This window comes from Tasmannia lanceolata, unplaced genomic scaffold (assembly GCF_043159265.1).
Source record: "Tasmannia lanceolata isolate RefF3 unplaced genomic scaffold, GAP_Taslan_0.1 ptg000015l, whole genome shotgun sequence".
NCBI lineage: Eukaryota > Viridiplantae > Streptophyta > Magnoliopsida > Canellales > Winteraceae > Tasmannia > Tasmannia lanceolata.
The window spans coordinates 17,996,036-18,068,124 of record NW_027518692.1 but is presented as its reverse complement, the minus strand read 5'-3'; the positions used below and the strand labels follow the sequence as shown (position 1 = coordinate 18,068,124).

At 37.5% G+C, this 72,089-nt stretch overlaps 2 protein-coding genes across 3 annotated transcripts; one reads left to right on the top strand and one right to left on the bottom strand.

The window, feature by feature from the left end:
• The first annotated feature begins 44,641 nt into the window (after positions 1–44,641).
• Positions 44,642–49,975, top strand: LOC143845414 (uncharacterized). The gene is made up of 3 exons (XM_077353738.1): positions 44,642–45,081; positions 47,035–47,264; positions 49,553–49,975. Exons 1-3 carry the CDS (start codon positions 44,733–44,735, stop codon positions 49,829–49,831), a joined length of 858 nt encoding a protein of 285 aa, XP_077209853.1. The 5' UTR covers positions 44,642–44,732; the 3' UTR covers positions 49,832–49,975.
• An 8,214-nt stretch (positions 49,976–58,189) lies between these two features.
• Positions 58,190–67,980, bottom strand: LOC143846735 (ribose-phosphate pyrophosphokinase 1-like). Of its 2 annotated transcripts, XM_077355263.1 has the most exons (8): positions 67,662–67,979; positions 62,415–62,588; positions 61,903–62,151; positions 61,341–61,484; positions 61,063–61,230; positions 60,498–60,567; positions 60,262–60,343; positions 58,190–58,678 (listed from the first exon to the last, which is right to left on the bottom strand). In XM_077355263.1, the coding sequence occupies exons 1-8, from the start codon at positions 67,776–67,778 to the stop codon at positions 58,498–58,500; spliced, it is 1,185 nt and encodes a 394-aa protein (XP_077211378.1). In that variant the 5' UTR covers positions 67,779–67,979; the 3' UTR covers positions 58,190–58,497. The 2 variants fall into 2 exon arrangements, with proteins under 2 accessions (XP_077211378.1, XP_077211379.1); XM_077355264.1 differs by lacking the exon at positions 61,063–61,230 and having other exon boundaries at positions 67,662–67,980.
• Between the last annotated feature and the right edge of the window lie 4,109 nt (positions 67,981–72,089).

Here is a 72,089-nt window from a genome sequence, read left to right as displayed (position 1 = left end):
CGAGTCTGAAGACATTTCTACTGATGTACTTGATGTTTCTCATGTACATATTTTTGAGTGTGTTGACACTGATGTCAACATGTCTGTTTCTAAGTTTGTAAATACAATTCCAGAGTATGTAAAGCCTGATGTGGGCTATTCGTCATCTAATGTACTCAATTCTACTTTCAATGAAATAAAAGACTCTTCATTGTACTTTCCTGTTTCTATTTCTTCTACTGAATCTGCTTTTAAATCTGATAATAATAATAATAATCAAGATTCCTCCTCTGATGAGGATGCCGACGAACCTCCCCCTGAAATCAAACATATGATTCAACAGGAGGAGAGTCGCCGAGCAAAACCGCTCGAAGAGGAAGTTGAAACCGTGAATATAGGTGATGAAATCTTGATTCGGGAAATAAGGATTGGCAAAACTTTATCTCCTGAGGAACGCGAGGAATTGATTACCTTACTTAAAGAGTTCAAGGAGGTATTTGCTTGGTCTTATGATGACATGCCAGGATTGAATGAGGATATTGTCCATCATAGATTACCTTTAATCCCTGACATTAAGCCAAAGAAGCAAAAACTCCGAAAACTCAAAACAGAGTGGGAGTTGAAAGTTTATGAAGAAGTGAAGAAACTTCTAGAAGTGAAATTCATACAAGTGGTCGAATACCCTGAATGGCTCGCTAACATAGTACCGGTGCCCAAAAGGATGGGAAGGTTCGAATGTGTGTTGATTTTCGAGACCTGAACAAGGCAAGTCCGAAAGACGATTTTCCATTGCCGAACATTGATCTCCTGATGGATAATACGGCTGGACATGCACTTTTATCCTTTATGGATGGGTTCTCAGGCTACAATCAGATTAAGATGGCGCCCGAGGACATGATGAAAACAACATTCATTACTCAGTACGGTACTTACTGCTACAGAGTGATGCCGTTTGGTTTGAAGAATGCTGAAGCTATATATCAGAGAGCTGCAACTACTCTTCTTCATGACATGATTCATAAAGAGGTTGAAGTCTATGTAGATGATATGATTGTAAAGGCGAGGTCTCGGCCAGAGCATGTAATTGCCTTGAGAAAATTCTTTGAAAGAATAAGGAAATATCAGCTTCGTTTGAATCCAAACAAGTGTGTATTCAGAGTTACATCAGGGAAACTCCTAGGATTTATGGTCAGTGAAAGAGGAATTGAGGTTGATCCTCAAAAGATCAAGGCAATCCAAGAAATGGAACCGCCTAAGACAGAAAAGCATATCAGAGGTTTTCTTGGGAAAATTCAATACTTGAGGAGGTTCATATCTCAGCTAACAATAACATATGAACCAATTTTCAAGCTTTTAAAGAAGAATTTCTCGAAGAAATGGAATGATGAATGTCAGGAAGCGTTTGAAAAAGTTAAGCAGTGTTTATCTTTGCCTCCTGTCCTATCACCAGTCATTCCGGGCCAGCCTTTGTTGTTGTATTTGTCGATCACAGACACAACAATGGGTTATATGCTTGCTCAGAAAGATCCGAAGTCTAAGCGGGAAAAGCCTATCTATTATATCACTAAGAAGATGCTGGAATATGAGATAAAGTACTCCATTTTGGAGAAAACTTGTCTAGCATTGGTTTGGGCGACCCAAAGGCTTATACACTATCTGTTATCGAACAAGGTTCTTTTACTTTCACGGATGGATCCGTTGAAGTACTTGTTTGAGAAACCCGCCCTTACTGGAAGAACCGCAAGGTGGTTGTTATTGTTATCTGAGTTTGACATCATTTATGTCACTCAGAAGTCCATCAAAGGACGGGTTATAGCTGAGCAGCTGGCTGATTCTCCTACAGAGGAGAATGCTTTCCTGAAAATTGAGTTTCCTGATGAAGAGATATTGGATATTGAAGAAGAAACTCTAAGTACCAAATGGTTGATGTATTTTGACAGAGCAGTCAATAACCAAGGTCAAGGAGTGGGTGCAGTGTTGATATCTCCAAAGAAAGAGCATATTCCTATATCCATCAAGTTGCAGTTTGAGTGCACGAATAACATGGCAGAATATGAAGCCTGTATAGCAGGACTCGAGGCAGCTTTAGCTCTTCAAGTTCAAGACATAGATGTATTTGGGGACTCAATGCTCATTATTTGTCAAACCAACGGGCAATGGGAAACTCGAGAGGATAAATTGATCCCTTATAATGCATATTTGGAATCTCTGGTTAAAAAATTCAAGAATATCACTTTCAATCACTTGTCAAGAACCAGGAACCATTTTGCTGATGCTTTGGCTACTTTGGCTTCGATGCTAGAAATCTCTGCAACTATGGAGGTTCAGCCATTAGCTGTCAGATTACAGTGGGCTCCTGCACATGTGAATGTGATAGAAATATTGGCAAGATGTCCGGATGGGAAACCATGGTATACGGATATCAAGAACTTCATTTCTGGCATGGGTCACCCTCCTGAAGCTTCAAGCAAAGAGAAGAAAACTCTTCAGAGGCTAGCTACCAACTTCATCATTTGTGGTGAAGAGCTGTACCGGCGATTTTTTGATAGCATACAACTTTTATGTGTTGATGAGGACAAAGTCGCGGAGCTTATTGAGCAGACTCATGAGGGAGTTTGTGGACCGCATATGAATGGTAAAATGATATCTAGAAAGATTTTGAGACTTGGATTTTATTGGCCCACAATGGAAGCAGACTGCTTTGCCTTTGTGAATAAATGCCATAAGTGCCAAATCTATGCGAATCTTATTCATGTTCCTCCTTCAGAGTTGCATTCTTTGACTTCGCCATGGCCGTTCTCAGTATGGGGAATAAACATCATTGGAAAGATTTATCCAAGATCCTCGAGTGGTCATGAGTACATTTTGGTGGCTATTGACTATTTTACGAAATAGATACAAGTTGCATCATATGCTTTTATAACTTCAAACACAGTTGTGAAGTTTATCCGTACAAACATTATATGTAGATACGGAGTGCCTCATGAGCTGATTTCTGACAATGGATCTCATTTCAAGAAATAGGTGTTACACCTGTGTGAAGAGTTCAAGATAAGACATCATAAGTCATCTCCTTACAGATCTCAGACAAATGGGGCTGTAGAGGCAGCGAATAAGAATATCAAAGTCATTATCAGTAAGATGACTGAGACTTATAAAGACTGGTTGAATAAACTCCCTTATGCCTTGTGGGCTTATAGGACATCGATCAGGTCTTCAACAGGTGTAACTCCGTATTCTTTAGTGTACGGAATGGAAGCAGTCCTCCCCGTTGAGCTGAGAATCCCATCCTTGAGAGTGATGGTGGAAGCTGACTTGCCAGAGTCTGAATGGGCAAAATTCATATACCATGAGCTGCAGATGATAGATGAAAAGAGGCCGAGAGCCTTGTATCATATCCAAGGATATCAGAGAAGAATTGAAAGGGCATTCAACAAGAAGGTCAAGGTCTGAGATTTGAAACCGGGAGATATTGTCTTAAAATCTTACAGAGCACCGGTATTTGATCCTCGAGGGAAATTCAGGCCAAACTGGTATGGTCCTTACAACGTCGATGAAGTCCTGCCTGGAAAAGCCGTAAGACTCATCGATGAAAATAGAGAAAAATTAAATGAACCTACAAACTTGGATCAACTCAAGAAGTATTACACTTAAGTACACCAGAAGGCCATCCTTGGATGATTTGAGCTTCAAGCCAATATCCCAAATATTTTAAACCATTTGCAAATCCTTTCGGCCTAACAAAAAAAAATTCTTTTTCTTTGATAAACCCAAACTAGGGGCATTTTTTTTTAGTAAAAAAAAAAAAGTGGTTTGAACTACGTTATGACCTGATTCCCATTTTCTTCAGGGATACGTAAGCAGTCTGGAGGGTCCAGATTCGGTTTAAATACATTCAAACAAACCATGTTTACCCTGCTTGAACCTAAGCCTACCTAAAAGTCCTTCTGGTGTATTTAGGCTCAGGTTTGTAGAGAAACAGAACGAAATAAAAAATGATCGAGTCTTAGACCCGCTGGACTGAAAACCCGAAAGGGCGGTCTAGGCAAAAGTTAGGGTCATTCACCTACTAAGCTGAAAACCCGAAAGGGCGGCTTAGACAAAAATCAGGGTGCAGAGCCTGCTGGATAGAAAATCTGCAAGGGCAGACAGTCCAGGCAAAATATAAGGCATACGGTCCGCCAAATTGAAAACCTAGAAAGGCGATTTGGTCATGGCAGTGACTTCATGCAGAGAGGACAGAGCTTCAAAGAGCCAGCTAGAATTTCATTTTTCTTTAGCATCACTCCAATGTTTGAGTAAGCGCCAGCAAAGCTTCCTTTGGTACTCTTTGAGTTAAGGAGGTTGAAACTAAGCAATCTAAAGGGATAATAACCATGACGGAAATACTGAAAAGAGGAATGAGACACCTTTAAACACGGTATTCAAAAGAATCTAAGAGTGGTAGATTTTTACCATCTTAAAATATTTTATCAGGCTGAGAAGTAGATTCAGTTTCTCTTAGTGTTCATGTCATGTGTTTTTGTCAAAGTCCTTGTTCGTCACTTGTCAAAGTCTTTCTTTTGCCGAGTCAAAGTCAAGTTTTGATGTCCTGTTTAGTCAATGTCCTCCCAAAGCCGGGGTGACAAGTAAAAGTGGGGAAAGAGGTGAGAATTTGTGGCTCCCATGGACAATGCAAAGCAGTGCAGAGTTCAGAATGTGGCAGGTTTTTAAACTCATTTGAGGTATCAATGGTTGGCAGAGATGAATGGAATTTCTTAGCAGAATCAATTTCTTGTACTTGAGAAAACTTTTGTAAACCAAAGTGTTTATGAGAAAAGTTTTTGTAACCCGAGAGTTCATTAATGAAAGCTTTTGGCTTATCCTTTTTTATCCCTTTTGTGTTGCTCTCTAATGAATCTCATCATGGAAGTAATCATACTAGGGGCATCTTTTATGACTTGCGTCATAAAAGATATCAATCAAACAATAATATTTGATATGGCTATTCTCATCAAATAGAGATAAGAGAAACTTGAACACACTCTTTTAGTTCAAGCTCCTCAATCAAGTTATTTTCTTTCTAAGTCATGTTTTCAGAAAATCTTATCCTCATGCGGAGTCTAGAATTCACTCTTGTAATTTTCAAACTCCAGCAGAATGCTTTTCAATCGTTTCAAAGGGTCAATACCCGAAAATTTCTTCATCTTTGCTTGAGGCTTGTCTTCAACAAAGATCGTACATTTTCAATCATACTCAGCAAGGGATGACTTATTCATCTTGTGAAATCAATCCAAGTTGGACATTTCTTCAATCATTTCAATGAATTTTCCTTTAATAAGGTAAATTTTTTTGCCAATGGTTCCGTGTTTTGGAGTTTGGTATTTTTCTTTCATCATTTTGTGAATTTTTGCCATTAGCTCCGTGATTTGGAGTTTGGTATTTTCTTTCACCATTTGAAAGATTTAAAAATTATTTTTGCCAATGGCTCCGTGATTTGGAGATTGGTCTTTTCTTTCACCATTTGAAAGATTTTAAAAATATTTTCGCCAATGGCTCCGTGATTTGGAGTTTGTTCTTTTTCTCTCATCATTTGAGAAAGTTTCAAGAGGAAATCATCAATGGCTCTGTGATTTGGAGTTTGACATTTTCTCTCATCATTTGAAAGGATTTTAAGAAGAAATTGTCAGTCGCTCCATATGTTTGGAGTCTGATTATTTCTTCATTCATTTGAAAGATTTTAAAAAAAGAAGGGAATTGCTGATGAAACAACTCTGCAAGTTTGGAGTCCGGGCATTTCTCAACTCATTTGAAAAGGATTTCTTCTTAAAGGAATTTCCAGTGAAGCAGCTCCGTATGTTTGGAGTCTGGGTTTTTCTTTAACTATGAAGAGTTTTTTAGAAGTAAGAAACTACCAGTGAAATTGAGCTCCGTGTATTTGGAGTCTGGTCTTTTCTTCTTCGCTTGTGACATTTAGCAGTGAAATGCTAAATTTTGGCCTGTCCAATTGTCACTTCGCAATGTATCGCTACCTAACGAGTTAGGAGTCAGGTATATCTACGTGGAATTATATGGAACACTTTTCACAAGACCATATCAATCTTGGGTGATTCGCTACCTTGAAAGAGAGGAGTCAGAGTTACCCAGATGACTAAACAGATGGATTGTCAGCAATGGTCTGTAAAGTTATCGTCCCCTTTTGATTTGAGGCAGCTTTGACGATTGACCAAGTGATATTTGGACTGATCGTTAAGACTTGCTCATCCTTTTAAATGATATCATTTCTGGCAATTGACTGAGTGATATTTGGTATGATTGTCAGCAAAAAACCTTTTATTCATCGATGAAAGTGAATGTTTGGAGTATAGTTGCACTTTTTGAGTGTTTTGTTTTGTGTTTTACTTTGATAACGTTTTGGTTTGCCAGTAAAAGAAAATGTGTGTTCTGGGTATGCTTGTTTTTAGTAGGAGTCTTTGTTGACTGATAAGGTCCGTCGAGTTTAGATATTAGAGAAAGGCTATCTCATTTTAGTTATCATTGTTGGTTATTAAAGAGAGGCTATGTCATTTTAGATGCTATGGTTGTCATGATAAGAGTCGGTGAGAAGCCATCTCCCAATTGTTTGCAAATTTTGAGTCTTGTTACAAAGCTATTTTGTTGTTTTACCCTTGTGAATACCATTTTGAAACAAAAACCCATAGATTTATTTTACATCATTTTTGGGTCGGCCAAAATGTGTTGTTTGTTCAGCTTTGGCATTCTGTGAGACCCGATCCCGCGTGAGAGGGTGGGGCGCGAGCCGCCACGCACTCTCTCTTGGTCTCTCGTACCCACGCGAGTGGCGTGTGCATTTTAATATTGATTTTAATTCGTCTTTTATGTGAACTTGGGATCACTAAGGCAATCCGAATTCCACACAAAAGAGACTGACAGAGTCGCCACCTAGATGTGGGATCTAGGACCCATGATTAACCAGAAATCTAGACTCGCTACCTGGTTACAAGAATGGAAGGTATGGGGAGTTATCCACCACATGCACCATTCCTGCCCGATAATCGGTCTTCAATTCCAAAAGTTAACTCTTTTAAATTCATTTTAAATGGCTCATTCAACTCTTTATTAATGTGCTAGCTATGTGACATGCATCATATGATCTAATTTCAATGTGAATCCTAAATGTGTATCTTGATTTCTTAATTTGTCTGGATTCAATCTAAGTGCAAGTTCTCCTAAAATTCTAATTTCAAGGAAATCCTACATATTTTAATAAAAGTCATAATAAAACTAATATACAAAACCCCACATTTGTTGTGGAGCCGACTCGCGGTTGGTATGCCATCAGACATCCAAGCTGCCTACGTACCCAAGCCTCACTGGGATCAGAGTCGACGTAGTTCGATGCACTTAAGCTAAGCTACTTATGCCTAACTCGACTAAGACACCGACCTAGACGGGATTGACTGTTTCAACAGTTTTAGGAGAAGTTATTTAATTCAAGTTGAGGATTTTATTATCCTAGGATTTCATCTAAGATGCTATATGATTCTTATCTAAATGCAAGTTGTTCCTTAGACTAATACAGGTTAGCCTACATCCTAGTTTACTAGGCTTGTCCTAGGGAAAGATTGGGTGACTAGTGTAACTAGACCTATGGCACGGTTGCTATCCATAGCAAACGTCCGTGATGAGGCTGGACTCCTAACTCTAGGACTCCCTAAAACCTAAGACTCCCTAAAACTTAGGGCAAGACACGACACCAGTGTTCCTAAATTGGGCTCTAAGGGTTCTTATGACAGAAACCGTAATCCAACGGTTCCGAAAGATACGAGATGAATCAATTTCAGTTCTTGAAGTTAATGAATTTCAGATTTCAAGGATTTTCAGTTTTTGGACATTTTAAGGATTACCAATGGTTCTAGGGTTCACCAATTTCGGCCCAGAATAACATCCACGGAAGGGAATCGTGCGCTATTTCCTTGTGCAATTTAATACTTAGGTTATAGCATCTTATTGCCTTGCATATCTCAGGATTTCCGTGGACAGTAACCTCGGAGCCAACAACATGCTATAGCATAAATATTCAAATTGTCAAAGATCGGTTGCAATTGGGATACGATTATGGATGCACTGGCCATTTTTCCAGGAAAATCTAAAGATCCTAAGATTTCTGCTTCAATGGATTAAGGAATTAATATGTGACAGAGATTTAAGGTTCTTTAGAGATTTTCAGATGAATTTCAATTAATTTCAATATTTCAATGGATTTTATCAATTTTAAACCATACGAGTGATTTTACAAGTGAAACTGTTGCAATGGAATTCAAAATGAGTTGAAACTTGTGCAGAAACAAGACATGATGGGATGAGGCTTATTAAAAGAGTTTTGCAGATTTTTACATTAAGCTCATATTTAATTTTGATTTAACAATTAAGTGACCAGATTGCAAAAATAACACAAAAACTACTAGAAATAGAAATCTAAATTCAATGAAATTTCTACAGTAGTAAGATATAAGTAAAACTAGCATGATGTAAGATTTTCATGAATTTTAGAAACTATCTACTATTAATTTCGGATTTTTCAATTTTCAGACCAGATAATAAATTAACACTACATCCCATATGAAACAAGATCCAAACCAATCGAAAATTTTACAGAAACAAGAGGTATGGAATTTAAGACTACTGTAAAAATTTTAAGAATTTTATCTGTGATCTGATATCAGTAAAAATTCTCCCAAAATCTGATAAGTTTCAAAGAAAGCATAAAATAATATACCAAATAGATTCTAAAACTTCTCAAAAATTCATGGTAGAATGTATCAGTATCATATTATTTTCTTACAAAATGTCATTAATTTTGGAATTCATTTAGTATATATTTTATTTTTCTTCGTCGAAAAGATATTTTTGAAGAGTTTTCTATTTTAAAACACGATTTTCGAGAAAATTACGACTCCGGAAAACATCCTTTAATCTTGTTCTGATATGATGAACACAAGAAAAATTTAAAATTCCAAAAAATAGATCATCCTGAGATGGCTATTTTTTCGAATTTCGTAATTACTCAGCCATTATTTTAAATAAAATTCCACTCTTCACTCAAATTCTAAAAAACCGTTGATCCAATGTCCGATCCGATCCGATAGTTATTTTACTCTATTTAGATAGATCATTGTATTAAATTTTGAGACGAAACGGAATTGAAACACTCATACAGATCATGATTTTAAGCACACACATTTAATATTAAATTAAATTCATTTAAATGCTTAAAAACCATGCAAAAATCTAAAAAAATACCAAATAATTCTGAAAAAATCCGAGAACAGTGTACCAACCTGTGATGGAGTTCCTCGCCGAATCCGAGAGTCGAAAAGTCCGAAAATTCCGCCGACGCTCGATCCGCTCCGCTTTCTTCTCTTTTTTTTGTTTTTTTCTTTGCCACCGTTCCTCTGTTGAATGTGAGAGCGAGAGTGATTGAGAGAGAGAGAGAGATTGGGAGAGAGTGAGAATAAGAGAGAGTGAGGGAGATATAGAGGGAGTGAGAATCTGAGAGTGAGAGAGAGAGAACAGAGATTGAGAAAAACAGAGGGAGTGAGAGAGAGATAGAGAGATTGGGAGTGTGAGAAAAACACAGAGATGGAGAGAGTGTTGCGCAGAGAGGGTGAGCGCGAGAGAGAATGTGAGAAAGGTGGGAGAGTAAGATGGGGAGAGAGAGAGAGAGAGAGAGAGAGAGAGAAAACAAAAAAACAGAGTGTCTCAACACTCTGTTTTTTTACGTTTTTTTTTTTTTTTTTTTTTAGAAACTGAGAGAAAGAGAGAGAGATATTGAGAGTAAGAAAACAGAGTGGGGGAGAGGGAGGGCTGCTGCCGTGAGTGAGGGAGAGGGTGTAACAGAGAGAGGGTGAGAAGGATATAGAGAGTAGGAGGGTGAGAGTAGTGAGAAAAGGAGATGAAACGGAGGGTTGTGGGGGAGAGTGAGAGATCTGCCGTTGGGAGGGAAAAAACAGAGCCACGGTTTTTGGCTCGGTGTTTTCTCTTTTTTTTTTTTAAGCTTCTGTCCAGAGAGAGATTGAGGGAGAAGATCCAGAGTTCAGAACAGAGGGTGGTGTTGAGATCGGAGTGAATGGGCTGTTCCCCTCACGGCTTTTGTCTTTTTTCTTTTTTTTCTTCTTTTTTGAGAGAAGAGAGCATGGGTATTTATAGGTGAGGGATGAGCCATGTTGCCATCTTTAGGGCCTAGAGGTGTAGGGTGGAGATTGAGTGATGGAAAAAGAAAGGGGAAAGAATGGCCAAGATCGGATTTTTCTAGAATATTCTCCCTCTTCTTTGGCATCTTCCATTTAAGCCATGACTATGTTAAAAATGGCAGGCATTTATGCGGCCAGGATCAAGTACTAAAGATTTAGGAACAATTCAAGGTCCAAGATGATGCCATTTGTCCTTGGAATCCTTGTAGATTTTGGAAGCAAATTTCAAGGTAAGGGAAATGTCCAATTTGGTTGCCTTTGTAGAGAATGGCAATGATTTGGATGGTTGCGATTAACTGCAATCTCCATGTGATCGAAAGAACGGGCGAGATCGGGTCTCCAAATATCCTGAAATCTTTGCAATGATATGGAATAAGATTGGGTGGTTGAGATCAATTTCGATCGAAAGAATGGACGAGATGAGGCCTCTAAATCTCCTAGAACTTGTAAAAGATTTTTCAAATATTTTGAATGTAAAAATCGAAAAACGCGGTTTTCAGGAGATTTTGAAGTCCGATTTCGATAATTCTTTCGCCATTAAAATCGTTGATTTTTCCTCTTTCATTTAAGCCCAATGTTGCCATAGAAATATTATTTTCAGAATTTTTGACCAATGCGAGCCGTCGGTTTTTAACAGCGAATCGTTTTTCCAACCGTTGATCAAATTGACGATTCGATTGATCCAACCAACTTAATCAATTTTTGATGAATGATCCTAACCTTTGAAATATGAATTTTGACAACAATTAAAGTACTGAAAGCACTGTTGTTGATAATTTGGTTAAATTATTTCGACGGCTCTCGTTCACCCACATTGATCCGTGATTTTTCACTGGGTTTTTGCTCAATTAAGTGACACAATGTTTAATCTGAATTTGAGATTAACCTTGATCGATCCTATTTTGACTAAATGATCACAAATTCTTAGTAACGAAAGACACCTAGGTTAAGATCTGCCCTTGATCTAATGATTTACGGAACTCGGGTCTCGGAATGGAATCAGGTCCCGGGCTGTGAAGTGGCCCTAGCTTATTTTGTCCCGATTGATGATCCGTAAAGTCAGATCGAGATATTAATGACCTAAAACATATAAATCCATGATAGAAGGGCTCTCACATGGATTTAACACACTAAATTCACTAATCAGGGTATTTTTCAATTTTTCGGATCTAATCATCTCACCAGGTACATCTCTTTATCATTTCGGTTTTCAGAAAATTTGAGGATGCATACTTTACCAATGAATTCCACGGATCAATATATTAGGTTATTGTTGGTTAAAGTGTAGCAAAATGAGGGTGTCTACACATTCGTGCGACAAAGCACGCTCTGCCAAAGAGGGGCATCTGTAGACACCCCATTTTGACCGAACCCCAATTAAGTGATTTAACTAAAAAACTTTTCAAATTAATGATCTAGCGTCCCAAATTTCATCGTAGGGTAGGTTAGGGTCCCAATTAGGTCCGTATAAAATTTCTTGGAAATCCGTCGCGGTTTGCCTAGCAAACGAGCATAGTTTGTGAGATAGTGTAAACATAGTGTAGAAAGAGGGGAGTGGTTCATCCAGTTAGAAGGTGTTCTACTTAGACTAATTTTGAAGTAAAGGGTTGTCCTAGGTAGCTTAGAAGGGCTGAATTTTTCAAAATTTTCATTAAGCCATTTTCATTTGGACCACCCATTTTAAGCCAAGCCAAGTTAAAAAATCCTATTTTGAGGGTGTCTTAGCAAGTTGAGGAGCAATTAATTAAGGCAAATTTCTATAAATAGAAGGTTAGAGTCTCATTTTTTCTAATTTTAGAGTTATTAGCAAACCCTAGCAGAGCTTTAGAAAGAAAAACCCAAATTCTTTTTCTCCCCAATTGAAACCCTAACCCTTCATATCTTCTTTTCCGGTCAATTCAGCAAGATCTCCGGCCAGATTCCGGCAAGTTTTGATCATTTCTCGTTGCTTTTCTCTTTACAGGTCATTAGATCTCTTCATTCTCATACTCTTCGTACTTGAAACCCTAGTTTTGCACTTTTCCTCTTTAAAACCCTAATTCAATTAGAGAGAGAGAGAGAGAGAGAGTGAGGGAATTAGTGAGAGGAAGTAGATCTAGCTTGCTTCTCCGACAAGCTTTGTCGGATTCCGGCCAAAATTTATCCATCACTGGTGATTCTTCTGCAAGTCACTTTCCCATCGGTGCATCCGAGCTTCGGCAAAGATTTCGGCTACACCTTTTGCAAGGATCTAATCTTCATCATCATCATTCAGAGGATTTCATTGAGGTATTTATCTAAAGAAAGCTTAATTCAGCAGTCTATACCTTTATTTTTATCAGGTAAATGTGCGCTAATGATAAATATTTCTGTTGTATGTGTTTGATAGTTTCGATTATACAATCTTTTTTATTTCACAGTACTGTAATGAGATGTTCATTGTTCGTGTCCATCAAATTTTTTAAGATGACGGTTTTCTTTTGTTGCCGGATTGTTTTGGTGAAAGAGTAATGCTCTGTACATAATTAGCTGCATGAAAAATTGATGAGTAGTGCTTTGGATCTAACTGTTTTGTGAGATGGACGTGTGATGCATTGTTTTTATGAGAATTAGTGTATGATACTTTAGGTTTAATTATTTTCAAGAAAATAAAGAATAATGCTTTAGATTCAGTTGAATCATATGAAAAATAGATGACATGTCGTCTTAAAGCCATATCTTTTGAACGAACTTGTGTCTCTTATTCTTGTTGAAATTTTTATTTCTTTTGGTAATACTCTTAATTATCATGTAGTGAGGATAACATTGCTTTATGATTTGGCATTAGTATGAGTCATTTTATTTTTACTAGGTGCTGGCTTTATCAGTAGGTGAATAGTGGAATCCCTCAATCATCACTTAAATTGATCTGCACATTTCCTTTGCATGATTGTTTCAAAATTTTTATTTCTTTTGGTAATACTCTTAATTATCATGTAGTGAGGATACCATTGCTTTATGATTTGGCATTAGTATGAGTCATTTTATTTTTACCTACTGTAACGTGATGAATGTTTCAAAATTTGGTTGGTTAAAAAAGTTCACTCTTACTATCTTGTGATGGCTGAATTTAGAGGAAATTTTGACCATAGTTTGAAATGTAATCCACTTTATCTAAACATATTGTGAGCAATTGGAATTAATGTCCTCCTGATGGAATTCATTTAAGCTTTCACCCTTTGTTGGCTCCTTAGTTTGGATTTACCTAAAATATGTAATTTCCGCCACAAGCTTCCGCACAGTTTTTAAACCACATTTTTGGGTTAGTAAATGACAGAATTAGGGAAAATGATAAACTACAAAGTTTTAGATCTTTTTGAGATCTTTCCAACACGTACTTATGGTTGAAATTTGGAGCAGCGGTTTAAAAGTTATGGCTGTTTTAGTATGCTGTGTCTGTTAGTCCTAGGCTAGTTAATGACAAAATCCGGTTTTGACAGAATCATGGTCAGTTTGTATGCCCTGTTTTGAGGTTTTCTTTAGAACTGTTTGGAAATGGCAATGATGTTTCACGATTTATTTTTTAACGAATGACAAAATGATTTTTATTGGCATAGGGCCAAGTTCCATCCATGGCAAAGCTCATTATGTTGTGACTTTACTAGCCTAGCATAATCTGTGTGCGTGTTTGAGTCAGGTTCAACACTACTTCATAACAACTAAATTTCCCGTATTTGACTGAATTATGAAGAAGAATTTTCTTGCTTACATCTACTCATACATTCCATAATTCATTAGGAAAGCGTATAGCAAAACAGTAGAAGTGCTTACATTGTGATATTACCCCTCATTTGTCTTTTAGCTTTACCTGTGTTTGTGAACAATGTTTATAAAATAATGATGCTAATATTATTGTCGCATTGAACCTGTTTAAAGGGTGTGTTGAACGGATAACAATAATGTTGGTAGGTTTTATTTAACAGTGGATGACCCCAAGTTTTGGAAAACAAAATAGTTTTTTTTTTTTTTTTTATCTTCGAATTTTCAATGAGCAGCAACATCATGTTTATAAAAGTTGAGGGTTATTATAAGTGTAGGAGTTCAAGTTGTTGGATGGTGAACTATGAAGATTTAGCAATGATATGAATCGGTGGTCATTTACATTTAAAAAAAAAAAGCTTTCATTTTTCAATAGTTTGCCTTCAAAATTATTTCATATATGTAGTAGTGGTGGTGTCATTTCCAGTTTCACTAAGTATTGATACAAATTATGGGGAAACAATTTCACTCCTAGCTTTGAAATTCACATTGATAATTAGTTCTGAGGGGTGTAGGGATTATGTGCTTGGTCCCTCGCTTATTTTGACATCATAATATTTATTGCTTGTATTCAAAAGATGAGTATGTTCAAGGGTAGGTGTGATAGTACTTAATTTTTACTTTAATTACTTTTGGTTTGAACTTTAAAACTATTGTTGCCCTAATGTATTTACATGAGAATACCAGTACAACCATGTTTTGTTGTATGCACCATTTCAGTTTTTTTTTTTACTATTCCATTTGATTTGTCCTTCTAATAAGGACTATTTTGATTCTTTTTGGGCAACCTTTGAAACTCCAAAAGGCAAGGTAAATAAGTGTAATTAGCAGAACATGGTAGTGTCAATATTACTCTACTAAAAGGAAGCTTCTCATCTATATTTTTATTTTAACTCTAACACAGCCAGGTTTTGATAGCTACCAAATTGTAGCCTGCTTTATTTTGTGAGGGTCTTTTAGGGAATAAAAATAACATGTTGACGGTTTGCTGATTATTTAAGGATGAAGTGTTCGGGGGGAAGTCTCAAAACAGAGTAGTATAAATACTATTTTCAGGTTCAATTTCACTAAAATCCCTGTTCCTTTGATTGCTGAGGAGTGGATAAGTTACTGCATTTCTCAAAAGCATAGATAAATTAGTTTCTTAATTGATAAAGCTGATTTCATTCTTTTAAATGGTATACCTCCAATCTGCTTGCATCTAAATCATTGAGGATATGTCAAAGCAAGTAGTGCTATTATTGAAGCAAAATGGTGCTGATATTGGTATTGACATTAATACCTTTTGATAAATACCCAAGACCAGTTTGTGTTCCCTTGTAGGATTTTCTTTCATTGAGTGAATTTTGATCAACTTTAGAAAAAACAAGTTAGCTTTAATGTAGCCATCAAGACAGTGTTGGTCATACTTTCTAGTCAGTGTGATTGTGAAAGATGGGATAATGGAGAAGGATTTCTTTGCAGTGCTGATGTATTGCTTTCTTAGCCTAAGTACAGGGAAAGTCAATGTATAGACTGTCAATAGTAGTTGGGTTTATCCTTTTAGAATTGCTGTGTTGAAATTGCTTATGTTGACAGTATACCTATTTTGGAGTTTGGTTAGTGATTTTGACGTATATTTGAGAATTAAATGATTTAAAAAGAAGAGAAAATTTATCAGGAAATTAAGATGATGATAAGGGTAAGGAAAAATGAAGTATTATTTATGATTTTAGGCCTCAATAAATAGACAATGTTTCTATCTTATAAAAGTAGCTGCTCTTGTTAATTACTTTTGAGAGTTTATATGCTAATGTCTATAATAAGCAGATAAATAGGTAAGGAATTCTTTAGTTTTACATTTAATTAATATTGGGTATGTAAAAAATTTATCCTGTTGCATTTATTTTAGGAAAATCTTGTTAGTAATTTCAAGCAAATGATGATACCTGTAATAGTGTTTGGTTGATTGTGTTTGTGTTGATCCTCAGAAGCTCATCTGTTCTGAAATATTAGGGATTATTTAAATATCATTAGATTATTTTTATTTTAACTTTTTTTTAAAGGAAATTATGGTTGTATAATTCTTTTTCACAAGAAGTAGGAAGGATACCTTGCTGTTATATAATTGTGTTGTTAGGTTTTTCCTTTCTTCATCACTAGGGCGATGAAGGCGATAGCCCAAGCCCATCTTTAGGGGACTTGCTTAGTCCTAGTAGCACTCCCCTCTGTTGTTTAGTAGGCTTGCCCAGCCTTTTAGATGTTTTAATTTTTTTTAGAATCCTTCACATTGCAAGGGCGATGAAGGAGTCATCCCTAGCCCATCTTTTAGGAGAACTTGTTTAAGTCCTGTGTAGCATCTCTTTCTCTTCATGTTAGAAGACTTTCCAAGTCTTTCAGATACCCCTTTTAGACATATTTTATCTGATTACCGTTTCACTTGTTTGTGATCATGCTAGTTTATTTGTTTGTGACCACGCTGGTGTACCTGTTTGTGAGCACGCTAGTTTACTTGTTTGTGAATCACAAATGTTTACTTGTTTAGCATCTTTATCTCGGAATATGTTCCGAACTACGTTGGCTTGATCCTCTTACACGAGGTACGTAGTGCAGCTTGGGATCTTTATCCCAAGTCCAGCCAAACTTTGTAAATCTTTTAAAAACTTGTTTTTTCCAAAAAGCTCTTCCTCTAGAGTTAGGAGTATGTCCTAGCTATAGTGTTTTGGTGGTTGTGTATTTGCTTTAGAGTTAGGAGTTCGTCCTAGAGTTATAGGAACGCATCCGTCCGGTCAGTTGGCGATTCACATCGCCGACTGATGACTAGAATATGATGCGTTAGTCCGCCCTTCGTTTTCCATAGGAAACAGCCTAGTGCACATAGGTTATAGGAGTCACCTGCATTAGCTTAGGGCTAACCTGCATTTAGTTAGGGCATATAGGGTATCCTAAAATCCACAATCCATTTTAATTTAAATAAGCGTTAAAAAAGCTTTAATAACTAGTCCGGTCTCTTAGGTCAAGTCTAGGTTAAAGGTCTAGATGTCTTAGGCATTTTAGTTTAGAATAGGTGCGAAGAACTACGTTCCTCTGATTCTTGTGGAGGCGGGGATACGTAGGCTGCTTGGACGAAAATCAGACCATCCAAGAGTCGAGGATAATTTTAGAGCCTTAGGATTTGTTGTTAATGTTTCTTTTTAGAGTTTTGTATTTGTGGTTATCATTTTTCTTGTGTGTTTTCTTTCAGATCGAGATTATTTTCTTATTTGATGCTTAGCTGTAGATCTTTACTGCTTACCAGTCTATTATTTCTTGCTTATATGCTTAGATATATTTCTTTTACTGCTTTATCGCTTTTACTGCTTATTATATCTCATTTACTTGCTTATTTTATTGTTCTGCTTATTCTATTTATCATATTTGTTATATCTTATTCAGACCTTATACCTTTAGGTGTAGTATGCATGTGTTTGTCCACCAGAACTTAGACACTCATTATGTATGTCACTCATAATCTAGCTGTGCTTAGGTGACACACTTCTTTCATTTATTTTGTGTGTATTTATTATTTCTATTCTCAGAAAATGCATGTTTAGGTAGACGATTCCTGAGGATTGTTCCCATTTTATATGATTTTCGCCCAAAACTTTTCAAAGTTAATAATAAATGGCATAAGAGACCAAGTGTTCGCACTCGGGCGAATTGGGGGTGCTCTTCAAACCTTCTACATTCGTAATCAGGCACGAACCCATTCATTTCTGGTTATCCATGGTATACAGAGCATATTTGTTTAAGGATCCATGGCCGTATACCATGGATGACGAATCTGAGTTTGTTTATGTACGTTTCGAATCCGGACTTGTTCCCGAATCGAGAGGTTTCTCTTTTATGTCGCCACTCGTGCTATGCTATGAGGGTGGCACCTGTTTCGAGAGTTCCTTGGTAGAAGTCTCCTTCACACGTGGATGATCCTAGAGGCCGCTGGGGGCTCGTCCCCTACCTCTCTCCAGGATCGAGCTCCACAGGCTGGCGACTCTGCTGGGGAGTTCTTGAAACATTGCCTAACTCTAATAAAAATGCCATTTTTATTATTTTGGAGAAATTTGGGTGAAAATCATTATAAATGGGAACTTAATCACTTAAAATCCAGGGGCACCAAATAGGTGTTTAAAACAAGGGATTCACACACTGCACTGCATGCATTATCATATTCTTTATTTTATTTTTTATTTTTTTTTCATTGATTTTATTGGCTCCATGGGATATATACAACACATACCAGATGGGATGTCATTACCCTGATGGGATTGTTGTATCTATTTCCAAGCTATGCGTCGGTGCTACAGCCGTAAACACTAGGCGTACTTGTGTTTACAGCAACCGATGAGCAATGAAGCATACTATGTATAACACTAGGCGTACTTGTGTTATACATCTAAAGTATGGATCATAAGCATAGTACCCGATATATTGAGTCCGGAGCCTTACTTTTGTTTTACATATATTATGTTTATGGATATATTTGTTGATTTAGTGAAACCCAATTAGGATCTGCATGTGCTTATATATATATATTGCATTCATATAAAGACAAACATGTGTTGCTTACACATGTTGGAGCCTAGATTTAGGAGCCATGTCCTATCCATAGATTATTGTAGCTCACCTTATGGGGCTACAACGCAGTCCTAGTGTACTCACATATCTGTCTTGAGTCAAGTATCTTGACTCTGCGGGATTATATTTAGGGCTGATGCCACTGGTTAGGATAAATATGTATATATATATATATTGATTATCAGATTGGGGCCTACTCTTTAGTGAGATTTTCTTGTCTAATCTAATCAGTTATATCAGTCTGTTTTTCAGATCTAGACCCGACCAGTGGCTTTTACTTGCCCCTCTCATGGTCGTGGCCTATCTTTTGTTATATTTATTAAAATTTTTGTCCATATATCTCTTGATTATAAAATCAGGACCTACTTTCTAGTAGAGATTCCTAGCTTGAATCAATCAGTCATGTCTATTCATCTCCCAGATCTAAACCTGGGTAGTGGCCTTTACTTGTCACACTCATAGCCATGGTTTGTTTCTTGAATTCGTGATGATAAATTCTACCTATATATTTATCCTTCAAATTCAAACATGATTTATTCATTTTGTTGTTGTGCCATAGATGCATTAGGTTGGATTCTTGCTGAATTATTTGTATTGCCTTAAGATATGGTCGATAGCTTGTCGGCTGTCTCTATGGTCCTAATCTATCATTGTTGATCTCCTTGATCATATAGTTTTGATATCCATCTTTCAGATTTAGACCCGGTCTATGATCTACTTTTCATCATTTTTATCCGCCTGAGGATCTCAAGCCCAAGATTGTCAGAGCCGTTTCATCTGCTTGGGATGTCAAAATCATCAAACCTTTAAAGGAGTCAGTTGAGGAAAATTATCGTCCGAAGAAGAAGTCTAGAAAGAATGTTTAGTTTCATGTTTAATCTTATCAGTTTATCTTTGAAAGAGTGAACCATGTACTCAAGCTTTAATGATTGATCAATAAAGTCCATCTTTCTCTTTCATTATCTTCGTCTATGCGTGTATCATCGTCTATTTTTCTCTGTGATTTTAAAATATGTCTTTCAAATATTTCAGGGAAGTGACATCATAGCTAAGCCTACTACTCTTTAGGTTTGGATTTCTTCACGATTGGAGAGGAAATCTGTCTCTCCGCCACCTTCTCTGAGAACCCCAGTGTAGACAACCCCATTTTGCTAAGCTTTAAAAAGTAAAAGATTTGGTAGTATCATCGAGTTTTGAATCCGTATTCAGTATTAGATTAGGCATCCATGCATTTTAGGGTAGATTTCATTTCATTATGGGAGTTTTGAAGTTGATTCGCGATCATGAACGTCTCTAGGGGGTTCCTTTGGCCTCTGGAAGATGAAAGTTTAAGTTTCCAAGCAAATGAAAAAACCTGTTATTTTTAGAATTTTCAGGGTTTCCCTCATTTTTGCCTATTTTGCACTGCATGGGTATTTTGGTCATTCTCGATGTGTCTCGTTTGACCCCCGAGTTTTATTTGAGAAATCTTGAGTGATTTTACAAATTTTGAAAAAGCTGCTATTTTTAGAAATTCATGGGGCTTCCGCATTTTCATCATCTTATGGATATTTCAATCATTTCTCATATGTCCAAAACCATCTCGAGGGTACGGCTGATGGATTAGGAGTAATTTTGTAAGATTTGGAAAACCTGCTAAATTTAGATCTCTCAAGATTTTCTCTTAGTCTTGCTTTTCGGGGGTATTTTAGACATTTCCAAACATATCATATTTGGCCCTAAGTTGTGTCTAAGAAATCTTGAGTCCGTTCATAAATTTTTGAAAATCTGCTATTTTTAGAATTTCTCAAGGTTTTCCCTAATCTCGCAAAATTCTAGAACCTTGGGGTAATTTGGTCTTTTCCTGTGTAATTCTTTTGATCTCCGAAATATGTCTGAGAGATTTTGAATGATTTCCTGAATTTTGGAAAACCTGCTAAATTTAGAATTTCTCAGGAGTTTCGCTTAATTTGGAAATTCTAAGTGTTGAGGGCATTTTGGTTATTTTCAGGAGATACCAAATGTTCCTGTTTAATATTGCTCACCGAAAGGACCCAATTTTAAAAGTTCATATTTTTGAAGTTTGACCACAAAGACTTTCCATTTTTCATTTTTCCCTTTAGGGGTGAACCAATCTGAGGGTATTTTAGTCGCATTTGGATGTCTAACAGTCAAATAGGGGCATTTTGGTCCGAAAAGTTATTTTCCAAAAAAGATGGTCCGATCATGAGTGAGGGATGCACCATAAATGTCAAATGGGTTGGGTACATATATAGAATGTTGAATTTAGAAAGATTTTATTGATATTTACGGAAAAACCCGAAACCCGTGTGAAATGGCCCATTGGGCTAAAGCCTGCAAAGATGGACCTCATGTGGGTTCACCCATATGGGTCAACCACCATGGTGGGCGGCCCACATGGTTGACCCACATGAGTTGAGCACCCAACCTTGATGGTGACATCATATTTGTTAAAAGAAAAATAAAAAGAATAAAAAATGAAAAGAAGGAAAAGATGAATGATTGCTTAAAAAAGTTTTCTTCCAAAGAAGCAATGTGGAATGAGAATAGCATGTTTTGATTGACAAGAAATTAAGATTGGAATCAAATCCAATTTGGAAACAAGAAAGAAAGAAAGCAAGAGGGAAAAATTGGAAACAAGCCAAAAAGGGAGCTCTCACATTGGAAATTACTATTTATCTCTTAACCCTAGCTTTTTTGTATAAAAATCAAAGCAAACAATCCTAGAAATGATTGAAAAAAATCCAAATTCGTACTTGTTTTCTCTCCTCCCAAGAAAAAAAAAACCTCCTCTCTCTTGAAGTGTGTTCATATCTCTCAAAGGTTATTCACAAAAGGGATTCTTGAAATCCCTTTTCTTCTTCTACAAATCACACATCAAGGATCTTTGAGGTGTTCTTTGGGTCTTCTTCATCATATAAAAGGGTGCGACAAAGCGTATATCTTGGATCACCAACCCTAGAGACAAGGATCACGATCAACGGTAAGGATTGCTCATCTTTGTGAAGTAGAAAAAGCATGCTAGGGTTTTAATTTTGATGGATAAAAGATCAAAGATTTTTTCTTTAAAATTCCAGTATGTTATAATATAGATTATGAGTTTTCAAAATCCAAAATTTGATCCAAAAATTAATTTTCCTCCATTTAAAAATGGTTTTCTTTTGTTTTTATTCAATTTGGATTTAAATTAGATTATCAAAGCAAGTTTTTGAAAACATGGTTCTTTTTAAAAACTGATATTTTTTAGGTTTTATATAAAATACAAAACCACTGGAAACTTAATTTCCAACCGCGGTTCGGCCGTTTTATTTTTCATTCTATTTTTCAAAGAATAACCCTGAAAAGGGTTATTTCTTGATGAATGGAGCCAAAAGTATATCAAATCATATCCAAATTTAGTGAAAGTTTTTTTCCAGTAGTTTTAAAAGGTTTTTAGATCACCCAAGAATTTTCATATTTTTTGAAGTTTATTTAATCAGATTATTAATTATTTTAAATTTCGGTTATTTTTAATAAATACCAAATCGTTTTAAAAATTGATGAAACTTTCCAGAATTAAAGCCTAATAATAAATGGAAGTTCACACTGAAAAATATTTTTTAAAAAATATGGTTTTTACTGTTTTCTAATCACTTCCCCGTTTTACGTGCCATAATTCTTTTTCTTATTAAATTAATATATTTTCAAACTTTTTCTTTACAAACCAGTAACTTTGGTTATTGGAATATTAGAGAAATATTTTCAATTAATTTTGTAAAGATTTGATAACATTTTACAATTTATTTTAATAAACGGGTTTTAACGCCTAGGAAACAAATTGATCTCTTATATTTAAAAACCAATTTTATGGAGGAGATTTAATTTTTAAGTTTTGAAATTTTGATAGAAAATTTATAATCTATTATATATCTACTTGAAGTTTTTATTTGATTTTAGGATACTATTAGGTTTGCTTTTAAAGTAATTCTTTGGTTTCATCTGATTTTTGTGTGAATTTAAATGGGCATCAAATCGTAATAAAAATCAATGAAAGTCATACAATAGTCTAAGATCATAATTATCTTTATACTATAAGAGTTTAAGTTGATTTGAAATTGATATGCTATAGGTTGCCGTGTTAATCTATGATCTGATTTGAATTTTGAAAAATCGAAAATTGATATCTAATCTTAATGCTAATTCATGCAAATTTTTCAGTAAGATTTAATTATCTATATGTTTATTCTGTAAAATTTTGGAGTAATCTAAAATTAATATGATATAGGTTACTGTGTTAATCTATAATCTGATTTGAATTTTTAAAAATTAGAAATTGATATAAAATCTTAATGATAACTCATGAAAATTTTCTGATAAGCCACAATCATCCATATCTTGTTACTGGAAAAGTTTCAGCAGATTTTGGGTTCGATTGCTTAGGGTTACTGTCTAATCCTAGCAATCTGGTCTTAATGATATTAAATCCTAATTTAATAGCAAATCAATACAAAAGTTAGTAAATTTTTTTGAAAAACCTTAACTTTTTATTATAAATTCAATACCTAACTTTTTTGAAACAGAAACCTTAGGGTTCATAGATTGCCTTTGTAAATTGGCTATGCTGTAACAATTTAACTGCCGAGATCGCAACCGTAATCGTATACTAATTGCGATTAATCCTGCATAATTGGAGTGCGTAAATTATAGTATGATATTGGCTCCGAGGTCCACTGTCTACGAAAATCCTGAAAAATATGCCAGGCAATAAGATACTATAATTTACGTGCTAAATTATACAAGTGTTGAGAGCACGATTCCCTTCCATGGTTGCGATTGAAGGTCGAAACTTGCGAACCATAGAGACTTTGGTATTCCTTAGATGTTTAGGAATCGAAAATCCTCAAAATTGATAATCATTAAGTTTAACAAATCGAATTAACTCGATCCGCGTCTTAGGAGCCGTTGGATTACGGTCTCCTATCGTAGGAACCTTTAGGGTCCCTTAGTAACACTTACGTCTCGTTGTGTCCTAAGTTTTAGGGAGTCCTAGAGTTAGGAGTCCAGCCTCATCACGGTCGTTTGCTATGGATAGCAACCGTGCCAATAGATCTAGTTACACTAGTCACCCCTTTTTCCCATAGGACAAGCCTAGTTACCTAGGATGTAGGTTAACCTGCATTAGTCAAAGGGATGTCTTGCACTTAGATATGACCATATAGCATCTTAGATGGAGTCCTACGATAATAAAATCTACTCAACTTGAACTAAATAATTTCTCTTAAACTGTAAAACAGTCAATCCAGTCTAGATCGGTGTCTTAGATGAGTTAGGCATAAGTAGCTTAGTTCAGGTGCACCGAACTACGATCGACTCTGATTCCAGTGAGGTTGGGATACGTAGGCAACTTGGATACTTGAGTGGCATACCAAGTTCGAGTCGGCTCCACACGTAAGTGGTGGGGATTCTTAAATTAAAAGTAATTAAATCACTTAGGACTTTCCATGAAATTAGAATTTTAGGAGAACTTTCACTTAGATTGAATTCAAACAAATTAAGAAAATCAAGATACACATTTAGGAATTACATTGAAATTAGATTTTAGGATGCATGTCACGTAGTTCGCACATTAATATAGAGTTAAATGAGCCATTTAAAAGAAATTCAAAAGAGTTAACTTTTGGAATTGAAGACCGATTATCTAGCAGGAATGGTGCATGTGGTGGTAACTCCCCATACCTTCCATTCTCGTAACCAGGTAATGAGTTTAGATTTCTGGTCAATTATGGGTCACATAGATCCCTCATCTAGGTGGTGACTCTGTCACTCTCTTTTGCGTGGAATTCAGATTGCCTTAGTGATCCCAAGTTCACGGAAAAGATGAATTAAATCACACATTGCTAGGCTCGGCGGCTTACCCCTGCTCTTATGGGTACTGGGTTGCACGTTTGTTTGCACCCTATGGTTTGGTTGCTGCCTGCTTGGTTGGGTAATTAAAATCAATAATAAAAAGCACACGCCATTCACGTGAGTACGAGAGACTAAGAGAGAGCGTGGCGGCTCGCGCCGCAACCCTCTCGCGGGATCGGGTCCCACACCCAGCATCTCCTCCTTTCTCATCCTCATCCTCGCCAATGGCAGAAAACCAAGATAATCCTCCACACGTTGCTGTTACCGATACTCTCGCCTTAATTCTCCAGCAACTTCAAGAGCTCAAAGAGGGGAACCGAGTTATCAAGGCCCAGCTTTCCGAGAAGTTGGCGCCATCGTCTTCCAAAGATAAAATGGCCTATACACCATATAGCTACTTCAGCAGCACCTGCTCAGCCAGTGTTCATGTAACGCCCCGGATTTTTGGAAATACCAAGTCGGTGCGTAGAAGATATTACATCATCTTTCTCAAAATCTTTCATTATTCCCAAGATCTCAAATACAACAACTACGTTTAGAGGGTTTACAGAAATTAGGTCTAATTTATTACATCTTAATTCAAGACATAGTTGATACATATTTAAAACATATTTGTCCTTTAGAACAGTTCTGCATTCAACTCTAGCATTCCTCATCTTTCATCTATACTTCACCTGGGGGTTGGAACAATAAAACAAGAAAAAAAAGGGGTGAGCTCAAATAGCCCAGTAGGGTATAAACAACAAGTGATGTAGAATTGTCAAGCTCATAAGACATCTCACATTATAAACATGGAAAGAAAGAATAAGCACAACATACTTTCCAAACGTATAGAGAAAACTTACAGAACTTGATATCAAGAATTATGTATATATACTTCATTAAGCATAGATGCTTTCATTCATAGCCATATCTCGGCCCATTCATAGCCATACTTCGGCTCATAATCCTCTAGATTTATACTCTCTAGAGTCGTCTTTACCCACATGCACATGGAGGACTATAACGCGTCCACCCGTCATCATATCATAACTCAGTCCATATTCAGAATTAGGGTATCACAAGATAAACTCTAAACATAAACATATCTCACGGAAACAAGTTTCGAGGATACAAAATAGAATTATAGCTTTATCAGTAAAATCATTTATCTGAAAGGAATGGGGTCTGAAAGAAAGGATCCCCCTTGGATTCTCATCAGTTGTGGATCTTAGAAGGATAGAAATCTTATAGCAATTGCGTATAAAGAGAATAAAAGAATATGAAATATTCACATCCAGTATATCAAAAGAGAATCAATGGAGAAAACTCTTACATATAGCAAAAGAGAATCAATGGAAGAAAACCCTTACATATAGCAAAAGAGAATCAATGGAAGAAAATCCTTACATATAGCAAAAGAGAATCAATGGAAGAAAACCCTTACATATAGCAAAAGAGAATCAATGGAAGAAAACCCTTATATATAGCAAAAGAGAATCAATGGAAGAAAACCCTTACATATAGCAAAAGAGAATCAATGGAAGAAAACCCTTACATATAGTTTTCCGGTCACAGGTTTGTTTGAGCTTACACCTTGGAGTGGATAACCTGTAAATATATTCTAATTTTATCAAATTCATGTTTTAAGGCAGTGTCCTTTCTGTCCAGGTAATGTCCATCTATGTCCAAAATAATGTTCCCTGTGTTCAGTGTTCTTTCTATTAAATCTTTAAGATCATGGGGCCCAGCATGCACTATTCATATGGACCCCACATGTTACTATTCATGTGGACCCCACAGGTTACTATGCTCAGCAGTTCACCATTCTTTGATTTAGTTTATTTCTTGGCTACTATGCTCAGCAGTTCGCCTTTCTTTGATTAAAGTTTACTTTACGGTTACTATGCTAGCATTTCACCGTTCAAATAAGATGGGCTACTATGCTCAGCAGTTCGTCTTTCTTTGATTAAAGTTTACTTTACGGTTACTATGCTAGCATTTCACCGTTCAAATAAGATGGTAAAACTTGCATAATCTATAGCGAGTTATCGCCTCTTATGCATGCTTTATCCTAATATTTACATAGGTGGTAGAACCAACCATATTACCCATAATAAATACTTTAACTATCTATATAAAAGACTTACCTTGGTAGTGATGAAGTGAATTTCCTTTTCCTTCTCCTCTCTCTTTTTTTTCCCTCTCTCTTACTCTTTCTTCTCTCTCGTTCTCTTTTATCTCTCTCTCTCTCTTTTTTTATTTTATTTTATTTTTCTTCTTCTTCTCTTCCTATATTTATAGGTATTTTTTTCAACTACAGTCTTAAATTCACAACTACTCTCTTAAATGCTTTTACAAAAATATAGGAATAGTAAATGTATAAATAAATGAATAGTAAAGGCTGCTTGAATAGTAACAGGATGATTAATATTATTTAATTATTATTTTCGTCGGTGAAGCGCAACTACTCATTAATGATAGTGGTTGTGGAGTGACCCGCTTAACCAATGAGTTAATGAAAGTGGTTGCGGTGTGTCATTCTAGTAGTGGTTCCCACTAGTGATGGGTCCCGCTGGCGTTGGGTCCCGCTATTTGTGGGTCCTGCTTGTTGTGGGTCCTACTGGTGGTAGGACCCGCTTGGGTGGGGCCCGCTGATGTGGGACCCACTGTTGGTGGGACCCGCTTGTGAATAGTACTCGGTGGGTCCTACTGTGAATAGTAATTTTGAATAGTTTATCTCAATAGTGAACTTGCATAGTATTTCTGCATAGTAATCTTACGTAGTATTTCTGCATAGTAATCTTGCATAGTGACTATTGTGAATAGTAATTATGAATAGTGACTATTGGTAATTTTTAATATGTGTAAGTATCTACTCATTTTTAGTTGACATATGGGGCAGTGGTTTAGTGGTAGGAAGCCGTTCAATCCTCGCTCAGCGTTGGGTTCGAATCGCGTACGCCCCATTATGCCAGATGTCCTCATGCCCGATTAACTCGGGAAAAAATGAGTAATGGCCGATGATTACCCACCTATGAGGCCATTTTTATTTATTTGTATATATATATATATATTACCGGTTATTACAGTTCATCCCTATCCCGGGCTTATCTCCTGAGCAAATGGCCCAACTATTCCCTATCTCGCTCACTAAAGTTGCTAGGAGATGGTTCATGGTCCTAGACAAAACCCGTTATAGGACATGGAAGGACATTGGCGAACAATTCATCAAGCAATTCAAGTATGATGATGGGACAGAAATCACTAGAAAGGATTTAGAGAGAACCAAGCAAGACTCGAAGGAATCTTTTCTAACCTTTGTGAAAAGATGGAGGAGACTAGTAGTGCAAATGATGGAGCGCCCTTCTGAGGAAGAGCAGGTCTAAATAATTATGAAGAATATTTCCCCCCAACTCCAGTATCACATGTCTCTACAGTATTACCCGGATTTCAAACATTTCATCGTGGCAGGCACCCAAATAGAGAAAGCTATAGCTCAAGGTGTATTCAACCGTAGTAACCCAAACACCAGGGATTTCAAAAAGTCTCCCCAAGCCCAAGTTAGTAACATTTCTCGTTCCAATGCTCAGTCATCTAGGTCCCAGGAACCTCTGGTGATGGACTATGCCCAACCCGTGGCTGCACCTCGACAACGAACCCAGGTAGAATTTACCCCTCTTCCTATTCCACCTTCAGAGGTACTTAAGCAGTGTTTCGCCTCAGGTCGCATAATCCTACCTGCTATCCGGCCTCCCCCAATCCTTTACCTGCAAATTGGAGAGCTGACCAACACTGTGAATATCACAGGGGTCCTGGTTATCTTACTGACAACTGCATTGCCTTGAAATTTAGAATTCAGAAACTCATTGATGAGAAAGGCATTGCATTCCAGCCAAGACCCAATCTTACCCAAAATCCGCTACCTGGTCATGCCAATCCTCCCGCTGCCATTAATGCCATAACCATAGGAGATTATGAGTTTGACCCTCTCACACTCATCTGTGCATTAGAACCCGTTTCTGAACCTCAAATCATCTTCTCTGATGAGTCATACCTAAGAGAGTCTGTATCTCCCTTGGTGATCACCTATGAGCCACAAGTCCCTCAAGTTATTACTTATGACGAGCTAGAATTGGATGCAGTCAAACATGTTCCTAGGGGAGGAAGGATCTTCAAACCTGCCGAACTGAGAGTTAAAAATCCAGGGGCATTGGCTCAAGGAGAAGAGCCACAATATGTGAAAGACCCAGATGATGAGGTTGTGCAACAGTTGAAGAAACTCAGGCTGTTATATCTGTTTGGGGATTATTGATAGCGTCAAAGAAACACAGGGAAGCCGTGTTAAGATAATTGAATACTACACAGGTATCCTCAGAAATATCTCCAGAACAAGTGGCTGAGGTTGTTGCTCTAACCCAGGCTGCCAGAGTCATTAGCTTCTCAGATCAAGAGCTGCCTCCTCAAGGTTGGAATCATGCTAGAGCTCTTCATGTCACCATTATCTGTAAAGGCAAGAAAGTACCATCAGTGTTAGTAGATAACGGATCTGCGTTGAATGTGTGTCCGTTGAGAACTGCCATTACCATGGGTTTCAGTCCCACTGATTTTGCCGAATCAACCCTCAGGATCCTCGCATATGACAACACCCGCAGAAATGTAGTCGGGGTCCTTACCACCAAGATTGTTGTAGGTAGTCAAGAATTTGAAGTTGAGTTTCAAGTTATTGACATCAAGGCCTCGTTTAATATGCTTCTGGGACATCCCTGGTTGCATAAGGAAGGTGCTGTTGCTTCACCCCTTCATCAAAAATTGAAGTTCATCAAAGATGGAAAGTTGATCACTGTCAGGGGTGACGAAGAGCCAGAAATAGGACAAATAACAGGGAAACTTTGATCCTCCCAGTTGCAAATGCAAAAGACTACAACTTGAATGGTTTTGCGTTCGACGTTGCTGCTATTTCCTATGAAGAGGCCTCTCATGAGGAGTTGTGTTTACCTTTTTCCATCAGTCCTATGGTTGCCAGGATAATGAGAAAAATGAATTACTTTCCTGGCATGAGTTTGGGCCGTGACCCGAGCAAGGCGTCTCACTGGCGCCCAATCAAAGCAAACTATGGAACTTTTGGTCTTGGATATGTACCTACTGAGGAAGAGGAAGAAGCCATGGAAGAATTGTTGAAATTGAGGGAAGAAATCCGCTGCACCGGAGGGGTACTCCCAATGGCTCCATACTCCTTATCAATGAATGGACACTTTGTCAGGGAAGGTGAGACTTCACCATACTATGGGTTTTCCGAACCATGCTATGACTCGGTGATAGGAATTATGATACCTGGTTTTGAAATATTTAGTGGCCTTGCTCTCCTAGAAACAGAACTGCCGGTGCATTATGTTGAGAAAATTGTTGAGGACTGGTTAGTCTACCTTAAGCCAGATATGTTGGAGTCCTTGTTTGAAGAAGATGAGCCTGATGTTGCTTGGCAAGAGTTGCTAGTTTTAGACAATTCTGAAGAACAAGAAGAGACAGACCGTGAAGATGTGCTAGTAGCGGCTATTCAGAGCGATGCTACCTTTACTGAACCTCAGAGTCAGATTGCACCTGCAACAGAAAATCTTTCAAACTAGAGTTCTAATGTTTTTCCTACTTATCTTATTGCTAAGTCGAGTCCAGTCAAGTCGATTAAGTCTGTGTCAGTGCGTAGTCCAGGCGAGTCATTTTCTGATTTTATTTATAATGTGAATCCTGAGCCTGTTCAGGATGAGTCCAATGATGATGATGTAATTTCTTTCAAGTCAATGAAATCTGATTCTCAGTATGTCTCTGTGTTTGCTTCTGACTTTAATAATGATAACACTCCCTCCTCAGACGAGGAAGAAGGGATCGACGAAACTCCCCTTAAGTTGCAGCATATGCTCAAACAGGAGGAGGAGCGCTGTGCCCAACCTCTTAAAGATGAAATCGGAATTATAAACATCGGAACAGAAGATTTAATACAGGAAATACGAATTGAAAATACTCTATCTCCTGAAGAGCGCGACAAATTAATAAACCTACTTAGGGAATATAAAGAAGTTTTTGCCTGGTCCTATAAAGATATGCCCGGGTTGAGTGAAGACATCGTCCAACACAAGCTACCTTTGTTACCGGGAATTAAACCAAAAAGTAGAAACTAAGGCGAATGAAGCCCGAGTGGATCTTGAAAATAGAGGAAGAAATTACTAAGCAGTTGACTGCTGGGTTTCTACAAGTAGTGGAATATCCAGATTGGCTTGCAAACATTGTATCTGTACCAAAGAAATATCGAAAGGTGAGGATGTGTGTAGATTTCAGGGATTTGAATAAGGCGAGTCCAAAAGATGACTTCCCTCTACCACATATTGATATCCTGGTAGACAATACGGCCGGGGCATGAATTACTATATTTCATGGATGGTTTCTCCGGTTACAATCAAATTAAGATGGCACCCGAGGACATGACTAAGACCTCGTTCATTACGTAATGGGGGACCTATTGCTATCGGGTAATGCCATTTGGTCTTAAGAATGCCGGTGCGACATACCAAAGAGTAGCTACAGCCTTACTCCATGACATGATACATAGGAAAGTTGAAGTCTATGTCGATGATATGATTGTGAAAGCCAAAGAAAGGAGTGATCATATCCCGAATCTGAAAAAGTTCTTTGAAAGAATACTCAAATATCAGTTGCGTCTGAATCCGAGCAAGTGTGTATTCAGGGTCACATCCGGTAAATTGCTGGGGTTTATGGTGAGCCAAAGGGGCATAGAGGTAGATCCTCAGAAGATTAAGGCTATCCAGGAGATGTCGCCGCCTAAAACCGAGAAGGAAATTCGAGGATTCCTAGGAAGGATACAGTTCCTAAGACGATTCATTGCTCATCTTACATCAACTTGTGAATCTATCTTTAAGCTCTTAAAGAAAAATGCTTCCAAAGAATGGACAGAGGAATGTCAACATGCCTTTGAGAAGATAAAGCAAAGTTTGTCTGAACCACCGATATTAGCACCAGTAATACCAGGGCATCCATTGTTGCTTTACTTGTCAGTAACAGAAACTACCATGGGTTGTATGTTAGCACAGCAAGATCCAGAAACCAAGCATGAAAAGGCTGTGTATTATCTTAGTAAGAAGATGTTGGAATATGAACAGAAGTACACTGTCCTAGAAAAAACCTGCTTAGCCTTGGTTTGGGCTACTCAACGACTCAGACATTATCTTTTATCACATAAGGTCCTACTTTTGTCAATGATGGATCCTCTGAAGTATCTCTTTGAAAAACCAGCCCTGACAGGTACGACCACCAGATGGTTAGTGTTGTTATCTGAGTTTGACATCAGCCATGTAACCCAAAAATCAGTAAAGGGTCGAGCCATTGCTGAACAATTGGCAGAAGCACCTCGAGAAGAAGGTCAGCCCTTCAAGCCGACGTTCCCAGATGAAGAGATCATGATGATAGAAGATGAATATCTGAAAACTGGTTGGACCCTCTATTTTGATGGTGCAGCAAACCAAACAGGGCAAAGAGTTGGGGCATTGCTTGTGTCACCCCGAAATGAGCATGTTCCCATTGCCGTTAAGTTACAATTTAATTTCACCAACAATATGGCAGAGTATGAAGCATGCATTGTTGGACTTGAGGCCGCATTGGCCTTAGGTAGAGAGGATCTTGACGTATATGGAGATTCGAAGTTAATCATTTGCCAAACTCAGGGAGAGTGGAGAACCAGAGAAGAAAAGCTACAGCCATATCATGAATACTTGGACGTTCTTGTTCAACAATTCCTGTGCATCACTTTCAGTTATTTACTAAGGTTGAAGAATAGATTCACCGATGCCTTAGCGACGTTAGCTTCTATGATTGACATACCTCACAATATGAAGATGAGACCCATCACGGTTCAGGAGCAATGAGCTCCTGCATATGTTGATGATATAGAAATAGCTGCAAGATGTCCCGATGGTAAGCCATGGTATACAGACATAAAGAACTATATCTCAGGCCAGGGGCATCCCGACGAGGCATCGAATAAAGAAATGAGGACTTTGCAGAGATTGGCGGCTAATTTTGTCATTTGTAGAGGAGAGTTATATCGACGGTCTTTCGATGGAATTCAACTCTTATGTGTCACTGAAGATCAAGCAGAGGATATTCTCACAGATGTTCATGAAGGATTGTGTGGACCACACATGAATGAAAAGATGTTGGCTAAGAAGATTTTACGCCTGGGATATTATTGGCCGACATTGGAGGCAGATTGTCATGTATTTGTTAAGAAGTGCTATAAATGTCAGATACATGCGAATCTTATCCATGTACCACCAGCCGAATTGCATTCTCTTACCTCTCCTTGGCCGTTTTCGGTGTGGGGAATTGATATTATTGGTAAGATTTCTCCTAAGTCGTCTTATGGTCACGAGTACATACTCGTTGCGATTGACTACTTCACCAAGTGGGTTGAGGCCGCTTCTTACGCAAAGCTTACATCTGCATCAGTTGCTAAATTCATACGCACCAATATCATATGCAGATATGGAATTCCCCATGAACTTATCTCAGATAATGGATCTCATTTCAAGAAGGAAGTAATCACTCTTTGCCAAGAGTTCAAGATTAAGCATCATAAATCCTCACCTTATCGACCACAGACAAATGGAGCGGTAGAAGCTGCAAACAAAAATGTCAAGGCTATCATTAGCAAAATGTCAGAAACTTATAAGGATTGGTCGAATAAGTTACCGTATGCCTTGTGGGCTTACAGAACATCAATTAGAACTTCAATTGGGGCAACCCCTTACTCTCTTGTTTATGGGATGGAGGCAGTGCTAACTATTGAGATCCGTGTACCTTCGCTCTGAGTACCTTCGCTCCGAGTGTTAACTGAGGCTAAGTTGCCAGAAAATAAATGGGCAGATGCTAGATATAAAGAGTTGAACATGCTAGATGAGAAGAGATTAAAGGCGCTTTACCATGTGCAGGGTTACCAGCGCAGAATAGCCCGGGCTTTTAATAAAAAGGTTAAGATTAGAGATCTAGAAGAAGGCAATCTTGTTCTGAAAGAGAACCGAGCACCAGTGTTTGACCCAAGGGGCAAGTTCAAACCTAATTGGTCAGGAGCATACTTGGTGGACCAAATCTTACCCGGAAAAGCCGTCAAGCTCCGTAATTTAAATGGAGAAATATTACCATAACCAACAAACCTTGATCAACTCAAGAGGTTCTATGCTTGAACATCAGAAGGTCGTCTTTTGGCAGAATAAATCCCAAATTCATAACCGAAGCTAAAAATATATATAACCTTTTGCGAACCCTTTTGAGCCTAAGCAATATTTTCCTTCGAAAACCCATCAAACTAGGGGCATTCGCCCTGAACTACACATGACCTGATCCCTACACTGGGGTACATAGGTAGCTCGGTCAAACCGAGTTCGGTTGTTTCAAAAGAAAAATTCAATCATTCCAAAAAGAAGTTGAAAAGAAAAAAAAGAAACAGAAGAAAAAAAAAGAAAAAGAAAAAAGAAAAAAAATTGAGTGAAAAGAAAAGAGAAGAAAAATTAAAATACCTTCAAACTAGGGGGATCCGCCCTGAACTACGCACGGCCTGATTCCTACCCTGGGATACGTAGGCAACCTGTTCACAGGTTCGGTCGAAATTTTTACAAAACCTTAAGCCATTCTTTGAAAAGCCCTACCTCACCTATAAAGTCCTTTTGGTGTTCAAGTAAAAAAGACAAAAATGAAAAAAAAGAAAAAAGAGAAAAAGAAATGGAGCTTGAAGATCCGCTAGATTGAAAACCTGAAAAGGCGATCTAGGCAAAATTTAGGATCATTCCCCTGCTAAGTTGAAAACTTGAAAGGGCGGCTTAGGCAAAAGTTAAGGGGGTGGTCTGCTGAGTCGAAAACCTGAAAAGGCGATTCCGGCAAAAGTTAAGGCCAAGCGGTCTGCCAAGTCGAAAATCCATAAAGGGAGACTTGGTCGTGGTAAGATTGGGTTCACGTCAGAATAATTACATTGATCTCTAAAATCACAGTAGGTCAGGCAAAGCTAATAACAATGATTCCTGAAACTAGGGGCATTAATTTCTAGCAATTAGAAGGTTGATAGAAAAATACATACTGTTTTAAATAATAAGTGAAGATGTTTATCAATAGAGAAACATTCTGTAAAAGAGGCTAAGCCTAACCCAAAAGAAAATACTGATAAGTCAGAAGCATCACAGGATTACTTGAGTAATATTTCTTACTTCGTCATTTTATTGCAAGTACCTGTGATTTTTAACTGTTTAGAAAAAAAATATTTTACGAATTCTATTTTAAGAATTGTTGTAGGGTGTAATCACTCTGAAGACATATTCATTAATAGGTTCTGAGAAACTTGGAAAAGGCAAGACTGTCATGAATGGCGAAAATCTTGAAGAATGATCTCTGGTCAATGAATAGAAGAAAGTTAGAATGTCTCAAGCTGGGGTAGGTTGCTAATGAAGTGCCATCTCATATTCAAGCCTTGAAAGTCCTTTACTACATGGTGTTTTTAAATCCTTTGCTTCCAAAGTTATTAAATGGAGATTTTGATTTCATTTTTTCTGATAATCTCCGTCAAAACTCAAATTATCATATCTCTCTGAGTCCATTTGAAAATGGTCTCTTCTCTTTGAGCATCATACAAATGTGATGTCTCATTTCCTTGGAATTCGTATAAATACGGTATTTCATTCTCTCTGAGTCCATTAAAAATGGTCTCTTATTCTCATAGAGCATCATGCAAATGTAATGTCTCATTTTCTTGGAATCCGTAAAAATACGGTATTTCATTCTCTCTGAGTCCATTCCAAAGTGGTCTCTTATTCTCTTCGAGTCCATACGACTATGGTCTCTCATCCCTTTTGAGCCTGTATAAATACGGTAACTCGCCCATTTGAAAATTATCTCTCATTCTCTTTGGGCCCGTACGACTACGGTATCCCATTTCCTTTGAACTCGTACAACTACGGTGTCTCATTCCCTTCGAGTCCATATGACTATGGTCTCTTATTTCCTTTGGGCCTGTACAACTACAGTGTCCCATTCTGTTTGGGCCCATACGATTACGGTGTCCCATTTCCTTTGCGCCTGTACAACTACGGTGTGTCATTCTCTTCGAATCCATACAACTATGGTCTCTTATTATCTTTGAGCATCATACAAATATGATCTCTCATTTCCTTGAAATCCGTAAAAATATGGTATTTCATTCTCTTCGTGTCCATATAACTATGGTCTGTTATTCACTTTGAGCATCATACAAATATGATGTCTTATTTCCTTGGAATTTGTATAAATACGGTATCTCATTCTTTCCAAGTCCATACGAATATGGTATCTGATCTCCCTTGAGCCCGTATAAATACGATATCTCATTCTTGTCGAGTCCATTTTGAAGATGGTCTCTAATTCTTTCCGAGCCCACTTGAAAGTGGTATCTCATTTCCTTTGAACCCATACAAATATGGTATCACATTTTATCTGAGCCCGTTCGGAAATGATGCTTCGTTTTCTTTTTAAAAAATCTTTCGAAAGTCATCTATTATTCTCTCTGAGACCATTTGAAAATGGCATCTCATTTCCTTTGAAACCGTTCAAAAATGGTATTCCTTTCCCTCCGGAATCCATTCGAAAATGGTATCCCATTCCTTCATTGTCCGTTCGAAAACGGCGCCGCATCATAATCATATTTTGTTCTGGATTGCACGATTTTTGCACCCAGAGTGAATCCGATTCTCCGTTATTCTGAACTACCACCTCGTGGTGTTTAGAGTAAATGATCGTTGATAGCCTTCTAATTCTAGGACTTCATCTAAGGTTTTGCATTATAAAGCATTTAGAATTTAGGTTGCATGTTGTCTAGAGAGACCTTTGTTGGCAAAATGCTGCGCAAAATGGTGTTGTCTCTTTTGCTTTGGTATTCAATAACTATGTCATCTCTACCAAAGAGAGGCATCTGTAGACACCCCCATTTTGTTCCGCTTTAATCAACAAAGAAGTTAGTGTTTTCCTATCAATTTTTCAGTATTTTTGTATCCGCCTCTTCCGTTTTCTCGATCTTTTCGGTTATTTCCACCATGCTTTGCATTTTTCCGTCTGGTGTTGAGAAGGGTTATTCACAAGAATCTAAACAAGAGAGAATTTGAACTTATTTGGTGGGCCCGCATCAAACATTTTGATTAAATTTAGATCAAGTCAGTGTACCCCACATCGTTGATTTTTGAATTTATTTTGATCCAATGAATACGATCGTTTTTTATGGAGGACTTATATGTGTTTTGGTCATTTATGCAATGGGGTTCGCGAGTGTCGGTATGGATTATTCAGTGAAAAAATGATTTGGGGGAGCACAACCCGTTTATGCCGTGGCTAATAAAGCGGATCGTTCAGATCATTTTATGGAGGAAATGTGCAAGGCATGCCAAATTCAAGTAGTGACTCATCATTTGGACGGTTCAAGATAGTCCGATGGAGGGGATATAGAGGTACAATTTGGTGGTGCCGCGGCCCCATCAATTTGATAGCTCGAATCAGCCCATGGAAATGTTCTAAAGAGCGCAACGAATCTACAATGTGGCCTACCTATTGGATGGCTTGGATCATCTGAAGGAAATAATTAGGAAGGCACGGCCAATTCGGACCATGGCACATTCAAATTTGAACGGTACGAATCACCTTATAGAAATGATTTAGGAGTGCGCTACTAAATCACATTGTGACCCATCGTTTGGGTGGTTTGGATAGTCCCAAGAGAATGCTTTTGAAGGGCCAATATAGGTAATTCACTGATTTCATTTGGAAAGGGATTTTGGAAGTGGTGTTAAGAGCTCAAACAAGATATATTAGGTATTGGAATCCAAAGTTGTCTTTGTTTTTTTAGTCACTGTCTTCAAATATATAAAAGAGAGAGAGAGTTGCTATTCTCAAGGCGATGAAATCATCGAACACATTTCTCTTCTAAAAATATAAGAGTTGCCAAGGATGGTAGGATAGTGCAATTTCTCTTTTATCCTTGCAGGGGCAGCAAATAGGTGAATGTGTGACAATTGGATGTGGTGTTGCTTTTCTATTATAAACAAGGATATTAAGGTCTTTTTGGCCCTTGCAATCTACTAGATGTGGCTTTACAAAGATAAGCAACGGATGGTGTTTTGTTAATACTCTATGTCAAGCTTGCTTTGAAAATGGGGAGGATGCCTACACAAATTGGAAAGTTGCTATGGTCAATATGCCACTTGGGAGAGGGAATAATTTATTTCTAAACAATCAGATCATGGCCCACTCTCTTTGAGGCAAGCATGTCACGTAGGATTCCCCTCTTTGAAGGAAAGAAGTTTATATGAGACTTTCTTTTTGGTAATCAATGCTTTTTCTCTCCCAAAATAAAATGACAATAAGCTGCTATCCATGGTAACCAAGAGAGTTGTGGCAACAATAGATCTTTCATCCCTCGTCCTCACACTTTCTCTTGAACTTTTTTTAGCAACATTCTATCCTTGATTGTTTTGGGAAATTGATATCTTTTGGAAAATTAGCATTCTACAATTTTGAAAAGTGGATTCACCTAATTGTCACTGATAGAAATTTCGGCAGCTTTAGATTTTTAAAGGAAGGCAAGCATCAAAAAAAGAAAACCCAATACTCTTTCTTTTTATTAAAAATGGCAAGTCAGCCCTCTCGCTAGAAAAGATAAAGAACAGCCTTCTCCTTCATTGGAGGGAGATCTCTTGGTATTGGTAGCACCACCTTCGTCAGGATTCCAGCCGAACAACACTCTATCGCTTGTTGGTACCCATATTCCATACCCAGAAACAATACTCAAAACTCATACCTTTTTATTGATAAAAGCTAATTTATCCCTCTCAAGTCTTGTGTTCGAACTACCAAGTGTGACAAAATTTCTCTTGTTGAGTCATTATTCCCACTACAAAAATCTTACTGCAAAATCTTTGAGAGCGAAATCTCTTGGTAATCAAAAACCCATATAGGCACTTGGTGATTAAAATCTTGGCGACCAACGTGGTTATTAGTTAGATCTACATTGGACGATGCTTCTTTCATTCGGCCAAGCTCTCTTCTAGTGAAGCAAGCCCTCTTTCATCGCCTCTCGGATATACATCAAGGCAGCTTACACGTGGTAATTCTGGGGTTTTTTTCTATTGCGTAAAAAAGGGTGCGACAAAGCGTATACCTCGGATTTACGTACCCTAGAGACAAGGAGCGCGATCAACGGTAGGTTCCTCCATTTTTTATAATATCAAAAGTAGAAAAGCATGCTTAGGGCCATTGCTTCTTTGTTTTTTTCATGATTTTCGTAAAAGCTACCATGCATGATCTAATATGATTTTGGTGGGTCAGTTTATTTGATTATCGATTTTGGTAAAAAATGAACCATTATATGAGAAAATTGTGTGTTTAACTGATTTGGATGTCTAGTGGCTTTTGAATCGTTTTTACAAAGTGAGTGTTTTAACCAAGAGTTTTTCGTGAAGCTATATTTTCTGAGTCTTAATGTTGTTAAAATAGCACCAAAAATCTAAAAATTTCTGTAGATTTTATTTGTTTTGATGGCTCAAAAATTCGTTTAAATAATACCCGGAAATAGGATTTTGATAGTTCTAAAAATCGTTCATATAACAAAACCATTCAAAATTGGTTGAAATTTGGTCCTCATTAGATTTTTTAATGTTTAAATATCATACAAAAATTTTCAAAAGATTTGAAGTTTATTTATTATTTTTACTGGAATTGTTTTGATAAAATTACTGATTTTCATGTATATGAAGGACATATCATTAAAAGAACTCTTTAAAAGCTTAAATTTGGTAGCTAGATGAATGGACCAGTCAGAATCATATTGTAAATTTCTCAGGAATTTTGGACATATTGTAATATTTTTTATTGATTTTTAATTGCTCTGACTAGAGCATAAATATAGCTGTTAAAAATAGTACATTATCGAAATAATGTCTGAAAATTTTCTCATACTTTTCTATTCGTCCAAGAATGTTTTAGTAAAATTTTGGTTGGATTTAGAATTCGTTTACTGTATATTTTAGTGTAATGTCATCAATCTGACCCGAAAGTGGAAAAGCAATTAAAAATCGAATTTCAATCTTTAAAATCATGAAAAATTCAAGCAGAATATATTTTTCAAGAATACATCATATCCTAAAGTTTCTAGAACAGATAACTTAATTATATATAGGCTTCTTTGTAAAATCATTAATATGATCCAATTGTGATAAATTCATTTAAAAATCCAAATTAATTCAAAGCACCTTGAAAATTTTCAGAGAACTCTAACTTTTCATCATGTATCCAATTACTAATCTATCTGAAACAGAAATCTTAGGAGTAATAGATTTCCTTTGTAAAATAACATGCTAGGAAAATTTAGATACCGAGATCGTAACCATAATCGTATACTAATTGCGATCGATCCAGCATAATTGGAGTGCGAAATTATAGTATGTTATTGGCTCCGAGGTCCACTGTCCACGAAAATCCTGAGAAATATGCCAGGCAATAAGATACTATAACTTACGTGCTAAATTATACAAGGGTTGAGAGCACGATTCCCTTCCATGGCTGCGATTCGAGGCCGAAACTTACGAATCATAGAGCCTTTGGTATTCCTTAGATGTTTAGGAATAAAAAATCCTTGAAATCGAAAATCATCAAGTTCAACAAATTGAATTAGCTCACTCCATGTCTTTGGAACCGTTGGATTACGGCTTCCCATCGTAGGAACCTTTAGGGCCCCTTAGGAACACTTACGTCAAGTTGTGTCCTAAGTTTTAGGGAGTCCTAGAGTTAGGAGCCCAGCCCCATCACGACCGATTGCTATTATTAGCAATTGAGTCATAGATCTAGTTACACTACTTATCCATTTTTTCCATAGGACAAGCCTAGTTACCTAGGATATAGGTTAACCTACATTAATCTAAGGGATGTCTTGCACTTAGCTAGGACCATGTAGCATCTTAGATGAAGTCCTAGGATAATAAGATCTTCAACTTGAACTAAATAATTTCTCTTAAAACTGTTGAAACAGTCAATACAGTCTAGATCGGTGTTTTAGATGGGTTAGGCATAAGTAGCTTAGTTTAAGTGCACCGAAGTACGATCGACTCTGATTCCAGTGAGGCTGTGATACGTAGGCAACTTGGATACTTGAGTGGCATATCAAGCCCGAGTCGGCTCCACACATAAGTGGTGGGGTTTTGTACATTAATCCTTAAATTAAAAGTAATTAAATCACTTAGGACTTTCCATGAAATTAGAATTTTAGGAGAACTTTCACTTAGATTGAATTCAAACAAATTAAGAAAATCAAGGTACACATTTATGAATTACACTGAAATTAGATCTTATGATGCATGTCATGTAGTTCGCACATTAATATAGAGTTAAATGAGCCATTTAAAAGAAATTCAAAAGAGTTAACTTTTGGAATTGAAGACCGATTATCGGATAGGAATGGTGCATGTGGTGGTAACTTCCCATACCTTCCATTCTCGTAACCAGGTAACGAGTCTAGATTTTTGGTCAATTATGGGTCCTAGATCCCTCATCTAGGTGGCGACTCTGTCACTTTCTTTTGCGGATTACCTTAGTGATCCCAAGTTCACGGAAAAGATGAATTAAATCACACATTGCTAGGCTCGGCGGCTTACCCCTGCCCTTATAGGTACTAGGTTGCACGTTTGTTTGCACCCTATGGCTTGGTTGCTGCTTGCTTGGTTGGGTAATTAAAATCAATAATAAAAAGCACACGCCATTCGCGTGGGTACGAGAGACCAAGGGAGAGTATAGCGCCTCGCGCACTTGAGACCCTCTGCGGGATCGGGTCCCACAAATTGCAATTGACTTTATAAAGTCAGAAAGAAATTTAGCAGATCCACTAACCAAAGGACTAGCTAAAAAGGCTAGTGGTTGAAACATAATGAGGGATGGGGCTAAAGTCTATCAAATAGAATCACCAATAATGGCAACCCAACCTATATGACAGGAGATCCCAAGAACTAGGTTCAATGGGAAACAAGTAATTTAAGTGATTGGTGAGAGCACTATACTTAAATTTTTAAGAGAATGGAAAACTTCTCTTGGCCTATCCCTAAGATGTAAATGGTGATAACTGTAATGATATGGAGTAAGAGCTTTGCTCTGAATGGGTCTATAGCTGTTTATAAGCGGGATGCATGGTTACGGTACCCTTGATGGGCTCATCTCTGTGAGTGTGGAAGTGGGGCCACTTCCTATGGGAATTAACGCTTGTTCTCTAGAGCGCTCATGAAACACGATTAGCACATGGTCGAAATGTGTTACCTTGATAGAAAACAATTACATTGCTAATATCGTGTTTGTAATATGTGAAGGTCTATTACTCAAGGTTCTTAGTTCGAGACTTAGTTCACTCGGAATCTTTATAGACTGGAATATATGAACACTAAGTGAATGTTCGAGCTCACAAGACACCTTCGCCCATTGTATGATATTACAAATTTGCCCATATTTGATTTGAATTTTGATTCATGTGAGGGATTATTGGATGAAGACATTGGGCCACCAAGAAAGGAAGAAGAGATTGAAGAGGATGTTAACCCTAAGCAGTTCTATGCAACTATAAAATCCCTACTAAGTTGAAGGAAAAGTTTTATTAGACAATTGTGAGGCCAGCCATGCTGTACGGCTTAGAATGTTGGGCCACCAAGAAGCAGCATGTGCATAAGATGAGTGTAGTGGAGATGCGAATGCTTAGATGGATGTGTGGCCACACAAGGTTAGATAGAATTAAAAATGAAGACATTCGTAAAAAGGTGGGGGTGGCACCAATTGAGGAGAAGATGAGAGAGCACCGCTTAAGATGGTTTGGCATATCCAACGTAGGCCTTTGGATGCTCCGGTGAGAAGAAGCGACTCGTGACAAATTAATGGAGTAAAAAGAGGTAGGGGCAAACCGAAAACAACTTGGGTAGAAACAGTGAGGAAAGACTTGATAGCTAGGAACATAACAGAGAATATGACCTTAGATAGGATAGAATAGAAGAAAATGATCCACGTAGAAGAACCCAACTAGAACTAGGATTAGAGCCGGGTAGATTCCTTTTATCTTCTTCATGAACTTTTTCTTAAGGATTCATTTAGCCGACCCCAACTAGTTTGGGACAAAGGCTCTGTTGAGTTGAGTTGAGTTGAGGGATTGTTGGATATTTTAATATTCAAAGCATTAACCACTTTTGACTTTTTTGAATCAAATTTCAAATGTTTTGTAAGCTTTTATTATTCTTTAATATTTTATACGTTTTATAGTTGTCTTTATTCTTTGCAATGAATTGGTTTTGGCTTAAATGAGAGAGACATTGAGTGATGTTGGATATATACACCTCTTTGGTGTATACAAAGGGGCAACTCTTCCTCTTATGATATATGCACTGTCTCTTCTCATTCTTTAAGCTAGTGTTTATTTCTTCGTGTTTATTGATTTTACAAGTTTTAAGCTTTCAAGCCTTTGCAAGCTTTGGTTTCATTTGGGCAATTTTCTCGGCATAGTTCGTGTTCGCAAGGTTCGAGCCGGTGTGTGCACACTGTCAATGACAAGAAAAGTGGTGTTGTATCCTGGAGATAGGTCGCAAGAGAACCCGATTGCATAGCGCTTGTGGTGGGGGCGATAATCTATCTGAAGGGTAGCGATAATTTGTAACGTGCCTTTACCACTCAATCATTCCATTTTCTTGCATATTTCCTTTGATCTTTGCTTACGGATTTGCGGTTTACATTCAGGATCATCAAATGTAATTTCTTTATTTTCATTTCAATTACATATATCACTAGTGTTGTTGAACTAATCTACTTGACCCCAAACATTTATCCGAGACTATTTGGGTTAGCATTGCCGCTCGTTTTGCTCTCCACCGGCTTCATGATTGGTTGGGATCTCATCACTACTTGGAGTCTTCTCTGGTTCTAGGCTCTCCAGAATGCTAAAACTGTTTCCAGTAGGTAACACACTCTAAAGCTGGTCTTCTTCTTCAATATTGGACTTCATTACCGCAATTTCATTTGTCTCATTCTCTTTTGTATCAGCATTTGTCCCTTTTCCGATCCATTCTTGCTTGAATTTTTGTGGTGGGGGGATTTGGATACCTGGATTTAGGGTAGACCTTTCAGACGAATGACTGAAGTCTTTGCGGAAGTTACAAGGTTTGGGCTACCAATCGTACTCGACAAGTTGAGTTTCATTTCCATATGGAGTGTCGATGTGAATGATGTCCAAAAGAATGTCTTCGGCTGAAACTTCAACACAAACTCGGGCTAGGCATAGCTGAGTCTTGAGGCTTTAGCAATTGGGGTGTCCATGTATAGAAGCGTACCAATAATGCTAGCAAGCTTACCCAAACATGTTGGAGTCCAAAATTTGAGATGAAAATCTGGGAATTTGATTCAAATTTGGATAGATGTTAGCTTTAATTTTTTAAGGTCACAATCTGGAGACCATTTCTGAAATATGAGAGCTCTTCTCCCATAGGTGGGGGATGTTTCCAAGGTTCTAGTGCATTACTTTCATTAGAGAAAAATGAAAGGGTGATTTAGGGCATCCGGCAACCGTAAAAATTTATTCCAGAAAATATTTATGGCCCAATTGTTAAATACTAACTTGGGCGGAGAGAGACCTGAGAGGGCTCAAGTAGAGTGAGCATTTGAGAAATCCCTAAAAATGGTGAAAAAAATTACGCTATTTCAATTTGTGTTTGGCCGATGATTTTTTCAGCCCCCTTAAGATGATGCGCTCCCTTTTAACGTGATTTAACGTAAAAAAGCGTTGAACTCTGCCCACAATTCACGTTTGGTGGGTGCGTTGGGGTGGTCATCCTAAGCGGGGTGAAAACTCATCTCCCTTTTTATTTTTTCCCTCTTTTGATCCCCTGGCCACCAATTTGTACTGTAAAAACTAAAAAAGTAATAAATACACTAGAGGGGTGGCCCGGGGTAGAAAAGGGGAGAATATATCACCTCCACTCCAGCTCGGAAATCTCACAACAGCCGCCAGCCCCCCACTAATATTCCATGAAATATTTCCAGTATAAAATATCCCCGCCAGTATAAAATATCAGTCACAATTAAATTTTAATACACCAAATAAGCTGTCCCAAGTAAAAGAGGGGGGGTGGGTATATCATTTCCCTTGTTTTTCATCCCTATAAAACCCTCAAACATCAAACCCTTGAACTGAAAAAATCCATGGCAGAAAATCCAGTAAAATCTCTACAACCATGGAACCGACTAGACGGAAAGGTCGTGATGGTGACCGGAGCTTCTTCCGGACTCGGCCGAGACTTCTGCCTGAGTCTGGCCAAGGCTGGATGTAAGATCGTGGCCGCGGCTCGAAGGACCGATCGCTTGAAATCTCTCTGCGAAGAAATCAATCGATTGGGCCCATTTTCCGGCGATCCGGAGATTTCCACCGTCAGATCAGTAGCCGTTGAGCTTGATGTTACTGCGAACAACGATGTAATCGATGCCTCGGTTCAGATTGCGTGGGACGCGTTTGGTCGGATCGATGCGCTGATTAATAATGCTGGAATTAGGGGTAATATTTTTATTGATTTAATTTTGATTTTTTAGGGGTTTTTTTGTTTTGTTTGTTTGTTTAAGTTTTGGGTGATAGTGAGAATGGGATTGTTTGATTTCTGTTGAATTGGATGCCTTGTTACTGATTCTTCATTGATGGGAAAATTAGGGAGTTGAATTTGTAGAGGAGGTGGTTGTTTAAGGGGTAGTATCTATTGATTTTATTTTGATTTTTTAGGGGTTTTAAAGTTTTTGATGATATTGGCAATGGATTGTTTGATTTCTGTTGAATTGGATGATATTTTACTATTTCATTGATGGAAAAATTAGGGGCTTGAATTTGTAGAGGGTGTTGTTTGGGTGATTCTGGAAGTGGGGTTTGTAAGGGTTTTGGTGGATCTGGGCTTGCAAGTTTAGCGTTTCTTGATGTTTGCATGGGATTGTTTATGAATTTGACACATTAGGGGAGTTGTTTTGAGTGATTTAGTTGGTATCTGAGGATTCGGGCTTGCACTTTTACTGGTTTGATAGGCACAGATCTGGACAGGTCTGATCTATATAGATTAAACAGGAAAATCAGTTTGGCTCTGATACTATTAGAAGCTTAAGACCATGGTGAAAGGCCCACACCTCTGTCTCATTAGCATCTGTGACCCCAATAGGCCCTGAGTAGGCCCATATGACATTGCCTTGATCGTCTCTTAGAACTCCCCCAGTTCCAGATGGACCCGGATTGCCCATACTGGATCCATCGAAATTGAGTTTCAACCAGTGTTTAAAAACGCGGATTTGACGCGGAACGCGGCCAAGAAAAATCCTTGTTGACTCGGCGCGGACGCGGCCAAGACGCGGCTAACACGGTTGACAAGGTCATAACTCGGGAGAGTCAAAGGAGTTTATTGACTCTGTAAGGCAAAACGCGGAACGCGGATGTGGTGAAACGCGGAATGCGGCTGAGGTAAAAAGGAGTCGACTCGGGCGAGTTCCTTGCCGAGTCAAGGAGTTTTTAAACACTGGTTTCAACATCTCTCTCTCTCTCTCTCTCTCTCTCTCTCTCTCTCTCTCTCTCTCTCTATCTTGTGTGTGTGTTGTGTGTGTGTGGGGGGGGGGGGGGAGGCTTCCATGCTTGGACCACTTTGGGCTCATCCCTTACACCTTGGCATACTACTTTCCATCCATACCACAAATCGTAAGCAGACACAAATGCGAAGTAAGTAGAAAAATGGGGGAAATCAGCAAGATGGTGTTATTTCTGTAGTACAACCTCTTAGGGGAGAAATCCCTTCTTCAATTCTGAAATCTGTAGTTATCACCTAGGTATGGATAAAACTCCCCCTTTATTTTTTTCCTTGAATGATAAAAAACCATCCCCTTTTTTTACTTTTCAAGTGGCCAACAAAAATTTACTAATTGACTTCCTCTTTCTTAGTCATTGAAAGTGATCGGAGTGCTTTTTGTCATTAAAACCCTAAAAATAATTTTTTTAAAAAGTGAACCCCACGCCCTAAGACTTGACATGATATTCCCCACGACTTATTATACTCTTAAACTGTGAAGTTATGACTTAAGTGGATATTCCTCACCATTTTGTCATAAGTGAACCCCATGCCCTAAGATAAAACCCTAAAACCCTATTGTATGAATAATTATCCTCTATCGTCTTCCCAGATGTTCCTTCTTGGCGTGATCCAGATCTTCTACATACTTGCGAAACCTGGCCTGCATCAAAAGACAACTTAAGGATAAATAATAACCAAGTTAACTAATAGCTTAAGCATAAATAATCACTAAGTTAACTATGTGTTGGCGGCAATCTCTTTTACAGTTTTATTTGTTTTGTGTTTATACATGTGGTACATTTCATTATCGATGCATTATGTCTTGCATCTTAATCAGTTGTTTAGTTGCACCATAATTTTTATGCTCCACTGGGAAGTACATTGCTTCTAACTGCCATGCTATGTTGCATCAGGTAACGTGAAGTCCCCACTAGATTTGTCCGAGGAGGAATGGAATAATGTTCTTAGAACCAACTTAACTGGATCTTGGCTGGTATCCAAGCATGTCTGTAAACGCATGCGTGACGCACATCTGAGAGGGTCAATAATCAATATTTCATCTATTGCTGGTCTTAACCGCGGACAGCTACCTGGAGGGCTTGCCTATGCTTCATCAAAGGCCGCTGTAAACACCATGACCAGGGTAATCATACTATTTGATCTGTCAATTGGTCTTAGGTACTAATAAATCACTATGTTATAGTATTATATTACATAGATGATTGTGATTTGAGAAGGGAAATCATTGTTCTCGGTCTGCTAATGGCAAACAAAGGGATTTCAGTGTTCATCCATCAGTGTGTAGCATGTACATGGATATGTCGTTTGAAATTATTCTCTTGAAGAATTGAAAGAAGTTGTTACGGAACTATTAAATACGAAATTGATTAGAGGACACGAGCAAGGAGAGCTTAAGGGCCAGGATGGTTACTTATGAGTGGTCGACCCGGTCCTGACTTTCTGAAAGTGATAAGAGGACACGATCAAGGAGAGCTTGCGGCCAGGATGGTTACCTACGAGTGGCCGGTTCGGTCCTGATGCTCTTCCTCCTCATCCATTATTACTTTTTTTAGGATCTCACTCACTTTGTTTCATTACTATACCCAATAAAGATACATTTCTCGATCTTATCATCAAACTTCTTTCTTTTTTTCCTGAAGGCATATGAATGCAAGCAATTGACCGAAAGATTCTAAAATGACCTATTGATCTATTGAGCAACTTGTCAAATGTATGACCATATAAGCATGAAGCAAGTGCCCGGGGGGGGGGGGGGGGTAGGGGATGGGAGTGTTTGTATAATATTCTCTTTATATATTTTCAAAATTCAAGTACATTAAAAAATAGTAATTTCTAACCATCTTCATATCTATCTTTCAAAATTTAAGTGCATCAAAAGTAGTAATTTCTAATCATCTTCATTTTCGTGCTGTCTTTCCTCGTGCCTTTTGAACACACCTTTGTGCTTGCTCCAATGAAGTATTTTGAAGAGTCGGAGGAGTTTGATGCAAGGAAGTTGGTGATGATGGGACTGCTGAAGTAATAGGAGTAGGTTGGGAGCGCCATGGGAGTGGTTTCCTTCTTAAGGAGCGCCGAATCACGGTTCTAGCGCAAGAGCGGCACCCATGAGGAAGATTCCTACTTCCAAGTGTATGGCAATCGGATTCAATGTTTTTTAATGGCCTAGATCACACCCTAATCGGGTCCTATAAGGGTAGCAGATTCTGGTGAAGGAGAAGTGCTAGCTGCCCATCAGGAGATCAAGTCTTTGGGGAGAGAATCCTTGGATAAGGTAGTGATAGAAGGGGACTCTCTAAATGTGATCTGTTGGCTTAGAGTTTCCCTCTCCGTTCCGTTGAGGTTTGCTCACTTTTTTTACGAGATCCAATATAAGGTGGGTGGCCTCGGGATAACTTTCCGGCATGTGAGGAGGTCCGCTAAATCTGTAGCCAACAAGCTAGCAAGGGATGGCGTTTCTAAAGAGGGTTCTGAAATGTTTGATTTCCTACCACCTTGATTATTGCCATTAACTTGGATTAGGGGTTGCTATTTATCGTTGGCTTGTATTTTTTCTCTCTTTCTCTTGGTAATTATTTGGACCGCCTTTGTCTATTTCTATTTAATGAATACCTCTGCCATTCAAAAAAGAAAAAATGATCGCACCTTTATCGGATTCAATGTTTCCAATGCCAGATCTGTTATTCCGTTATGTTTGCTGTTGCATTTCTTTTTTGTATGCTGAATGTAGTTTTTCATATGCATATTCCACACCTCGTTGTATATTTTACTTGGTGGTGTTCCTGTGTTCTCTATGCATGTCAATTTAGGGCGTGTTCGGCAAGGCTTCTCATTCTCGCCTAAAGAAACGGGCGGAATTGGATTGATGAGAATTTATAGAAACGACTTCTTGTCGCTTCATAGAATCCCAGCTTTAAGTCGCGCAAAGCGCTAAAATATTGGAAACAGGCTTTCCGGGTCAGATATACCGAACGAGATTTTTTCGATTCTCAACGTTTTTCATTCTTATCACCTAAAAAAGTGTCGGAATCCATTATCTAAATGGTTGCCGAACACGCCCTTAGTCCTGTTTTGTTTAGAAATAAAATACATGATGGACTTTTATACTGTCGTATTCAACACTTGTCTCTATAGAGGTAGGTGCCTAGCTCCCATTTATTACCCTTGCTCCCACATCTCTTTCTACTGTATTGCTCTGACTACTGTTGTCTGCATAGCTTAGTTTCACATGGTGGTTGTTTTTTTGGCTTCAAAGAGTGCTTAGTGGTAGAACAGCTTTTTAACTCATTGTTTTGCCTCCTTTTATCAATTTAATCTACTTCAAGGACATTTAAATGCTTGGAACATCTGCTACTTGACCATTTTGAATCCGAGATTAAAAAAATTAGGTTTTTTTTTTCCTGGATCCAACAGGTCATGGCTCTGGAGTTGGGGGAGTATGGTATTAGGGTGAACTCAATATCACCAGGACTATTCAGATCTGAGATCACTGAGGGGCTTATGCAGAAAGAATGGCTTAACAATATTGCGATGAGAACTGTCCCATTAAGAACATTCGGCACATCGGATCCAGCTTTGACATCACTTGCTCAGTATCTAATCCATGACTCGTCGGAATATGTGACGGGCAATATTTTTATAGTTGACGCAGGTGCCACTTTACCAGGTGTTCCTCTTTATTCTTCGCTTTGATTCCTGTTTATTCTCTTCTATGCAAAAGTAGGCATATGTGTGCATCAGGCTTTGGGTATTCTCCAATTGTAGCTACTTGTTATTTTAATAAATGCCTTTGTATGAAAATTCTTGACATTCTATCTAGCCAAGTTAATCGCTGCATGTTCATCATTGCATTTGCTGATGAAACTCGATAGTATTAGTAATTAATGAAGCCTTCTCTAGAGTTTAGTTTGCAATAAACTTCGAATGCAGTCTTAGGAAAATAGTTTTATGTGAACATTATAGATTTTAGCTGCTCATAATGAGCTTTTCTAGCATCTCATCTGCACTTGCTTTCATTCTCAGTCGATCACCCAGAAATTGATGAACTGTGGTGCGCTCAACTGTGTGGTGAGAATGTTTTCCTTTACCGATATGCTATTATTTTAACCTGGATTTTGTCTAGGAATTTGGGTCGACACGTTAAATTTTATTGATATTAAGCAAAAAAATGTAAGTGCACATGCTGCATTGCTTCAAAACCCACCTCAAACATCAAATTACAAATATCAATTATAAAAAAATTGGTAGTCACTGTTGTCCTCCTCATTATAGTTGTCTCCCACCTCGATGCAAGTAATGTCCTAAAGCATATGCATTGTACTTTACTAATTCAAACTAGTTCGCTTTGTTCAAACTCCACCTCTTTTGCCTTCTTCCTTCTCACGAGAAGTTTCGAAGGTTTCTTTTAATGCAAAGGGAAATAGGGTATTTCAAAATAAAATCTTATTTTTCTTTTATGCAAAACTTAAGTAGTATAAATCGCATGAATTGTATAAATCATATGATTTACAATCGAATAATAAGATTCAATTGAAAATCGCAAGATTCATGCAAATTTAGATTCAATCGTGGGATTCAAATCGTAATCCATAAGATTTTCAAAACAATGATGACACCACAATCTCTTGTTTTGACAAATGACTTATATTTATTTTTCACTTTTCTAATTGGCCGTTGATAGCTTTTTTAGAAATGTAGCAGCCGATTAGAGATGTAATATAAAGAATGAAGTGCTATTAGTAAAACAAGGGCGTGTATATCATCTCCCCAAAATCATTCAAAAAGGCAAAAAATATCATCTTCTAAAATATTAATGCAAGTTTGGATTAGATATAGGGCAATGATAAATCGACCCCCATATATCTTAAATCGGCCCCTTTTTAACGTAAAACGTTTGGGCATTGAATAAAGTTTTAGGTTAAAAGGGGTCGATTTAAGATATATGGGGGGTCGATTTATCACTCCCCTAGATATAATCAATTTATTATGTTGCCCTAAAGCCATCAGGCTGCATCCTAATTAAATTATGAAAGTCTATTAGTTTACATAGTAATGTTACTCGAGTAAGCTTCTTTGAAAAAAACAAACCCAGCCTAATTAAATCTTTTTCTTTTTTTTAGAGAAAAACCACCACAACCCAAGATAAATGAAAATGAAGAAGGTAGCAAATAAACAACATAAGAATGTTGTTTCTTTAGACAATGCTTGGATTTGAATAGTTACTAGTAAATATCACTTGAAAAAGAAAAAATTATTGGTAAGTTGATACGAAACTCAGCAGGTGGCTGATTCACAGAACTATACAGTTATTTGAGCCTTCATCTATTGAAAACAGAAAGTTGAGACTTCATCTATTGGCAAACGCAAAGAGATGAAAGACACTTCAAACATATATAGTGGAATAGTGGTTGAATCTTCATTTGAAGTCTATTTGTCACTTCTATTTAGCTTAAATTTTACATTTTTTTTTTCAATGTTTTATATACTTTTAAAATATATTTTTATTATTTTCTGATATAAACCCAAAAATAATAGAAAATTTTAAAAAATCCCAAGATTTTTTCTTGCGGATAAATTCCCAAGATAGACATTTGTGACTGGTTTGTGACAATGGTAACACTAGGCATAGGAAGAGCGCCATAAACACTATAAGTAGATTAGCTGTTAGATTTTCATTTGAGTCGTATCTATCACTTTTATTATCTTTCCACAGAAATATTTTTAAAAAATATTTTCTTTTGCCCAAATTTTATATTTATTTATTAGCTTTTTAATATTTAAATTTACGTATATTTTCCTATTTTTCCAATATAAATCCCAAAAAAAATAAAAAAATATCCCGAGATTTTCCCTTGCCGGAACCCATTCAGTGTCATGATATTGTAAAACATCAATAGTATTCACATCAACAAATTCATTTACTGAAAGGTTGATTTCTGGGCGACGCAATTAATCGCAACGTAGACGAAAGCGGAATGGCCTCATTATAAATAGGTATTTTTTCACTAGTTTTAAGGATTTCTTATGCTATCTGACTATCTCTATTCCTGCCTACTCAATTCTACCCTTCCTTTCTCAGCCTCTCTCACACAGTTTGGCCTACGAATATTTTTCATCCTTGCTAATTTCCTATGGGGAGGAACATACGAGAAGGCGATTCATCTTTTGTGATGGAAAGAGGTTTGTAAGCCTATAATAAATGGAGGTCTGGGAATCAGGAACTTGAGACGTTAACGGTGCACTCTTGGGAAAATGGTTGTGGAGGAAATGGGGCGACTCTGGACTAAAGTGATAGAAACTAAGAATGTGGCAATGAGTGGGAATTGGTTCACAGATGACATCTACAGAAGCACTGCCCTAACACTATGGAGAGACATCTTAAAGATTAAGCAAAAATTCTTGCAAGGCTCTAGACTCAGAGTATTTAGGGGGGGATAGAATAAGATTAAGCAAAAATTCTTGCAAGGCTCTATTCTCTGACTTATTTACAGCAGCATCTCATGAGGAAGCCCTAGTCCAAGACTGTATGGAAAGGACAGAAGGCTGCATAGACTGGAACATTAACTTCAGTAGGAACTTTTTTGTCAGAGAGGTCGACAGAGTTGCTTGCCTTACTCAAATCATCGAATCTACCTACATTAGCAGGTCTGGAAATGTCAAGAGTTTGGATTTGGAGCACATTTGGTTCTTTTAGTGTAAAGTCTTTCTATACTCATATTGCATCCACCTCGCAACCCTCTAATCTTTCTAAAATTTGGAGCATCCTGGTCCCCCCTAGAGTTCGCATATTTGGATGGACATCCTTCCTAGATAAGATCCTTACGGTAGATCATCTTCACAACTGGCAGATGTGGATTATTTATCATTGTGCTTTATGTGTGAGAAATTGGAGGGTAGAATTGAGTAGGATGATCCGTGCAATCCATTCACGATTTCTCACACATAAAGCACAATCCGTGCAAACCATGTAAAATTTAAAACCAATTTTATCATTTTTTCTTTACCGTGCAATCCATTCACGATTTCTCCACATATAAAGCACAACGATAAATAATCCATTTCACAAGTCTTGCCCATGGTTTTAAATTTTGGTTTCAGGTATAGTTTCGGTGTTTACCGGAAATCCCGAAATTTTGGTAAAAGCTCACGAAATGTCGGTTTTCCCTTCGGCCGAAATTCTATAAAGAAATAAAAATTTAATATTTTATCAAAATTTCGGTTTCGGAACGTTTCGGTGGTGTTGACCGAAATCCAAAATTTCTGATTTCAGTCGAAATTCAAAACCATGGTCTTGCCTTATATCTCTCGATGGTGCCGCCTTGTCCATCTTGAGGCCTTCTCTTTATCTTGTCTACCCAGCAAACATCATTTACTAATAGGGTGTGAGAGGGGGCTTTAGAGCCCTATTAGCCCCTAAATGCGACTAACCTAATAAGGGCTAATAGGGGCTAGCGCCATAAATGCCCTTATTAGCCCCCTCTCACGTAAGTTGACTTTAGAAGCTGGCTGGAACAAAAAAACTCCTACCAAAGCAACTATGGGATAATCAAAATGCAACGTAAGAGGTCGAGGACGGCGTCAAAATAACCCATGAGCTAATTCATTCAGTGAAGAGAAGAAAAGCCGGGGGAGGAGGCTGGTGTCTTAAGTAGACCACGTGTTTCTCCGTCGCACTTTTTCCAGGGAGGTTTGGTGCCTCATGCTAGGTAAATTTGGGATGTCTTTGGTCATTCCTTGCCGATTGGTAGACTTTTTGGATAGCTGGTTTTCAGTGCCACGGCCGTCAAAAGGTAGAATCTTACGAAGAGCGGTAATGCCAGCATCGATATGGATTCTATGGAAGGAGAGATATGGAAGAGTCTTTAAGAACCGATCCAAAGGTCCTCTCTTTACTTTCACCAAGATCATCTCTATAATTATATCTTAGGTGAGGGTTTTACCCTCTTCAAATTCATCTCTTTTTCCTACCTCTTGAGATGCTGGTAGGAGATTTGCCTTGAACCAGAGAGAGGAGGTAGTTGCTCCCAGGCCCGGCTGGGATAGGAGGTTTGCTTTTAGATGTGGTGGGTGAGACTTGATGGCTTTTTTCGGGCCCCATTGGGATCAAGGATTCTAGTGTGACTGAGGTCAGAGCAGCACTTCAGGGCATTAGGATCACTGAAGAGAGTACGTTGGATAGATTAATAGTTGATGGTGATTTTCTTAATACTATTAGATGGATGGATGGGAAAGTTGTTTCTGTGGAGATTCGCAGATTGGATACAGGAGATTTGAGATCATGTGAGAAGGGCATCATGTTCGCTTTCAGCATGTCTGTTGCTCGGCTAATAGTGAGGCGGATTGTTTCGCAAGGGATGGCATGAATAGTGCGTCCTTGGAGATATTTGATTTTCTTCCACCTTGATATGTTGTTTCTTATCTCTTTGTGTGTACATCTTATCTGCTTGTACATTTGACCTTCTCGGTCTTGGGGCCTGCCCCTTTTAATTCAAATTTTTATCATTTCAAAAAATATATATGTTTCATCCTTGCTAAACAAGACCGTTGGAGCTGTTTGTTTTGGATCTTGAGAATCGATTGTGGGTACAAAAGTGATTACTGAACTCAAATAAACAGTATTGAGTCGAGTCCAGTAACCAATTCTGTGCCTATATTCAATTCTCAAAATCCACAACAAACAGGGCTTTGGAATACGTAATCCTTCACAAAAAGTACATTAGAATTACCATGAACGGTTGATCCTAGGCTCCTGATGATCCATCAAGCCTCGTTTTAGGGTTCTGCCAAGAAAAGCTAAACCCTCTACCTTTCCAGTCATTTATCTTATGCATGCAGACTCAGAATGAGACCAAGGTCATGTCGGTTCCCTTACGATGTTTTAAAAGCATGAAGGGCTTGATTTTACTTACATGCACTCCTATATGGCCCAAAAATTGTTTGGCCCTGACTCGACCCAAAGATCTTCTTCATTGGATGATCCTAACCCTCTGATTTGTGGAGGTTTAAAATGGATTGCACGGTATAGAAAGAATTCGGGGGTTAGGATCATAATGTAGAGATGATTTTTGGCATGGGCCATCTACATCAGGCCCCAACGAGGGAATGGTTTAGATCACCCAAATATGTGGACCCCACTGTATTTTTTTTATATAAATGTTCGTGGGTTCACAATATAAAACCTCCAATTAATAAAGAGGTTTTGGCATCAGTTGAAGTAAACAAGTTAAGAAAAGTTGAGTATTATCCCAGTTAAAACGGACTCATCTTAAGATATCGGATCCTATGAGAGGACTTGCTTACCTTTTTTTGGGCCCCGCATCCGAGAGTTTTGAAACACTGGTAGTAACGGCTATTTGTTCTCCAACAAGGCCAATTTTCCGTTAAAGTTTACACTCGGTTGTAATTCAGCATTTGAATTTGCAGCCCTATAGATCAACTAACTAACCCAAACTTACCTTACTCAATTTACTTGTAGGGCTCGTTTGGATACGTGGATTTTAGAATCTAGGTTTTTAGCTTGAAAACAATGTAAAAGAGGGTTCATGACCAAGCTACTGTATATGCTGTCCTGACAGCGTTTCTTGGATTTTAAGTGAGAAATTCAGGTTTTAAAAATCTCTCCTGTGTCTTGAGATTTCTAAAACCTGGAAACCGCTACTCCCTTGCTGATGGAAAGAAGGGCGAGAAGTCAAAAACCGAAGGCTGGTTTGCTTCTTCTCTGGTCTCTTAGCTACAATTTTGAAGAAATCCAGAATTCTAAAATCCGCATATCCAAACAGCCCCATAAAGTTTGATTAAAACCAAGTTCAAAAGGACCCATATGATGAGACTCAAAGTAAGAAGGGGGTCCCAAAAATTGTAGCCTTGTGAGCTGCCGAAGAAGCCATTCATTTTGAAAAGCAGAAACTGTTTTCTAAAGAAATCCATAGAATCCGCATTCTATGTCCAAAAGACTCAAGTTTGCCTCGTTGGATCTACGTCGCAAGGGCCCCTCGTGGGGATCCATGTCACCCAATTGCATTTATAACTGCACTGAAAAATGCAAATAAAGGAATGATAAGTGTTGTACGCCAACATGGATCCAATGGGGTACCCTGGGGCGGGGCTTTTACAAGGGCTTCCTTTAACATTCCTTTTACACGAGTGATTTCTATCAATTGGATAAAATAATGAGAAAATAGCTTTACAAATGATTTCTATCAATCCTTCTAGCCAACTACGTGTTTCTCAACCTCCTCTTTCTCTTGGGGGTTAGCCTTTTTTTGGCTGTTCGATCACTTCTCAGGCCATAAAAAATGTTGAAACTTCAGCCATGGAAAATTACTTTAGGAATGAAGCTGCACTCTTTTACTTACAAAGAGTGTCTTAAGCATCAACTTTTTTCACAGTGAAAGAGTTGGACGAGTTAAAGACCGAAAGGGTCAATGGATTCAAAGGTGAAACAACTATAATAAGCCGAACCCATAATAAGAAACTAGTCCAATTGTTAAATTTTACAAGGAAGGATCACAGAGGCTTTTGATATATACAAGTTCATGAGCAATGGCTCTTTAGAAAGCTTCCTCTTTGGAAGTCCAGAGAATTGCATTCGAAGTAGCAAGTGTAGTGTGGCACCCAAATCATCCATTGTAATAAATAGCCTCAAAACATACTTTTGAATGACAATGTCTAGAATAATAGGTGACATTCGAGGGAAACTATTTGAGGAAGCTACATTTTGTAGGGTGCTTCCGACGCATTCTCAACTACATTGTACTGAACATGCTAAAGTAGGAACAATCATAAGAGGTTTTCTGTCAGATTGATGGACTTCCACAGGTAAAATGGCAAGAAAGGTGAGAATTTTTAGCATTGACACTTGGATTAGCAAACAATTGGGTCTTTTGGTATGTAAATTTTGCAAATGGGTCAAAGAAGTTCTAACATACTGATGGGAAGATCATGAAAAAGTATCACCCATGTCCACCCACATTACAATATCCATTCGTTAGACAAGCCTAAAGCTAAAGGGATGAGCTGCAAATGGGGGGTGAAAAAAAATAGAAAGTTCAACATTGAAGTCTTCCAAACCAGTGTTTCAAAACATGGACTCGGAAGAGAATTCGACCAAGGCAAAAGGGGTTCATGATTGATGGGGTTGATTGTTCATTAACTAAGGCAAGGTTAATTTTTTATTGATTCGGGCAAGTCAGTGAGTATTTTTCAAGCTTGGTAGGGTAAAAGTGGGACTCGGGGAGTTTTTAAAGTTTAAACAATGTTCCAATCAGATGGTTACTATTGTCTGGTCAGAATATTTTTCAAGCTTATCAAGGTGCACCCCATATTACAGTGTGAACATATGGGTCTTTATTTCCCTTTGAAAAGTGAAGGTCCAGAGCATACATAGTTGCACAGGTCTTTTATATTTTGGTTGCAGGAGAGGTGATACAGAGACACATGTAAAGTCCCTGTAAACTGAGAAACTTTGGCATTTGAAAGAAAATTTGAGAAATCTAGAGACATGGATTTCTCTCCCTTTTCCCTACTTAGATGCACCAAAGGGAAAACATCTTGTTTACTCATCTCTTGTTCTAACTAATTCACATTTTCCTCCCTGTAAATTTTCCCTCTCGAGTCTCAATTCATATAGTTGTTGTCGGCATGCAGATTTTTTATTTGGAGTTCCTTACACAGGCTAAATGAAATGAATCTGACACTAAGAAATTCCATTAAAGGTAAGCAGCCAATAATTTCTGTATCAACAGGCCCATTTACCATTTACTTTTTATACTGATATGGCAATTAACACATCCATTGTTGCTTTGAATCAGCTCCTATATATCATTAGCATGACCCTTCTACCCTGATCTCTTCTCTCTCTCTCTCTCTCTCTCTCTCTCTCTCTCCGTTTCTAGTTCCTAGTTCATTTGGTAAAACAGGATGATAAATTGCAGAAACAAAAGAGAAAGGAAAAACTTGAAAGTTGTTCCCAAACAAAAATTGGCAGCCCCTCTGTTACTGACTCAACAGACGTGCATTGTGAAGTCTAATACGGAACTAATACTCTTCGAATAAGTGATAAAATTTCCAAAATGCATTGGCAACCATAAAAACAAGAAGATATAAGTCTCTGAATCAATGCTGACCCGATTTTTGCTATATATAAGGAGATCTGTCATATTATAGCCCAATTTCTATATACATTTTAGATGCATGGGCTGGTAAGGGAGACCAAAGAAAAAACTAGGTGACGAACTACTAGGAGATAAGAGAACATCAGAAGTCAGAAGGGGAAACTCAAAAGGGCACAAGAAAAAATTCAAATATTGGTCCCAATGGGGAATAGGAGAGAAAAAGATGCAGGAAACACATGAGACATATCACAGAAAAATGCTACTCACAGAGCCATCATCATGAACACGCCAAATGGTCTCGCCGAGGAGATTTGCCACGGATAGCACAGTAAGTTGAGGAAAGTAATTCTGTTCTGCGACTGGAATTGTGTTTGTAATTATAACTTCCTGGAAGAGTCCTCCAGATAGTCTCTCAATTGCAGGGGGGCTACAAAAGAAATCCCAAGAAAACCATATTCATAAGTCAATTGAGAGAACAAAAGCTCCACTAAAATGTAAAGAATTAAAAAGTAATTCTGTTTTTATATGAACCAAAATGCCCTCGAGTCCCACAGATCTAGATTACGCACCGCAATGTATATCTAACTATCAAAGCACATCTCATCTGCCAATTATAGTTTTGTAATAGTCCGAGTCGCAAGCAAATGTAAGAAACAATGCAGGAAGCGAGGGCTATGAAAAAGAGAAAATGAAGGAATAGAGAAATAATAAGGGAGTGATAGAGAGCAAAGCGTCATGGGAAGTGAACCTGAGGCTCCAAGAAGCATCATTGGTAGTGCCCAAAATAGGAAGAGGTAGGGCTAGGGTAGTTTGTGGAGGTAGGATGAATGCAGGTTAGGGTTACAACTACATCAAGGAGGACTCAAAGATTGATCACGTTTACACATTTTAGGGATTTATATTCTCATAAAGTTGAATTTTTAGTCATTTAGCTTTAATGTTACCTTTAGGAGTTAATAAGTTCTTAAAAAAATTAGACAGGTTTTATTTAAAATTTAAAATAAGTTACGTAAGTATCAGATACACTCTGGTAGAGTGCAAGTATGTCTCTAGATTTAGAAAGAGTACTTTGGTACCAAAAGAACACTCCTTTGAGGAAAAAAATAATCACCTAAATAGGAAGTGGATTCTTAATTAAGAGGAAGCATTATGAAAGCACACTTCCTGCTGCTAAATTTTGGTGGTGAGAAGAATTTAGCTTCTGAAACAAAGTTCTGTGGAACTAAGCTTCTGACCCTTCTAGGGAGCATCCTGTAATAATGATAATTATTGAGGTTTTCAGTGGCTCCACCTCAGTTCTAGTAAATTCAATTAAAACTATTTTATCTGGGTCTAACACACAAATGACCCATGCAATATAAATAACTTTTTTGAATTATTCAAAAGGGCCCTGTCAGGGATATTTGGTATATCGTCATAAAATGAAAAAAAAAGGTACCATTGTTACCAAATTTCCCTCAAGTACAGGTATCTAATTTTCTAAAACAGTAATCAAGTCTACCAAGTAAAGAATCTACCAACCAGTAGGAGCCATCTAACTGATGTTTGAAAACATAGCACATGGCATAGATCTGTAAGGGATTCCATGGACAGGAGGTTTTAACTGAAGTAACAGCCAAACATGCTAACAAAACAGCTCAAGTAGAGAGACCAGGTGCCTCACAACCAAGGTTTTAAATACTGAAATTCGGGACAAAAGCATGAATTAAATATTTATATCAAAATTTCGTCCGAAATTAACGAAATTTCGGCTGAAATTACGGAAAATTCGTAAAACTTTGACCTAAATATCCAAAATTTCAGCCTAAATTTGGGATATTTTCGAAATTTTGGTTTCAGGGGATTTCGGCCGAAATTTCAAACCATGCTTACAACTATTTTTAAGTTTTAGGGAAACTTTTCACTAAAATTTGGAACTTGGACATTTTGACAGGTCCATGAAGAACAAGATTACATAGTTAATTCTTGAAAAGAGTGAAAGATGAATGGACGAGAAAAATAGAATAAAACCTGAAAACAGCATGTGTGCAGCATGCATAAACTGCCCTTGCCCCCTCTTGCTGCAATAAAGCTGCAGCGCTAGCAATGGTCCCTGAGTTTACCATACAGTAAACTAATATTCAAATCTAGATTATAAGATTTTTTTTAATTTTTTCTCTAAATGAAAAGAATACGAGATGTTCTGAACATGAAACCAAGTTCTACAATATTGCATGCATCTGAATACACGATTAACAATAGCTCACCGGCAGTGTCAATCATGTCATCCACCATGACAGCAACCTTTCCTTTGACGTCACCAATTAAATTCATAACCTACACAAGTCAATAGAGTTGCACCATCGGAAACTGTTATTGAACCAGAGCAATAAAACAACAAAATTATACAAGTAAACTTTAATCTTAGAAAGCTCCTTAAACTTTAGATAATAGCACGAGAGAACCACTACGATAAAGTAACATGACATTTATCACTCTGAGAATTTCTTCTGTATTGCTCAATCGCATACGAGCAAGCATAACCACTTTTTTTTTAATTATACAAGTAAACTTTAATCTTAGAAAGCTCCTTAAACTTTAGATAATAACACGAGAGAACCACTACGATAAAGTAACAAGACATTTAACACACTGAGAATTTCGTCTGTATTGCTCAATCGCATACGAGCAAACATAACCACTTTTTATAGAAAATATTAGAAAGATTTCTTATTTCCTAACCATCTAAATTGTCGTACAGTCAGCTTATTTCATATCTGTAAAATATTGATTTAATAGAGGTCCATCAAATTCGTTGAAAACATTTTTTACCTCGCAAGCATTATGTCCTTGACGTCGTTTGTCAACAATCGCTAGAGGTGCATCAGATAACTTCTTTGCAAAAGCACGTGCTCGAGCAACACCTCCAACATCAGGAGAGACAACCACTAAATCATTTGAAGAGATCATCTTACTAGCCAAGTAATCCAGAATCACAGGCTACAATATGAAGAAAAGAACAGAAATTCAAAATCATTTTACTCAAAAAAAAAAAAAAAAAGAAAGAAAAAGAAAGAAAACATTTTTGACATGAAATAGAGAAGAATTACCTGTCCATATATGTGATCCACTGGAATGTCAAAGTATCCCATCGCTTGCCCAGAATGAAAATCACAAGAAAGGACACGGTGGGCACCTGCCTCTGTGATCATGTTTGCAACAAGTTTGGCTGCAATGGACTCTCGCCCTTGAGTCTGAAAACGTGAGTGTCTCAGGAATAGGGCACAAAAGTAAGATGCAATAGAAGATGCATAATTAGTTTTTTAGTCATCAGACAAGGTACATCTAAAACTTGCCATCCATGGAAATCGTGGAAAGAGTTTGGGGTCCATAGAAAAGTCTAAATTCCTATTCTTAAGTTAGGTGTGTTGCATGAGAATAATGAAGCATCGAAGCACGATGCCCAATGAAAAATTAGGGTGGATGGGTATTACGAATAAAAATTCCACATCTTACTGATAAAAGCCTTTGACAAAATTATTTCTATGATTTCTTGCTAGCATAATGATGGAGCCACTTCAGAACTTAATAGATTAGCAGCAGTTCATTTCTTTTATTGTTTCTTTTCGCTTGATATTAATTGAAACATGTGAAACCAACAGGGTATTATACCTTTCGATCAGCTCTAGCATATCCAAAATATGGAATGACAGCTGTAATAGTCCTGGCAGATGCCCTTCGGCAGGCATCTATCATTATTAAAAGCTCCATGAGATTCTCATTTGCTGGGGGGCATGTCGGTTGCACCAGGAATACATCACAGCCCCTTACACTCTCTTGTAATTGAACATAAATCTCACCATCAGCAAAACGCTTTATATTGATTTTCCCAAGCTCCAGACCCATGTAAGATGCAACTTCCTAAGATCATGGTAAAGATAACCTAATCAAATCACATAGTGCCTTGTATATTGATGACATTTGTATACTTTGAAAGACTTGCAAAGAAAATTAGTTTTTTAACTATAACAAAATAGTTCCATATAAGCAGATTGCCATAGAAAATATTTTCGTTTTATCCAAAAACAATCCCAAAGCTCAAGACAACACAATCTCTTCCCATGGCTGAAATGTTCTGAAGTTAATTAGGAAAGTAATGATGGAAATGAAAGAAGTACTAAAACCTGTGAAAGAGAAGGATTTGCTGTGCCTGAGAATATACATAATCTTGTAACAGGTTTTGGAATCATTTCGTGCACATACTGTGTACCTGAGAAGTCAGGTGCACGGTTATCTTTAAAGTTTGGTGTACATAACCTTCCATTAGAGAACTGCAATGACTTTGCCAAACTGCATTCCTGAAAAAAGCAAGAAACAGGAAGAGATATATAGATGAGTGTAATCATGAAATTTTTGTACAAAAGGAAACTTTTAACAGTTTTAAAATTTTCATAACATTACTGACATGTCAGCATAGGGTCAATAGCACATTGACATGAAAACCAAGAACACTGCAATCTCAACCATGAAACACTCATAATCGATTCGCAATGGGTGTAGAACAATAAAAGACAAAACATGGGCCAAAATAAGTGCCTCGGACTTCTTTCAAATTGTTTAAGCACAAACATGGATTGGAAGACATCAAGAAGTTAGGCAAATTGCTCTCTCTCTCTCTCTCTCTCTCTCTCTCTCACACACACACACACACACACCATTTTGGGATCTGCTCTAACAGTAGCTATTGCATCATTTGCCCCAATGATGGCATTTCTGATGCCATCTATATTCTGATCGAAGAAATGAAGTTTCATTCTTAGAAAAAGAAGACCATGGTAGAATAGGGCATGCAAAACACACTCAGAAAGGGAATCAGTTTCACATACATTTGCCCATGGGAAGGGGAGAGGTGAGCGGGGCCCTTTCACTTGGATATGAGAAATCCTCATCCCTTGAAGGTTCACTAATTGCTTTACTGTTTGAGGCCATACAGTGCCTTACGAAGATGACAAACCAGCTTAGAATCAGACTTCTGAAGACCTAATGGTGGCCCGTAGAAACTTCTTTCGAGGAATGTACCAGACCCAGCCATTTCTCAAGAACAGTGGCCAAGGGCCTGAGTTTACCACTTGGATCTGGAACTGCACTTGCTCCCTCACTCTTTAGTCGATACTCATACAAAAATATATAAATTTAACAAGATAAGAATTTCTACATACAGCACCTAAGAGAAGTTGAGTTAATACTCAAAGATTAGTTTGGTCAGACTCATGGACAAAAATATTCCAGAAGTGTGACCTATCATTCTCATTTAATAAAGTAGGTATCAATGCAGTTGTTCCATTACTCTGCAAAGGTGATGTTCATGCAGAAAATAGTGATAGATCCTTCATTCTTTCTAGTTATAGCTCTATTCTAACCCTTTTTAATGATAACAACATGGAAACCATTACTAAAGAAGGCACATGATGCTTTCAAAATAAAACTCGATAAGCCACAGGTCTTGGGAGAAAGTATCCAAGACAAATGAAATTAAGAATAGGTGAGTTCAGCCAGACAATATGCTATGTAGCAAAGGGCCCGCAAGTGTTCCTGTCATGTGTACATGAGATCTGCACAACCTCCAGTTCTAAAACATGGAAACCATTACTAAAGAAGGCACATGATGCTTGCAAAATAAAACACGATAAGCCACAGGTCTTGGGAGGAAGTATCCAAGACAAACGAAAAGAAGAATAGGTGAGTTCAGCCAGACCATATGCTATGTAGCAAAAGGCCCGCAAGTGTGCCTGTCCTGTGTACATGAGATCTGCACAACCTCCAGTTCTAAAACCTAGCCAATAAATAGACTTACCGATCTTAATAAAGTAGGGTGAGTTTCCATAATACTATAAAGCTAACAAGTTAGAGGTTGATGTGTCCTTTGTGAGCTACAGGTTGGGAAAGCACATAGCTCTCCCTTGTTTCTTTAACTGATAATAAAGCTCTGCATCCCTTTGAGTTAGCCTATTCCGTTGTCTGGGGGGTAGCTCCTGTTCTTTCTAAAGCTTGTCCCTTACACTTGCGACTTTTAAGACAACTTTTCAAGACTTACTAGAGTTGATTTTCTTCACTTCAAATCAGATATTATGTTTAGTCTTTCATGAATATAGTTGAAAATTAATTTCAAACAAAATTCAAGCTGATTTTATCAAGTTAAAAAAGCGATTGTCCTCTCTCTGATTTTCTTCCTTCAACTCCCAGTGATCTGGTTGAATCCATCATTTTGATTCATCTGAAATCTAGCTCGAACCCATTGTTGATTTGATTGCAGAACAACTGAGCCATCAGTAGCTGCAGTTGTGTATCTCAACTTCACCCAAATTCATTGCTACAATTCTTCTCCAGCCATAACCCATCATCATAACCTCAACCTAGATAAATCTCAATGTCATGAACTCTAATCACCATCTCATACAGACCCAAAATTCAAATTCAAGCCCAAAATCCACTCTAATCATTTATCTTGAGAGTCTTTCATATTGACTGTATTACTTCTCAATAACTCTCTTTTTGTTTCAGTGTATGTACTTCATTGTAGTAATTGTATTTCATGGTTGGGTGTAATCAAGTGTTCGGTACATTTGCAAAATATTTTGCTCTTGTCTACCATTTATAGAAGGATCACTGCGAACTTAACAAGCTCCTCATACATCTGAAATTTTTATTTCAAGTCTACACATGTTATAGAGAATTTGCCCTCAACTGTGAACTACTATGCTCCTTTCCCTACTCATGTGCTTGTTATGCTGATGATAGTGTCATCCTGGATGCTAATGATCTAATCATTGAGAAACCCAAGCTCATCAAGGGAAAGTTCTTTGAAGTGGAAAGACAAGTTAGATGATGGAAGGACTTAGAGAAATATCCATACAAATATATCTTTAATAGTAGTTTCATATGAAAGATCTGAGACCACATCGATATTTCTCAGCTATAAATTGTTTGTTTCAAACATGGATATGTACTAGCTCAGTATAAATATGCTTGTAACTTGATTTCTAAAGTTCTCCTCGCAGACGAAAAACAGTGCTTATCTGCATGTAGCAAATATTTTGACTTTGAGCTATCCATTGCATTATTGATGTGAGCATCCACACTCCCAAGCCATGCTATTAAGAGTGGCATCGAAATTACATGAATCTATCCAATATGATAATTCATGAACACACTAGTCATGACAAAGAGTGCCATTTCACTTCGTAGATTCAGACATAGGATTATTTCTCTTCCTTGTGATTTTTCCTCCCTTTAGGGTCCATTTGGATGTACATCCAAATCGCAATTTGGGATTTTCTGGAATGCATTTTACACATGAATTGCAATTGAGACCTTTACGGCCTCTTTGAATACCCCTAAAAATCGAAATGGCAATTTGGACCCTCCGAGCCTATTTGAATACACCTAAGACATTATTTGCATATAATTTTATATGCAGTCTTACTTGCATATAACCTTATGTCTAAATAATGGTTATATTAGTCTCATTATATCTTAGTTAATAGCTTCTAAGATGGCCCTAGTGCCCCATTCGCAAATAAAATTAACTTAAATAATCTTATTTTAATATAAGGACCGATTTTGGTGGTATTCAAAGAAGCCCTTAGTATGTGGACATATTAGCCAAGTTTATGACGCGAAAGGCATCTTATACTGGTTCACAACCAGTCCCTTTACCAACACGGTACATATGTTTATTGGAAGCTTTTAAGAGTATTCATATGCCCTTTATCTTTGGGTAATTTACTATTTTTTGTGATTCTCGCGGGAATTATATATCTCAAGTTTAGACCTTTTCATTTGATTAATAAAATCATTTTTTAATCATCGGTCTTTCAAGCAAACAACAAGCAGGCAGTATACTTGCTCTGACCAAACAAATGCCATTAAAGAAGTCTCCTCCATTCACCAGTGACCTATGGATATGACCGGGGAAATTCCAATGCATGCTTGAAGCCATCCTATCTCCAACCATAGATGGGGTTTAAGATACAAATTCAATATAATAAATCACATACAATCCCACCACCCACCTCAACTATTTTTCCAAACAAGGCATTTGTTTTCTTAAGCTGTGAAGCTCTGGCTTCGAGTTTCTATACTTACAAAAAAATCATCCTAAAATTCAGTTTCATGTTACGTGCCTAGATGGGTCACACTAGAGTAGAATAAATTAGTTTGGATTTAGAATGATCATTTGTTTTTTTGAATGGTAGATTTAGAATGATCATTGAATTACTTGGATGGTAGATTAGGCAGGTAGGGTAGATTAAGCAACTAGGATTGATTTTTATACTAGTCAAGATCAGGTTAGTCTTTATTTAGTTATTTCTATTCTTATCATAAGATCTTTCTATGTTTATACCTTGAGCGTTTTATATAAAAACTGATTAGCTTCTATGTAATGAATGAAGAAGTTTATCCCAGAAATCGTGTTTTTGCACACGAAGGAGGATGACCCTTCCCTCGAAGTGCGTCAAGAGGCTGATCTTCCCTCTATGAAGATCAATCACGTTGCGAGCTGATTTGGGTTTGTAACTGTTGCGGCCAAGAACCGGAGTATGCTGAGATGACCTAGGAATCGATTATGAGTTGCTTGCGGACACGAAAAAACGGTCAGAAGACCACCCGGAGTTTGTCCTCCAGGAAGGCTCTCCGATTCTTAAGTCAGTGACCAGCAACAGATAAGAATAGAGAAAGCAATATTGGGTTTCTGTCCCTTACCTTTGAGCCTAAGAGGGTTTTATATAGACAGAGGGCCTTGGCTTTGGGAAGCTACATTAGGGTTTCTAGTGGATTCCACGGGGTGGAACTGTCCTATTATGCATGTACATGTGGCAAACCACGATTGGGGTGTTATTCTCTCTAAGGTTTCCACATATGGGGTGGAATTACTCTGTGACCCTTGGACACGCAGCAGCCTGTGATTGGGCCGTTATTTGTTAGATGGAAACCTATAAAGTCGAATAAAATAAAGAGATTTATCTCACTAAACCCAAAGTATTTAAATACTCTCTCTTTCACCGACCCCTAATCTAAAATCGTTAGCATTTTCTCCTCCCCTCAAGACATCACTTGAAAGCATATTTTCATATACCATACACATCTGACATCTCCCCCCTCTTAAAATCCTCGAAAACAGCTCAACAAAACGTCCATAAAGATCACATAAAATCAATATCTCAAACGAACTAAACAACCAACAAAATAACACAAAATAACAACATAAAATGCTCAAAAACCAAACTCAAACAAGAAGAACTCTCCATGCAAGTGTTCTAAAATCCATAATTAAATTCACATTCACATCAGGAAAAATCAACAAAAACTTCAGAATTCAATCAGAGAATCAAATAAACATAGGGAATCCAATAAAAAAAAAAGAATCTCACCGATAGCCCGTTTCTGAAACCTAGGTTATGGAATGTGGATGTACGATTCTCTAAGCTCCTACCGAGAAACGAAGGTCGAAGCTCAAGAGGAGGTGAGACGAACACCTTAGCCGCCATTTTTTACAGAAGATTTTTTTTCGAGAGATAGAATGAGAAGAGATTAGGGTTTTATGTTTTGAGAGGAGAAGGGTTTTTCTATAATAAGGAGAGAAAGAGAGGAAGAATCTCCGGTTTTGGAGTTCCACGTTTCAATGAATCTGCTCCCATGGCTCTCTCTCTCTCTCTCTCTCTCTCACACTCATTTTGGTTTTTAATTTTTAAGGCGACATTGTTTTATTTGGTGTAAGTCCTAATAGTGGGAATGATCTTTTCAAAAAGTACTGTACGGACTACATCATAGGATGATCAGAACCGTCCATGTGATGTGCTACAACGTACATAGGCTGTGTCTCTAAAGTCCATTTCTATAGGATGATCCTAGCCCTACGATATATATATGTAGATCGTAGGGCTAGGATCATCCTATAGAAATGATCTTTTGGGGCGCAATTGTGTTCCTTCAAATGGACGGTTCGAAATGAATCATCCTATGATGTGGTCCGTACAGTACTTTTTAAAATAGCATGATGGGGGTTTCACTGTTCATGCCCACATGGACAGCACCCCCACAAGTGCTTAATGTTTTCCTGAGTAGGTTTCCTGTTGTTCTTATTTCTTTACATGTGTTCTATTAATGGGAATGATATCCCCCCTGTGACGTAATCCATTAAGTTTTAAAGGCAAAGAAAAATGTTAAAAGGGGTGAATTACTCCTCAAGCAGTGAACCATTCTCACAGAAACCGTAGGGGGGGGGAGATTTTATCCGTTCAAGGGGGGGAAATATCATTTCCCTAATTTTTTAACTTTTTTTGTCTTCAAATTGATCTTTCCACTTTAGATTCTTTCCCTGCCAAATTTCTTTCTTTCCATGTTAGTGACTAATCTTTTTAGATTCTCATATAGCATGTACAATGTATCTTATAGTAGCAGATCCTTTTTTGTACCTTTGTTTTATCTTACAGTAGCTTCTCCTGTTTCCTTTTTTTTTTTTTTTTTACTGAGAATGATTTATCAGTCTTGGGCACAAATTTGTTATAACTCCAACAGTTTTAAGTCTCTTAATTTGCAATATGAAACTATTAGAAGGCGCATCCAACAATTTATGGAGCGTTACTTAGTAACATGTTTATTTTCTCATTCGCATAATGATGTTTATTTTCCCATTTGCATATTGATTTTATGTTCGGATCCTGTTTGTCCCCTCTACATGATTTGAGTTGGATTTTCATGTTTTGGTTGATTAACATATTAGATATTAATTTTCTATTCGGTAGTATTTTACTTGATTTGGATTGCTTTCACATGGTCATACCTTCAGACGATTTCTCTTTATTATTTATGAGAAATTTGAAATTTTATGCTTTGTTTCTCATATATTTTCTGGCCACTTTTTCAGCATGAAGGATATCATATATTTATATAGGGAAAATGACCAAATAGAAGGGGTTTCTACTGACTATGACATTTCAAGAGGGGTGTTTTCTAAATCACCAATTAAAAGTGCATATGACTAAAATGCCCTTGACTCTCTCTCTCTCTCCCCCTATCAAATCACCTTTTTGAAATGATTACATTTAGAGAAAAACAAATCCCAAAACCCACCTTTTTCCCTCTTCTTCTTCTTCCTCCCACCTACCAAAAAACGTACGTATGAAAAACCCAAAAACCTCCATTTTTGAAACCTAAAAACCTCCATTGTTAGATGCCAAAAGCTCCATTCTATTGCTGAAAACCTCATTTTTAGATGTGAAAGCCTTCCTAACCCTTCATTGCATTGCACAACGCCTCCATTTTCAACAAATATTGGAAAAAAACGTTATTGGATTTGGAAATCTTAAAAATCTTCACTAGAAACCACCATTCCATTGCAGAAAGCTTCCATTTAATGGAAAGGTGTGTATTTTTACCCCTCTCCTCTCTCTTTCCATTATAAGGCATGTTTATAAACTTGAATGAAAGTTTTCCATGTTAAACTACTGTCTTCCATTGCAGAAAGCCTTCAATCACTATTTAATCTTATTTAAATTACTTTAAACACTTTATAATCATTATTATTTTTCTGTAAACCACTAATTTCTTAAGTTTAACCAGTATTTCACTACCATAAACTGGTACTGAAGTGGGTGTTTATAAGTGGTTTATATAGCTTCTTTGGTTAAGAATCCTCCGTAGTGGTTTATAATCGTAATTAGTGGTTTATTAAGGCTTACCAGTGGTTTAGAGTGTTTATAATTGGTTTATAAGGATTTATAAATGATTTATACAGGGTGAGCAGTAGTTTATAGTGTTTATAAGTGGTTTAGAGTGTTTACAACTGGTTTATATAGGGTAAACAGTGGTTTATATAAGGCTATCAGTGATTTAGAGTGTTTATAAGTGGTTTATGTAGGCTTATCAGTGGTTTAGAGTGTTTATCATTGGTTTATACAGGGTAAGAAGTAGTTTATACTGTTTATAAGTGGTTTATATAAGCTTATCAGTGGTTTAGAGTGTTTACAACTGGTTTATATAGGGTAAACAGTGGCTTATATAAGCCTATCAGTGGTTTAGACTGTTTATAAGTGGTTTATGTAGGCTTATCAGTGGTTTAGAGTATTTATACATGGTTTATACAAGGTAAGAAGTAGTTTATAGTGTTTGTAAGTGGTTTATATAGGTTTATCAGTGGTTTAGAGTTTTTACAACTGGTTTATATAGGGTAAACAGTGGTTTATATAAGCCTGTCAGTGGTTTAGACTGTTTATAAGTGGTTTATGTAGGCTTATCAGTGGTTTAGAGTGTTTATACATGGTTTATACAGGGTAAGAAGTGGTTTATATAGACTTACCAGTGGTTTTAGAGTGGCTTATCAGTGGTTTATAGTGTTTATAAGTGGTTTATATAACCCTATCAGTGGTTTAGAGTGTTTATAAGTGGTTTATATAGACTTACCAGTGGTTTTAGAGTGTTTATAAATTGTTTATTTAGGATTACCAATGGTTTAGAGTGTTTATAAGTGGTTTATATTGGCTTAACAGTGGATTATAGAATTTATAAGTGGTTTATATAGGGTAAGCAGTGGTTCATATTTCCTTGTCATGACTTAGTAGTGGTCTAGAGTGTTTAAAAGTGGCCCGAATTGTCTTAGTAGTGGTTTATGTTGTTTTATGGAGATTTAGTAGTGGTTGAAGTTGTGTATAATTCTAAAATGGCTGCTTTACTTGTTAATTGGAATGATTTTTTTTCAATTGGTTATTTTGACAATGGTTTAATTTTGTGTAAACAGAAGAACGGTAGAACGAAGAGCTTCTTTTATCTTACACGTCGACGGCTTTGTAAAGGATGCGGTATCATTTGAATACATCGGCGGGAAGAAGTTGCCCGTAATTGTGGGTCGAAAAAAAATTGTGAAAAAATTGGAAGCAATTAGGGGTTTAAACCAAACTTTAGGGCTCTAAACCATACAATTCTAAGAAATTAGGGGTTCAAACAAAACTTTACGACTTTAAACCATATATTTCTAAAAAACATAACCAAACTTTAAGGCTTCAAACCATAGATTTCTAAAAAAAATTAGGGTTTTAGTTGCTGATTTTCCAAACTGAAAGAGAGAGAGTACCAACCCTAACTTATTGGTTTGAGTCTAAGCTGATTTGGGAAAATTATAGAGTTTTCTAAACTAATTTTCCAAAATATACGGTTTTCTCAACTAATTTGGGAAAATATAGGGTTTTCTAAACTAAATTTCTAAACCAAACTTGGAGGTTTAAACCAATAATCTGTGAAAAATTTGGGGAAAATTAGGGGTTTAAACCAAACTTTAAGGCTTTAAACTAGGGGTGAACATGGTTCCGGTTCGAACCGAGGAACCGAACCGAACCGGCACATATGGTTCGGTTCGGTTCGGTTCTATATGTATATGGTTCGGTTCCGGTTCCGAAATCCGGGAACCGGTTCAGATTCGGTTCGGTTCTGGGTTTCGGATTCCGGAACCGAAAACCGAACCGAGAACCGACCCTCACCTTAAGTTCTTAAAATCACCCCCCGCCAATTTGATAAAATCACCCCACTATCTATATAAAGTTATAAACACTCTGGACTGCCAGAAAAATGGAAAATGGTACAATAAAAAAGTGCATGAGAGGCCTGATATACGCCCACCCATGTCAGATAGTGTGATCTGAACCCTTTATTTGGTAGACCCTGTTGTGAACATGACATGATCAGAAAGTTAGTCTCACCGGATGATCCCAAACATCCAATCAATGCCTACAGACAGACAGCTGCAAAAACAGAGTAATATCCACAATCAGGTTGTATGGATGAATTGTTAGAAATTAGGGGTGGAC

What these genes read in the sequence shown, in the direction of transcription:
- LOC143845414 (XM_077353738.1), top strand. Translation starts at nt 44,733, where the DNA reads ATGGCAGAAAATCCAGTAAAATCTCTACAACCATGGAACCGACTAGAC. An exon ending in TAATAATGCTGGAATTAGGG is followed by an intron (nt 45,082 to 47,034) that starts GTAATATTTTTA and finishes ATGTTGCATCAG; the next exon opens with GTAACGTGAAGTCCCCACTA. An exon ending in CTGTAAACACCATGACCAGG is followed by an intron (nt 47,265 to 49,552) that starts GTAATCATACTA and finishes TGGATCCAACAG; the next exon opens with GTCATGGCTCTGGAGTTGGG.
- LOC143846735 (XM_077355263.1), bottom strand. Translation starts at nt 67,778, where the DNA reads ATGGCGGCTAAGGTGTTCGTCTCACCTCCTCTTGAGCTTCGACCTTCG. An exon ending in CAAATCCTTCTCTTTCACAG is followed by an intron (nt 62,152 to 62,414) that starts GTTTTAGTACTT and finishes CCATGATCTTAG; the next exon opens with GAAGTTGCATCTTACATGGG. An exon ending in ATGCTAGAGCTGATCGAAAG is followed by an intron (nt 61,485 to 61,902) that starts GTATAATACCCT and finishes TCACGTTTTCAG; the next exon opens with ACTCAAGGGCGAGAGTCCAT.